Raw genomic sequence first — 72,089 nt, forward strand, 5'->3', positions numbered from 1 at the left:
GAACACTATCTCACTAATTTTTAAAAAAAATTCTGGTTTTGCATTATTTATTTAATTTAATGATTTAATATACATATATATACTTACTGTAATTAAATTTTTTAATATATTTATCATTATTGCAATGTATTGCTGCCACAAAGTGAACAAATTTCATGACATGTAATATGCCGGTGATATTAAACCTGATTCTGAATCCGATTCTCTAGGGGAGACTTTATAAAGTAGATAGTATATACTATGTGGAGCCGATTTGAAGCGGGTAGATCTGAGGCAAGGAACGAGGCAGCAGGACCTTGTCCCGAAAGTGAGGAACAAGCTGATGTTTGACGGATTTTAATGCCGGGCCAGATTGGAAGGATTGGGTATGGGCCCAGTCGAGTTGGTGGGGCCCGGGACAGAGAGTGGGGCTGGGTCTGAGAGTGAGGAACGAGGAGAGGTTAGGCTGATTCACACAACCAGGCCAGATTGAAAAGTTCAGGATGCCGGGGCTGGGCTGGTGTTCGGCTCACTGCTCGGAGAAGTTTATTCATCACTGTGCTGAAATGAGACTGTGGCCTGTAACTAACGGGGGTCCTGGACAGAAATGGCTGGTTTGGGGGCTGTGAACACACTTTCTTTTTTTTTGTACATTCAGGCCAAGAATGGTCTTTTTTCAAAGGGTTATATTAGATTTCTTTGTTTTGTGGTTGCCTGTAAGGAGAACAAATCCCAAGATTGTATATAATACACTTTTTTGAACTATAATGACAACACAGTAGATTAGCATAAAGGCGGCAGTGGGTTTCTGCAGCGAATAAGAGCTTTGACCAGCAGCCGAACTGAACATCGGAAGTTTTGGGAGGAGGGGACTTCTATCAAATCCACTGCCCGAGTAGAAAAGGCAGCAGCATGTCACTACAATGAAAAAGAGCTTTGAGCAGCAACCAATCTTCATTTCAGTTCAATTAGCAAGTGCAAATTAATAGAAGACAGGAGCAAGAGCAGCGGCCATTGTCACAGCAGACCAAGTCAGAGTGGTGATCTTGAGGCTTTAGCTCTTCGATGTTTCCACAAAGAGAGGCGACACTCAGAGAAAGCAAAGAACAGAAAAGCTCAAGATTAAGTTTTTCTTTCCTTCTCTTCTTTATATCTGCTCAGCTAGGACAGCAGAGATGCCAGGCAGGATGGTGGAATTCTCCTCTTGTGAGATGTGGGAAGACAGGGAGACGTCCAGTGTCCCTGACGACTACAACTGCGAGAAGTGCATCCAACTGCAACTTCTAACAATCCGCGTTAAAGTATTGGAATGGAACTGGATGAACTCCGGATCATCTGGGAGGCTGAGTGGGTGATAGATAGGACATATAGAGAGGTAGTTACACCCAAGGTGCAGGACATAGGAAACTGGGTGACAGTCAAGAGGGAAAGGGGTTAAGGAGCTAGTGCAGACTACCCCTGTGGCCATCCCCCAATAACAGGTATTCCACTTTAGATACTGTCGGGGGTGATGACCTAACAGAGGAAAGTCACAGCTGTCGGGTATCTGGCACTGAGTCTGCCTCTGTGACGCAAAAGGGAAGGAGGAAGAAGAGGCACACTGTGGTGATAGGGGATTCATTAGTTAGGGGAATGGACAGGAGGTTCTGTGGCCAAGAAAGAGATTCCCGGATGGTATGTTGTCTTCCGGGTGCCAGGCTTTGGGATATCTTGGATCAAGCCCTCGGCATTCTTAAGTGAGAGAGTGAACAGCTAGAAGCTGTGGTCTGTGTAGGTACCAATGACATGGGTATGATGAGTGATGAGGTTCTGCATAGGGAATTCAGGGAATTAGGAGCTACGTTAAAGGGCAAGGCCTCCAGGGTTGTAATCTCAGTATTGCTACCAGTGAGGCCAGAACTAGGAAGATTGTACAGTTTAACACATAACTAAGGAGCTTGTGTAGGAGGGAGAGCATAAGATTTTTGGACTATTGGGCTTTCTTCCAAGGAAGGTGGGACCTGTACAGAAGGGATAGCTTATACCTGAACTGGAGGGGGATGAATATCCTAGTGGGAAAGTCTGTTAATACTGCATGGTGGGGTTTAAACTAGAGTTGCAGAGGAATGGAAACTCGAGTGCTGGAACAGTTAGTAGAGAGGTTGTGGAGGCAGACCTCAGACAAGGTTAGGAATCAAAAGATTGAGCGCAGTGCAACTAGTGTCCTGAGCTGTGTACCGTAGGAAAGGCGGATGATAGTGCTGAAGACGAGCTAGCTGGTTTACAAATAGAGGCAATATGTAATGAAGAGAGGCTGATGATAGAGCAAAACTGCAGTCAGCAGAATGAGTTGCAATGTAAAAGGAGATAAAATCAAAAAGGGTGAATACAAGACTGAAGGCGTTACATTTGAATGCGCGCAGTGTATGGAATAAGGTGGATGAACTTGCAGCAAGGTATGTAGGAAGGTAATGTCCCTCTTTCATCAAGGTAAGGGACACCATAGATACCCTCACCTGGTTTAGCCCAGTTGTTGAAGCAGTATACCATAGTGTAGCTGCTGTTGCATGCAAACAGATAAGGGCTGGATGTCCATTGGGGACCAAAGGTGAGTGAGCTGCCCTGGAACGGACTCAGCAAACCCCTTCCCCTCCCTGGACAACCCATACTCCTCATAAGACAATCTGATTGTGTTATTTGGGCCTATATTAAACCAGACAACACTGGCTAAGATTTTTAGTTCAAAGCAGTTTGCAGACCAGATTGATACTGTCCACTTATCACATCAAATTGCTGATCTATCAATAGTTGGAAGAGTTGTGTAACCTGAGCGCCAGCATTCCTGTGTTAATTTTGGGTGTTTGGGAACTCTATCGCCAGAAGCTTTCAGACTGTTTGTGTTGAAAAGAATCTGAAAAAAATTTCATATGTGTGTGAAGTCATCTAAGTGGTTAAAAAACAGTATAAGTATTAGAGAGCAATCAGGCTTGGTAGGAATGGTCAAGGAACCCCAAAAAGAATGACAGAAAGATGGGTGATTAGAATTCATTTTCCTTCCTTGGATTTCTGTCCCAGATCAAAGATCTGTTCTGGGCCCAACATATCAGTGCAGTTACAAAGAAGGCATGACAGCGGCTATATTTTATTAGGAGTGTGAGGACTCTTGGTATGTCACCAAAGACACTCGCAAATTTCTATAGATATACCATGGAGAGCATTCTAACTGGTTGCGTGACCATCTAGTATGGAGGGGCCATTGCACAGGATCGAACAAAGCTGCAGACAGTTGCGAACTCTGCCAGCCCCATCATGGGAACAACCCTCCCCAGCATCGAGGACATCTTCAAAAGGCAATGCCTCAAAAATTGGCCCACATCATTCAAGACCCCCATCAGCCAGGACATGCCCTCTTCTCATTGCTACCATCAAGAGGAGGTACAAGAGCCTGAAGACAGATGCACAACATTTCAGCAACAGCTTCTTTCCCTCTACTATCAGATTTTTGAATGGACAATGAACCCAAGAAACTACCTCACAATTTTTCCTCTCTTTTTTGCACTATTTATTTAATTTAAGTTTTATATATATACTTACTGTAATTTATAGTTTCTTTTTGAACTATGTATTGCAATGTCTGCTGCTTAACAATCAACACATCTCACGACATGTGCCCGTGATACTAAACCTGATTCTGATTCTAATGGTTGGAATGTGCAGCCAGTAGTTAAGGTAGAAGCAGATTCGTTGCAAGGTTTAAGATGCGTTTAGACAGACACATGGACAAACAGGGAATCGAGGGATTTGCACCGTGTGCAGGGAGATTGGTTAAGGTTATGTCTGTCACAGGCACGATGGGCTAAAGGGCCCGTTCCTGTGCTGTACTTTTCTATGATCTATGTTCTCGTTACTCTTTTTTTGCTGTTTCTGTGCGGTTTGATCGGGGCAATATTGCGGTCAGCGAGGAATCCTGTGCCCTGCAGGCTGCAGTGCACCACCAGTGCAACGCTGAACTGAACTAGACTGAGTACTACTGGAATCCTGGTTTGATGTTTGACATTCTACATGCATCCTGCTTGCTTTTTGCCATTTGTGCAATTTGTTCTTTTTTTGTGTGTTGGGTGCTTGATGTTTTCTTGAAGAGTATCCGTGGTGGTTCTTTGTTCCATGGCTGCCCGCGAGACAGCAAATCTTGGGGTTGTATTCCATATAAGCGTGCTTTGATAATAAATGTACTTTGAATCTTTGTAAAGAGCAGATTCAACAATTGTTCTCAATTAACTAAAGTTAAATTTTCTCCCGTTTTCGAAACTACTCAGTGACCTTGACAACTAGTCAGCTAAAGACAGAAAAATATAGATGTCTTCCATGTGCAGTTTTGGCAGTATGTCATAGATAATGGTTGAGATTCTCAGAAGCTGTCTTGCAGATAATAATTTAGGAGTTTACCAAAATGAACTATGCACATTGTAAACAGGTCAGTGGAGAGATCTGTAAAGATTGATGGTCAAAACTGCAGAATCAGCTTCATATCAACTGGAACATCTCCATTCTCAGCAGTGATAAACAGCTCAACTGAAACCTCACAGAAAGGGCAAGCAGGTAAAACTGGTTATACTTGAAGCATTCTCATTTCTGTGGCTCTAATCATAAAACTGTGAAAGAATGATATCATTATACATTGAAACTTACAGCAGCTTCTGGAATACACATGTAGAGTGAAGTTTATTCATTCAGATAGTCTCAGATTCCCCTGTTTGTCCAGAGTGCGTGCCTTTTTTTTTTGACCTTCATACATGAGTGAATTGATAAGAATGCCTGGTATTCAAAAACTATACTTGCTGTTTATAAAAAGTAGAATTAGTTACTTTTGTTGAACTTTTGGACGGTAATGTTAAATACTTACCCTCAGCTCATACAGTTTTGTAATGGAGTAATGATTAATTCATTCTCCTTTACACCTGCTTACTGGAAATGACATTAAACAATCTTGAACCTTGAACCTCCTTCTGTCCAAAAAAAGGCAGGCAATGTTATTCCTTCAAATTATTGCTAAATTCTATTATTTTTCAAAATAATAAAAAAAACACTATTAAGAAATAAACTATTTCAAGGGCTGCAGAGAGACTAGGAACTGGAGAATTCAAAGATGCATTGTGTGATTCTGTTGTGTAATATGTTCTTTAAATGCCAGTGAAAGTTGGATTGTCGAAGGAAGGTGTCGTATCAATTCCAATATGCTGTCAATATGTACCTCAAAAGAACCATTTGTGACACAAGGTGTTGATGTAAACAATGCCATTAGAACTGTTGAAATTGTATAGAGTCGCCTACTGTTAACTTTTTGGGGCAGGATAGTAGCGTAGTGGTTAGCACAACACTTTATGGTACTATTGACCCGTTATCAGTTCCTGCTGCCGCCTGTAAGGAGTTTGTACGTTCTCCCCGTGACCGCGTGGTTTTCCTCCGGGTGCTCCAGTTTCCTCCCACAGTCCAAAGACATACTGGTTGGTAGGTTAATTGGTCATTGTAAATTGCCTGGTGATTATGCTAGTGTTAAATCGGTGGGCTGCCGAGCAGTGTGGTTCAGAGGGCTGGAAGGGCCTTCAATGTGCAGAAGGAAAAAAATCATGCAAAACAATAAAAGTAAGCAGATAATATTCAGAACTGAAGTGAGTCCACATCCATGAGGCCAGGCACAGCCGATTCTGGATGCTGCAGCCTCATTTCAGTGTAGAAACCTTGTGGAGCAGAGATCTGAACATCGGACCATTCCTCACCTTCGGTCCCAAAACTTTGACCTTTTCAATCAGGTTTGGGGCTTAAATCGTCTAAACCTCGGGTCATTTCTAGCTCTCGGACTTGGGCTCTGCTGCTTCAATAAACTCTCAGGCCCAGGCCCACGCCAGCCAATATTTTGTACAGCTGCAGCATAATGTCCCATCTTGTTGTCGATACCTCAGCCTATGAAGAAAAACATACCACTTGCCTTTTTTACTTCTCTATCCATCACTCTCAGGGACTATCATCTTGCACTCCACGATCTCATTATACATCGATGGTTCTACAATCTCGGCCATTTACTCTAAAAAGTCCTGGCAGAATTTGACCTCTTCAAATACGTTACCTCATGCTTGCCTGGGTTAAATTCTGCTCTGCCTACCTTTCCGGTATCTGCTGAATGTCATTTTGGATCTTTATCAAGTTTGCACAAATTGAAGACACATGGGTTGTAATGAAGGAGTGACAAAGATGTTTCTTTTTTGGCATAAGCACAAGAGATTTTGCAGATGCTGAAAACCTGTCCCGAAGAAGTGTCTTGGACTGAAATGTCGACTGTTTATTAATTTCCATAGATGCTACCTGACCTGTTCTCATAAGTTTCTACAGATGTACCATGGAGAACATTCTAATGGTAACATCACCATCAGATGTAGAGGGACAACTGTACAGGATCAGAAAAAGCGGCAGAAGGATGTAAACTCAGCCAGCTCCATCATGGTTACTCACCTCCCAGCATCAATAAAGCAGCATCCATCATTAAGGACCCCCATCACCCAGGACATGCCCTCTTCTCATTGGTACCATCAGGGAGGAGCTACAGGTGTCTGAAGGCACACACTCAATGTTTTAGGAACAACTTCTTCCCCTCTGCCATCGGATTTCTGAATGAGACAATGTACATAATATGTTTTCCTCTTTTTGTACTACTTAATTAAATTAATTTATATTAATTTATTACTTATTATTTGACTATTATGCTGCTGCCATTTCAGGCAGCAATGAAGGTCCTCCATCTCCGTAATAATAAATTCCTGCTTCTGTAATCATTCTTTTTTTGACTAGTCAGGGTTGTTAGCTCCGAGCTGAACCTTGAACTTGGAGGACTGGTGAACCACTCTTAGCCTGGCCTTTACCCTTTGACCTGTTTGGTGTGGGAGACCCTACCAAGTGCCAAAGCACGCAAAGCCCAGATTCCAGCGAACATGGATCTCTGGGTCGTTGAGGCACGTAAGGCCAGGATTGTGGTCTTTTCGGAGGTTCATTTTATTTATTTATTTTTGCAATTTATAGTTTTTTTTATTGCGTTTTGCAATGTTCTGCTGCCACAAAGCAGATATTTCATGACATATGTCAGTGATATTAAATCTGATTCAATTCTCCAGCATTTTGTGTGTGTCAATCTTGTGGCCGTGTGGCACACAGTCTCTGCTGCTACCCCACAGGTACAGCTCACGGTCTCACAAGCTACCAGTTCAGAGTCTGCACCTTCTCCAAGTGATGGTGAGACAAATGGAATTTCCCTGCTGGGAGCTAGCACGGACTTCAGCGTGATTACAATTAAGTGAAGTCTACCAATATCATCACTTGGACATTCCACAGCTCATGACTTTTACCTACACCTCATGGGTTTGAGGATGGGATGATGAGGTGTCATGAAAAGATCTGTTTGTCAATGTGTACAAAAGAAGATCCACTATGCAGGAGAGCTCTGGAAATCCTGAAGGTTCATCATCTGCCTCACTCGGTGATCAGAATGAGAATCAGGATCCGACACAGGTTTATTGTCACTAACGTAGAGCACATTGTGAAATTTGTTGTCTAGTGGCAGCAGTACAGATCAAGACGTAAAAATTGATATAAAGTTACAATAAAAATCAATAAATAAATTGTGTAAAAAGGGACAAAAAGGTAGTGTTCATGGACCATTCAGAGATCTGACAGCAGATGAGAAAAAGCTGTTCCAATGAATTAGAGATTTATTCTTCATTAGAGGATAACTTCCAATCATGCAGAAAAACTTCTAGTCCAGCACTGCTGAAGTCCTGAACCTGCCAAATTACCTGAATTTTACCGTATAACTGAAGCTGTTGGGATATAACACCATGTCTGGTAAGTCTGGATGGTTCCTTGAAATGATATCATGTGAAAGTGTAAAAAGAAAATGCAATACAAGATCTGCCAGTTAACTATTTCAAGAAACAGACCTTTAAACTCTGAATTCAATTCTCCAGTGCCCCAGTAGTGTAGTGGTTAACATGAGATATTACGGATTGGGGTGTCGGAGTTCAGAGTTCATTCATTGTACCATCTATAAGGAGTCTGTACATCCTCCCTGTGGACTGCGTGGGTTTCCTCCGGGTGCTCTGGTTTCCTCCCACAGTCTAAAGGCGTACCGGTTAGTATATTAATTGGTCAATGTAAATTTTTCTGTGATTAGGCTAGGGTTAATTTGGGGGCTGTTGGGGTTGGTGGGTGTCGAGGCTCAAAGGGCCAGAAGTGCCCATTCCACAGTGTTTCTCCAAATAAATAAATAAACCCTGTTTTGTGTTGAAAGGTTTGTAGTTGTAGTAGTAGGCAGCTGTCAATCCCAGGGGATCATGGGTTTGCGCCTCTGGTGGACTGTGACCTCTCCGGGGCGCAAACCTGGGCGGGAAGATTTGGAGAACCGGCTGTTGCCCATGCAGCAGGTTCCCCCTCTCCATGTCACTGATGCAGTCCAAGGGAAGGGCAAGCACCAATACAGCTTGGTACCAGTGCTGTCGCAGAGGTTGCCAGAGTGAAGTTGTAAACAACATCAAACTGTCTTAGGGATCCAGGCTCCAGATTTCTTCCTCGGGGTTTACTCCTAAAGCCTCTCCCATGGGAGGGTATGGCCACAAGGCAGCGGAGGTTTGTTTTCCTTCTCCATTGAAAGGATTGCTGTTCATAAATTAATCTCACGAATTACAGATCTCTTATTTCCTCTTTCTCCAAGATTCCATTTGGGAAGATAGTGGTGTCGTTGATGATAATTTCCCAGCCCATCAGATCCATAGCAACTGCTTTGAAATTGTAGTGTAATTGAACAACCGTCCCACCTCAGTCTGGTATCTGACGTCCAGGTACTGCCTGATCCCTGACGCCCAATCTGACGTCAGGTCGAACGCAAGCCAAGACAGTGTGGGATCCTGGTCTGACATAACTTGGGAGTTGTCCTTGTGTTAGCTGAGTCTCAGAGAGCAGGCAAACTTTGGCATTGACTTTGAAGAAGTCCAATATCGTACAGAATAGCTGACATTTTTAGATGGGAGTGTTGCATCAATGTATTGTGCAAGTCCTAGGCACCCTAGCGATTCACAGTGCTGTGCAAAAGTCTTAGGCACCCTAGCGATGTCACCGAGTTCTGATATGGCCCAAGTGCGGAGTGAGAGACGTTGAAGTGGGTCGATAGTTCACAAAACTTTAATGCAAACAGTGTTAAAGGGAAATTAAAACAATAAATGCTCGGCCAAACAGGGCTGTTAGCTAAAGCTCTCAAACAGGAAACGAAGCCTACACTGTGGCTGAAAAGAACATCTAATTATTAAACGAACACCGCTAGTCTTCAGAGTCAGTTGACTCGACAGTCCAATTTCTCAGGCAAGGCCGATGCAAACAAAAGCGAAGAGTTCTGTGCTCTGTTCGAGTCTCGACAAGCACAACGACAACAAGAAGAATTAAATACTATCACGATTGAATAATAATTTAATTATTTAATACAACTTTATAATTTAATCGGACTCTCTGACGGTGGTGTCTGAAAAGAGGATGCTGTCCAAGTTGCATGCCATCTTGGACAATGTCTCCCATCCACTACATAATGTACTGGTTGGGTGCAGGAGTGCATTCAGCCAGAGACTCATTCCACCGAGATGCAACACTGAGTGTCATAGGAAGTCATTCCTGCCTGTGGCCATCAAACTTTACAACTCCTCCCTTGGAGGGTCAGACACCCTGAGCCAATAGGCTGGTCCTGGACTTATTTCCATATAGCATAATTTACATATTATTATTTAATTATTTATGGTTTTATATTGCTATATTTATACTCTATTCTTGGTTGGTGCAACTGTAACGAAACCCAATTTGCCTCGGGATCAATAAAGTATGACTATGTCTAATAATTAGCTGACACGTGCAAATTCTCAAGCGCAATTGCCGTATCTACTGTGCTGCTGAATCCGTGGTTGTGACAAGTGATATATAGTACTGAGCAAAAGTCTTAGACATCCTAGAGATACACAGTGCTGTGCAAAAGTCTTAGACGTCCTAGCTATATGCAGTATAAGGTGACTAAATTACAGAACTAAACCCTGGAGGCCTGTTCTATTTTTGAAGCAGGAGGAAGCCATTCAGCATTGTGTCACTTAGTGGGAAGATCATGTATCCTTTTTGTTTACATCTACATTGTCTCCATATCCCTGTTGAATAGATTTTACCTTATTAAATATATATACCAGTATATGCACATTTCCCTGAGAGTGTTCCACCATGGGACGAGGTTCAGCACCTGGCTGCGTGATGTGCCAACATCAATCTGGCCCTTAACACCCAGAAGACCAAGGAGATCATTGTGAACTTCAGGCATGCCAGGAGTCACACTCACGTCCCCATCTACATCAACGGAACTGTAGTGGAGTGTGTATCAAGCTTCAAATTCCTTGGTGTCCACATTTCCAAGGATCTCACCTGGTCCCTGAACTCCTCCATCCTGATCAAAGAGACGCAACAGCACCTTTATTTCCTGAGGGGCATGAAGAAAGCTCACCTCCGTCCCAGGATACTGACGGACTTTTCCCGCTGTACCATTGAGAGCATACTCACCAACTGCATCTCAGTGTGGTATGGCAATTGTCCCGTATCAGACCGCAAAGCACTCCAGTGTATGTTGAAAACTGCCCAGCAGATTATCGGCACCCAATTACCCACCATTGAGAACGTCTACCATAAACGCTGCCTGGGCAGGGCAAAAAGCATTAACAGGGATGCATCTCACCCTAACCATGGACTTTTTACTCTCCTCCCATCCAGTAGGCGCTACAGGAGCCTCCGCTCCCGCACCAGCAGGCACAGGAAGAGCTTCTTCCCTGAGGCTGTGACACTGCTGAACCTCTCATCACAGCGCTAAGCAGTATTGCATCTGTAGTGTACTGTCTCAGTACTTCTATATTTGTGTGCTGTAGCAATTTTTATACGCAGTTATTTTGTAAATAACACTATTCTTTGCATTTCTGGTCAGATGCTAAATGCATTTCAATAGACAATAGGTGCAGGAGTAGGCCATTCAGCCCTTTGAGCCAGCACCACCATTCTCTGTGATCATCGCTGATCATCCACAATCAGTACCCTTTTCCTGCTTTCTCCCCATATCCCTTCACTCCACTGTCTTTAAGAGCTCTATCTAACTCTTTTTTGAAAGAATCCAGAGAATTAGCTTTGTATCTGTACTCAACACAATGACAATAAAGTTGAATCTAATCTAATCTAATCTAATGATTTTGAATGAAAATATTCACAATTTCTCGTATAAATGACCTTCTGCTTTCTCGGAATGTCGTGATTTCCTATTCTAGGCTTTGTCACGTGTTTACAATCTGCTTTCAGCAAGTGATTTCTCTAGCTACAGCTTTATAAAACTTTAGGCATCCTCCCTCCCACCTCCACAACCAGAAGTCAACGATATTGTTGATTCTCGATGGCCATGATGATGGAAAACAACTGGAATAAGTGCTGAGGGCAATATGTTCCACCTTACTTGGGATGATGGCATCAAACTTAAGATGATTAGATGATTAAGATGCTGTTTGTTCCACTCCCATCAGGAAGAAGGCTACGCAACATCCACATCAAGACCACCAGACTCAAAACAGTTACTCTCCTCAAACAGTATGACTAATTAACACCAGCGCCTACTAACTCCACCACTACTTTATAATTTCCTGTTAATCACATCATGTACAACCTGGTGTCACATTATGGACATACAATCAATCTATGTATTTAAAATATCTTATGCCTTTATATTTTTTCTGTGTTTATTATTATTATTATTATTGTGCTCTTTATATTTTGTGTTTTTTTTGTGCTGCATCAGATCCGGAGTAATAATTATTTTGTTCTCCTTACACTTGTGTGCCAGAAATGATATTAAACAATCTTGAGTCTTGAATCTTGAAATCGGATGCAATTTTTCAAATTTTCATCCCACAACATAATCACTCATTCTTTACAGTTATACCTGCAGCTAATTTTTAGATGGATTAAAATGCAGTTTTGCCTTTAACAACATACTTCTGAGGAAAATAGTGTGAATCAAGATTGAAAGACACGTGAAGAGTTCAAGGGAACAAACCATGCATATTAGCTGCAGTGCATCCTTTCTTTCAAAAAATATGTCCACATCAAATATAGTTCACTGGCTTTAAAACAATTTGTTAAAAGAGTGATTGTAAATATAGTTTCAGTTGCAATTTTTTTTATGGTTTTCCAAATTTACAGTTCTGAGAAATTGAGATTTTTTTTAGAAAAGCCTGAAGCAGGAAATGCTGAAGTTACAAAAAGCCGGTCCAACTTAGAGGCAAAGAGGATGATAAAATGGTACCGGCCATGTTGAGAAACCAGAGAGAATTGGAGGAAGATTGATGAGGTTCAGAATTATTTGAAGTTCTGAGAAAAGGTTTTATGTAAGAGCCAAAAATACTGGTGGAGAAGTAAGTACTTTTTAACACAACATAAGACCATAAGATACCAGAGTAGAATTAGGCCACTTGGCCCATCGAATCTGCTCCATCATTTCATCATGGTTGATGCATTTTTCTTCTCAGCCCCATTTTCCTGCCTTCTCCCTGTATTCAGTCATGCCCTGATCAATCAAGAATCTATCAGCCTTTGCCTTAAGTATACTTAAAGATTTGGCCTCCACAGCTGCCTGTGGTAAAAAAAAGTTCCATAGATTCACCACTCCCTGGCTCCTCCTTATCTCTGTTTTAAATGGATACCCCTCTATTCTGAGGCTGCGTCCTCTGGTCCTAGACTCTCCAACCATAGGAAACACCCTCTCCACATCCACTCTATCATGGCCTTTAACGATTCAATAGGTTTCAATTAGGTCACCCTTCATTCTTCTGAATTCTAGTGAATACAGGCCCAGAGCCATCAAATTTTCTTCATATGACAGGCCATTCTACTCTGGAATCAATTTTGTGAACTTCCTATGAACTCTCTCTGCAGTGTCAGCACGTCTTTTGTAAGATAAGGGGCCCAAAACTGCTCAGAATACTCCAAGTGAGGCATCCTTGATGAGGCCATGATCAGACCTGTGTTTTGCCTGAAAAAGGCAGGGCAGATTAACATGTAAAAGTCTGCTGGATATGTCAGACTTGGAACATTTTTCATAGCTATGACGAAAGAGTAAGTTAATTCATTACATACTTTCTTCAAAAAGCCAGAACAAACACAACGGGCCCAATGGCCTCCCTCTGTGCTGGGGTTCTTACCATCGCAAAGTGGCAATAATGAAAGACACAACACATCCCCTTCCCCCATTTTTTTATTCTTGGCATCCTCCCCCTTCTTTCCCAGTCCTGAAGAAGGGTCTCGGTCCGAAATGTCAATTGTTTATTCAATTCCATAGACGCTGCCTGACCTGCTGAGTTCCTCCAGCATTTTGTGCCTGTGACGTTTTGTTTTTTTTGCACATCTCTTCAGGAGAGTTTCTGGGATCAGATGCCCTGAGGAGAGGTTCAACGGGAAATAACTAAGAATAAGTCTAAGCAAATTATTCTTAATCCTAATTCAAAAGAAGCAGCATTGCAAAATGCAAGCACATAACATTCTCCTGCCCATCAACAGACTTTATTTAAATTAATTATGACAAGTTTTAGCAAATCTAACCATGCAACCAGAATATATTTTTATACTTCAACCTCATGTTGAAGAAAGTCTGTGGAACAAAGATTCTGTGGTTGATAAAAAACAGATTTACTGCTGAGAGAAAGAATAAGTATAGGGATGGCAGAAGTTGCATTGACCACCATACCTGCAAACAGCTGCAGCCAGTAGAGACGAAGGTAACACCAACAATGTTATTCAGCCCCTTGTGCCTGCTTTAACTTTTGATATCTTTGTCCTGTCTGCTTTCCTGTGGTCATAGAGTCATAGACAATAACAGCACAGAAACGGCCCACTTCATCTTTGCCAACCAAGATGCCTTTTTATTGTAATCTTATTGATGGTATTAGGCTGGTATCCTTCTACTCCATTCCTAACTAAGTCACAGGTAGATAAGGTTATAAAGAAAGATTTTGACACATTGCCCTTCATAAATCAAAGTACTGAGTATAGGAGATGGAACGTTATGTTTGTGGTAGACCATATATATATGTTGTAACTGGGTTACCTGTCTGGACAGGCCCCTCTGCTGACTGCTTCTGTGGCTCCTCCCACAGATCCCTGAATAAAGGCGATTGCGCCATTGCTCCTCCTCTCAGTCCAAGGCAGATACTCAGCATGGTCGAGGTCACATTTTACTGCTAATAAAAGCCTTTCAGTACTTACTCTACTTCCAGTCTTTTGGAGTAATTGATAGTGCATCAATGTTGAAGTTGTATAAAACATTGGTGAGGCCTAATTTGGACTACTGTGTGCAGTTTTGGTCACCAATCTACAGGGAAGACATAAATAAGGTTAAAAGTGTCCAGAGAAAATTTACAAGGATGTTGCCCGGTCTAGAGGAACTGAGATGTCAAAGGTTTCAAAGGTACATTTAATGGCAGAGGAATGTATACAATATAGATCCTGAAAGGTTTTTTCTTACATAAGGACAAATTGAATAGGTTAGGACTTTATTCCTTTGAATGTAAAAGACCGAGAGGAGATTTGATAGAGATAAAATTATGACAGGTATAGATAGGGTAAATGAAAGCAGGCTTTTTCCACTGAGATTGGGTGGGACTACAACTAGAAGTCATGGGTTAAGGATGAAAGGTGAAATGTTTAAGGGAACATGAGGAGAAACTTCTTCACTCAGAGGGTGGAGAGAGTGTGGAATGAGCTGCCAGCACAAGTGGTGCATGTGAACTTGATTTCAACATTTAAGAGAAGTTTGGATAGGTACATGAATGGGAGGGGTATGGAGGGCGATGTACCCAGTACAGGTCAATGGGCGGAGGCAGTTTAAATGGTTCAGCATGTAGTAGATGGGCCAAAGGGCCTGTTTCTGTGTTGTAATTTTCCATGTCTCTACCTGTTCAATTTAAATGTAATAGTGGTAACTTCCGTGGTTTATTATTGTCACATGTACTGAGATATTGTGAAAAGATATGTTTTACTTGCCATCCATGCACCACATTTCATGACATAACTACTGCACTCTGCAAAAGTCTTAGGCATGTGTGAATAGGTAGGGTGCCTAAGAATTTTGCACAGTACTGCATTTGTCAACGTGGAGCAGAGAGCGAGTTTGTGAATCTGGCGGGAGCAAAGGATGTTAGGAATGGCAAAGGCGGAGTGTCATGGGAGGGGTGTGGGACAGGTGGCAGAGAAGGAGTGCCAGGGCAGGGGGGTGGCCTTGAGAAACCTGGCAAGGTAATTTGATTCCAAACAATTGGTTTATTGATCGTGTCTCTCTGGTGCTTCCTGCTCCCTCCCCTCTCCCTTCCCCTTTTCCCAACCATGAATCCCCTCTCCCTGCCCCCTTCCCACTCTCAGTCCACAATACAGCCCATATCAGAATCAGGTTTACCATCACTCACATATGTCACGAAATCAGTTTATTTTTGCAGCAGGACAGTGCAATACATAAAATTACTACAGTCCTGTGTAAAAGTCTCAGACGTCCTAGCTCTGCAATATATGTGCCTAAGTCTATTCACAACAAGATCTTCCGAGAGGATCATCACCGTGTCGTGGTGGAGAGGCTTATGGGTTCCTGAGATCCCAAGGGCAATGCTCTCTGGAGCTTAGCTCCTGGTAGGGCCCCACACAGTGGTCAGGTCAAGGGAGAGGTTTGATCCAATCAGGACCCACTTATCCTGCAGTAAAGGGTGTGCCCCATTGACTTGTACTCCATGCTATTTGACCTTGACATTGGTCGTGTGGTGGCTGCCCATGCATCAGAATCAGAATCAGGTTTATTATCACCGGCATGTGACGTGAAATTTGTTAATTTAGCAGCAGCAGTTCAATGCAATACATAATCTAGCAGAGAGAGAGAGAAAAAATAATAATAAATAAAATAAAACATAATAAATAAACAAGTAAATCAATTACGTATATTGAATAGATTTTTAAAAATGTGCAAAAACTGAAATACTATATATTAAAAAAGTGAGGAAGTGGCCAAAGCTTCAACGTCCATTTAGAATCGGGTGGCAGAGGGGAAGAAGCTGTTCCTGAATCGCTGAGTGTGTGCCTTCAGGCTTCTGTACCTCCTACCTGATGGTAACCGTGAGAAAAGGGCATGCCCTGGGTGTTTGAGGTCCTTAATAATAGACTCTGCCTTTCTGAGACACCTCTTCCTAAAGATGTCCTGGGTACTTTGTAGACAAGTGCCCAAGATGGAGCTGACTAGATTTACAACCTTCTGCAGCTTCTTTTGGTCCTGCGCAGTAGCTCCCCCACCCCGCCCCACCATACCAGACAGTGATACAGCCTGCAAGAATGCTGTCCATGGTACAATTATAGAATTTTTTGAGTGTATGTGTTGACATACCAAATCTCTTCAAATTCCTCATAAAGTATAGCCGCTGTCTTGCCTTCTTTATGACGACATCGTAATGTTGGGATCAGCTAAGATCCTCAGAGATCTTGACACCGAGGAACCTGAAGCTGCTGGCTCTTTCCACTTGTTAAACTTCCCCATGTTAAACAAAGTCACGCAGAGGCATTCTCTATTAAGGGCAACTCCTTCGGAGAACATCTTACTTGGCCCGAGTAATCGCACTACATCAAGGTACTAGCAAGGGGGAAGCAATTCAGAGTACGATTACACTAACAGAGAAAGTACAGTGCAGGTGATCAAAGAGGGGCAAAGGTGCCAGGTCCATGACGAGGTAGATGGGGAGATCAAAGGTTCATCTATCTCATAGAGAAGATTTGTTCGAGAGCCTTGCTACAGTGCAATTAAAGCTGTTCTTCACCCTGGGATACAGCGCAGAATCTTCTGGACCTTCGAGTCAAGCGGTGCCACCCAGGAATCCCCTGTTTTAATCCTAGTCTAATCACAGGACAATTCACCTGCCAACCGGTGGGAGGAATCCGGAATTCCTGGAGAAAACGCATGTGGTCACAGGGAGAACGTACAGACTCCCTGACAGGTCGGCTGCCTTCCTGAGGCAGCAAGAGAGTTAGTTTGTTCAAAATATTCACTGCCCTCTGTGTGAAGAAAAAATTGTCCCTTAGATCTCTTTAAAATTCCTCTTCTCTCATCTTAAATTTACATCCTCTCGTTCCAGACTGACCCATCCTGTGATAGAGATCATAATGACTTTCCTTCTCTAAGCCCCTCATGTGTATCCCCTGCATCTTTTCCCTTCAAGTGTTTATTGGTCTCCCTCTGAAGGATTTCACCGACCTCCACCACCTTTTCAGAGTGCGTTTAAGATTACAACACTTGCTGCATACGTGTTGAAAACATTCTGCACGGTTCCATCGCTCCTTTAGCCAATAACCTCATCCCAGCATCTCCTGGTTAAAGATCGGTTTTATTACTCACACGTGCATTGAAATATCTACAAATACAGCGAAATGTGCCATTGTTGTTAACATCCAACACAGTTCAAGGATGTGCTGGGGGCAGCCTGCAAGTGTATCAATGTAGCACGCCCATAACGTACAACCCTTTACCCGTCTTTGGACTGTGGGAGGAAACAGGAGCACCCGGAGCAAACCCACAGGGTCACAGGGAGAACGTACAAACTCCTTACAGGCAGCGGTGGGAATTGAACCCTGATCTGTGATTGCTGGTGTTGTAACGTGTTGCGCTAACCATTATGACATTGAACTGGTTGCTGATGGCAGCGCGTCCAATTGCAGCGGCAACTCCGACTCCAACTAACAGTGCAACTGTATAACGCCGGAAGCGTTATAGCTTAGTTTTTAACTTGTGTCGCTAATGCACCTTACCATTTGTTGTTACTCGTGGTAACATTACTTTATGTGTTATGAGTGTGAGTCGTATGTACTGTGTTCTGCACCTCGGTCTGGAAGGGCATTGTTTTGTTTGGCCGTGTACATGTGTACAGCTGAATGGCAATAAACTTCAACTTGAACTTGATCCTTGAGCCTCTGCAAACAGTTTTCCTTGATTACTCCAGTGAAGAATTTCCCAAACATCTTTCTGTCACTACAGCCCAATATCACGCTGCAATTCTGATGATTCTCTTTTGCACCTTCTACAAAGACTTGACATTCTTCCTGAGATTCCCGTGATTAGAGGATTGATGCAAAGACCTTAAGGACAGAGAGACCCAGCACTTTGATAATGTAGTCTTGCATATTTCAGTGCTACAGTACTGTGAAAAAGTCAGAGCCACATAAATACTGTATACATCTCAGCTTCTTAAGACTTTTGCACAGAACTGTATTTGACAACGTGGAGTAGAAAGCGAATTTGTAAATCTGGTGCGAACAAAAGATATTGGGAATAGTGAGCATGGAGCGCCATGATTGGGACAGGTGGCAGTAAAGGCGTTCAGTGGGGGGGAGGGGTTGTTGGCGCAGATGTATACACACCCAGCCCTGAGACACCAGCAAGGCCATTTGATTCCAAGTAAATTGGTTGATAGATCATTACAGAACTCTCTGGTGCTTCCCAAGCCCTCCCCTTTCCTATATATGCCTATGACTTTTGCACAGTACTGTAGATGACTGAAAACCCACTTATCCTGGACAGAAATGTAATGACAGATATTTCTGGGTCATTGTGCATTGCACTTGAATTAAAGTAGCCACTTCCAGTCATGAGGCATGTTGGGTGTCCGATGCAATATCTGTATCAGATGCACATCGTGACATCACTCCAGAAAAGCGCTTTTTCAATTGCAAAGCCACAACACAAACACCACAACACATTTCCAGACGATTTATTTTAATGTCCTTTCCAAATGGAGGGACCTCCAGCAACTTAACACTTCCTGGATTCCACCTACAGGAAGTTTTGCGTGAATTGCTCATCATGTCAACCCTCTCCTTGCGATCTGTTGCATTTTTTTCTCAAGTGTTACCTTCAAAATCCTGTTGCTTTCTTTACTTTATCACACCACAGTACACTTCAATGCAGGAAAACACAAATCAGGAAAAACGTCCATTACCCCAGTTCCAGGCAATTCTTCTCAAGTTTCCAATAAGTTCATATGAAAGCAATTCAGCATGTGAAGAAATAAACCGTCTTTCAAAAGGACCACAAACTGTTGGTATTCTGGTAAAAATTAGGCAGCTCCTGGGTGTACAGAAATCAACAGGAAGCATTAACAAAAATCCAAACCTTTGTTCATCTTTAATTTGTTTCATGTGTTCACCATCCCTTCTTGTAAAATGGTCAGTGGCATAGCAGCACGGATCTCTCAAAAGCTTGAGCCTGTACAGGAGCTTCTCTCCAGCCAGTAGTTGCTGCTTCTTTTCATCTCCTTCAAACAAATCTCTTTGTCCTACATTTTGTTCATCTGTCCTAATATCTCCATGGGAGTTGGTGTCAGATTTTATTTAAATTCTGAAGTATTTTCAGACATTTTGCCACACTGAAGATGCTTCGTAAGTGACCAGTTGTTTGCCTCTGCCTTACTCCTTCCCGACTCTGTAACAATGAACAGAGCTTTGAGATATGAGAGCTACAACAGGCAAAGCCCTCCCCGCCATTGAGCCCATCCACATGGAGCACTGCCACAACAAAGTACTCTCCAACATCAAGGATCCCCGCCATCCAGGATGTGCTCTCTTCTTGCTACTGCCATCAGGAAGGAGATACAGGACTCACAACACCAGGTTCAGGAACAATTATCAGAATCAGAATCAGGTTTATTATCACCAGCATGTGATGTGAAATTTGTTAACTTAGCAGAAGCAGTACAATGCAATACATAATATAGAAGGAAAAAAACAATTAATTAATTACTGTATATGAATTAATAAATTAAATTAATTTTTTTAAAAATGAATAGATTAAAAATTGTGCAAAAAATAGCAATACTATATATTAAAAAAGTGATGTAGTGTCCAAGGATTCAATGTCCATTTAGGAATCGGATGGCAGAGGGGAAGAAGCTGTTCCTGAATCACTAAGTGTGTGCCTTCAGGCTTCTGTATCTCCTACCTGATGTCAACAGTGAGAAAAGGCATGCCCTGGGTGTTGGACATCCTTAATAATGGACGCTGCCTTTCTGAGACACTGCTCCTTGAAGATGTCCTGGGTACTTTGTTAGCTAGTACCCAAGATGAGCCGACTAAATTTACAACCTTCTGCAGCTTCTTTCAGTCCTGTGCAGTAGACACCCCCCATACCAGACAGTGATGCAGCCTGTCAGAATGCTCTCCACGATACATCTATAGAAGTTTTTGAGTGCATTTGTTGACATGCCAAATCTCTTCAAACTCCTAATAAAGTATAGCCACTGTCTTGCCTTCCTTATAAATGCATTGATATGTTGGGACCAGGTTAGATCCTCAGAGATCTTGACACCCAGGAACTTCAAACTGCTCACTCTCTCCACTTCTGATCCCTCTATAAAGATTGGTATGTGTTCCTTTGTCTTACCCTTCCAGAAGTCCACAATCAGCCCTTTCATCGTACTGACGTTGAGTGCCAGATTGTTGCTGTGACACCACTCCACTAGTTGGCATGTCTCACTCTTGTACGCCCTCTCGTCACCTGAGATTCTACCAACAATGATTCTATCATCAGCAAATTTATAGATGGTATTTGAGCTATGCCTAGCTGCACAGTCATGTGTATATAGAGAGTATAGCAGTGGGCTAAGTACACACCCCTGACGTGCACCAGTGTTGATCGTCAGCGAGGAGGTTATGCTATCACCAATCTGCACAGACTGTGGTCTTCCCATTAGGAAACTGAGGATCCAATTGCAAAGGGAGGTACAGAGGTCCAGGTTCTACAACTTCTCAGTCAGGATTGTGGGAATGGTGGTATTAAATGCCGAGCTATATTCGATGAACAGCATCCTGACACAGGTGTTTGTGTTGTCCAGGTGGTCTAAAGCCATGTGAAGAGCCATTGAGATTGCATCTGCCGTTGACTTATTGTGGAGATAGGCCAACTGCAATGGGTTTAGGTCCTTGCTGAGGCAGGAGTTCAGTCTAGTCATGACCAACCTCTCAAAGTATTTCATCACTGTCGATGTGAGTGCTACCCTTCCACCATCAGTTCCTGAACCAGCATGGGTAACTTCACTCACCACAACTCTGAACAGATTCCACAACCTATGGACTCATTTTCATGGACCCTAAAACTCATGATCTCAGTATTATCTAACTATTTATTTATTTTTAAATTTGAAGTTCAAGTTTAATCTCTTGGTATTTCAAAGGTCAGCCACTAACGATAAAACATGTTAGAACTGGAGTAACACAAACCTTGAAGTTCAAAGTAAATTTATCATCAAAGTAGGTATGTTTGTCTTTCCTTACAGTCATTCACAGCAGAACTGAGAATAGAATAAAGTCAATGAGAAAACTGCATACAAAGACCGGTAAACAACTAATGCAGAAATGAAGACACACTGTGCAAATAAAAAAAATCAAAAATAAATAATACCGGGAACATGAGTTTCAAAGTCCTTAAAAGTGAGTACATACACAAAATGCTGAAGAAACTCAGCAGGCCAGGCAGCATCTATAGGTTGTTCAGAGTTGATTAAGTTAGTAACTAAGAATGTTGGTCCAGAGTAAAGCTTCTGCTACTGGAGAACTGAAATCCAATTGATTAAATAAATTTGGAATTAAAATTTCGTATTATTTTGCCTTGAAACTCTTGGGTTGTTCTAACCACTCAGCAGGTTCACTAAAATCCTTCCAGTTCATGAACTCGCCAACACTATCTTGTTCTTCTTTCACACTATTTATTTATTTGTTCTTATTTAGTGACACAGTGCGCTGCAGGCCTTTCCGGCCCTTTCAGCCGCACTGCCTCAGCAACCCCTGACAAACCGATTAACCCCAACGTAATCACAGGACAGTTTACAATAACTAATTAACCCACCCGGTACATCTTTGGACTGTGGGAGGAAACCAGAGACGCCGGAGAAAACCCTCGCATTCCACGGGAAGGACGTACAGCGAATCCTTCCAGAACAGCACCGGAGTTGAACTCGGAACTCTGGGATGACCCGAGATGTATTAGTGTCGTGCTAACTGCTACACTACCCTGTAATTGTAAATTAAAAGTTTTTTTAAGACTTACTCTGTACTGCTGCTACAAAACAACAATTTTTATGACCTATGTCAGTGAAAATAAATCTGATTGTCATTCTGAAATGGTCTGCTCTGTATGGATTCATACCACAATGTGGTTCCCTCTGCTCTGGCATCATCTTAAAAGCCATTATCTCCATAGGTCAATTCGGGACAGACAATAAACAGCAGCCTCATCTGTTGTCATGTGTTGTCCACATTCGAAATGAATAAATTAAGTATATCTGGGTTCTGATGGAACAGTGCCCCGGTTCAAAGTTCAAAGTAAATTTATTATCAAAGTACATATATGATACCATATACAACCCTGAGATTCATTTACTTGTGGGCATACTCAATAAAACCATAATAGAATCAATGAAAGACCATACCAATTTGGGCATTCAACCAGTGTGCAAAAGACATAGACCATGCAAATACGAAAAGAAAGAAATAATAATAATCATAAATAAATAAGCAATAAATATCAAGAACATGAGATGAAGGGTCCTTGAAAGTGAGTCCATTGGTTGGGGGAGAACTTCAGTGAAGGGGCGCATGAAGTTGTGAAGATTGTCCCCTCTGGTTCAAGAGCCTGATGCTTGAGGAGTAATAACTGTTCCTGAACCTGGCAGCGTGGGATCTGAGTTCCGGTAACTTCTTCCTGACTGCAGCAACGAGAATGGAGCATGTCATGGTGATGGTGGTCCCTGATTATGGAAGCCACTTTCCTGCAACAGCTCCATGTAGAGGTGCTCAATGGTGGGGAGGGCTTTGCTTGTGATGGACGCGGCCGTATCTACTACTTTTTGCAGGACTCTCTATTGAAGGGCACTGGTGTTTCCATACTAGGCTGTGATACTTCTTATTGTAATTTATAGTTTCATTATTATGCATTGGAATGTACTGGTTCCTTAAGGTTGTTACAGCTGGGGGTGGTGGTAATGGGGGCAAGCTCCCATTAATTAAATGCTCCCAATGACATGTGCCTCAAATAGCCTTTGACAACCAAACCCAGCTTCTGGCCTTCCGTGGGGAGAACGTACAAGTTCCTTACAGGTTAAACTCCAACCTCCAATGCCCCAATAACATCACACCAACCGCTATAATACCATGGCATCCAAAAGCCTAGAGTACCTGGTGTTCACAGGCAGTCTTCCTTCCAAGTACTAACCAGGCCTAAGTTTGATTATTTATGAGATCAGACGAATCTGGGCGTTCTCAAGATAGTATTTTCATGTGATATTCCAAGCGGGTTTCTTAAGGTTGTTATAGCTGGGAGTGGTAATGGGGATCTGCTCCCGCTACTTATTAGGTGCTCCCAATGGCAAGCACCTCACATAGTCATCTGACAACCAAGTTCAGCTCCTGGCCTTCACGTGTGGCTTAGCTACTAAGCCCGGTGGAACTGCTTCCACTGACAGGAGAAGGGGCAAAGGTGGGTCACTGGCACTTTAAAACCAGTCGCTTCTCACAGATGGGGCTGATCGGCCATGGTTGGCATCTCACCTGGGAGAAGGAAAACTCTGATCCGAAACCTCCGCTGCCTTGCGAATATACCCACTCATGAGGAAGGTATCGGAAGTAAACCCTGAGGGAAAAATCCAGTGCTGGAGTCCCTAAGGCAGTCCTACATTGAGTTCAACGCTGACTGGAAACTCCTGCAGTGCTTCTGGTGCCAAATTGTATCAGACTTTGCCGTTCCCTTGGATTCATCAGATCCTCGGGGAGGGAGAGCTTGTTACATGGGCAACAGCTTGCTCTCCATGTTGCACTGCCCAGACTTGCATATCTAGAGAGTTAGGATGCAACATCCATGGTCGACCTTGACCAACGGAGGCTTCTCTCTCTCCTACTCTACTGCAATGACCTGCTGCCACAAAACAACAAATGTTATGACATTTACCTTTGATATGAAACCAGATTCTGATTGTGATTCCGATTCTGACATTGAGTGCAAATTTATTGTTGCTACATTACTTAACCAGCCACCTACCTCACTCTCATAAACCTCCTCGAAAGCATCTGAGATTCTGCTGACAACAGTGGTGTCATCTGTGAATTTATAGATGGTGTTTGAACTGTACTTAGTCACACAGCCATGAGTGTAGAGAAAGTAGAGCAGTATCCTTGGGGTACCTGTCCTGATAGTCATTCAGAAGGAGATATTATTAGCAATCCACACTAACTGAGCTATCCTGAGTCAGGGAATCAAGGATCCATTTACAGAGGGACACAGTGAGTCCCAGGTTTTGGAGCTTGGTCATTAGTACTGAGGGAATGATATGCTGAAGGCCAAGCTGTAATTGATAAGCAGCAGCATGACGTATGTCTGATGGAGTAGAGGGGTGGTGAGCTTGTGCCCTCTGAAGACCTGGGTGGTTGGGTTCCCTGATGGTGGATGCTGCTTTCCTGCGACAGTGTTTCATGTAGATGCGCCCAATAGAGTTTATATGGAGTTTTCAACATGGAAAAGCACCAAGATGTTTCACAGGATAACCTGCAAACAAATCTCAACATCTAGATGCTGCTTTTAGGACAGATAACCTAAAGGATTGGAGGCACGTGACACAGAAGGAAATACAGCAGTACAGTTGGACAACTGGCTAACAAGCAGCAAAAAGCATCCAGGTTAATTGATCACAGAGTGAATTGGAACGATTAATCTTTGGGATATATTGCTGCATCATATTGGCATAAAAGCAAAGCTTACCTGAATTCAAAATGAGGAGAATTTTTAAGTTGTTGTTGAATCAACTAAATGGGAAGAAGCTTCACAATGGCAGGCAGGCAGACAGATGGAACTGTGAGAGAGCCAGAATGTACACAAGGAATAGGAGTGATTTGGACTTCGTTGAACCAGTAGCTAACCTCTCGCCTGCTGCACTCATTCCAAGCTCTGAAACACTTTGACCTGTAGAAGCAGACAAAAGGAGCTAGAGGAACTCATCAGGTCACGCAGCACCCATGGAAGTGAAAAACAGTCGACGTTTTGGGCCCAGACCCCTCATCAGAACTTCTAGCTACATTCTGATTTATATCAAACCCCAGTAACATTTATGGTGAGAGTTCACTAATTACCTACAAAAATCTGAGATACAACGGGACTTGGGAGTCCGTGTGCAGGATTCCCTAAAGGTTAACGCAGTTTGAGTCTGTGATAAGAAAGGCAAATGTGATATTAGCATTCATTTCAAGAAGACTTGAACATAAAAGCAAGGATGTAATGTTGAGACTTTATAAAGCACTGGTGAGGCCTCACTTGGAGTATTTTGGGTAGGTTTGGGCCCCTTATCTTAGAAAGGATGTATTGAAGCTGAAAAGGGTTCAAAGGAAGTTCATGAAAATGTTTCCAGGATGAAATGGCCTGTCATATGAAGAGTGCTTGTGGTGCCTGGACCTGTATTCACTAGAATTCAGAAGAATGAGTGGTGACCTAAGTGAAACCTATCGATTGTTGAAAGGCCATGGAGAGGATGTTTCCTATGGTGGGAGAGTCTAGGACCAGAGAACACAGCCTCAGAATAGAGGGGTGTCCTTTTAGAATGAAGATGAAGAGGAATTTCTTTAGCCAGAGGGTGGTGAATCTGTAGAATTCTTTGCCACAGGCAGCTGTGGAGGTCAAGTTTTTAAGAATATTTAAGGCAGAGATTGATATGTTCTTGATTGGTCAGGGCATGAAGGAATATGGGGAGAAGGCAGCAGATTGGGTCTGAGAGGGAAAATGGATCAGCCATGATGAAAACGTGGAGACTCAATGGGCCCAATGGCCTAATTCTAAGTTTGGGTTCATCCCAGGCCTCTCTCCATCTCTGTAAAATTGAGGTCAAAATTTCAAAGGTTCAAAAGTTCATTTTATTATCAAAGTAATCATGCAGAATACAACTCTGAAATTTGTCTTCTCCAGATAGCCATAAAATACAGAAAACCATCGAAGCAGTTGAAAGAAAAAGAAACAAAAACTCGCAAACCTAGACCCATCCTAACCCTTCCCTCACACAAAAACTAACAAATCTCCCAAACCCCGAGCCCTCCAATATGCAACAAGAAAGAATGAGTGAGAACATGCAAAAAACATAAAACTGGAAGAGACCACCATGAACTGCAGTCCAATCCATAAATCTCAGAATTTTCATAACATCTCCAAAAGCATCGGGGCCCAGCAGCTCCTCTGTGGGCACTGACATGAACCAGTGGCCTCTCGCAGGGAAGTGACTTGAACCAGCGACATGAACCAGCAGCCTCTCCAAGAACCACTCACACTCTTCTCCGCATTTGCCTTGATGGTTCAATCCTCCTCGGCACTTTAATTGGTGAGAAATGTAGTCAATCATGGCCCCTCGTCTCGTCTCTCTGAGCTTCTCCTCGTGGTAGCCAGTGCTCACATTCTCCCGTGGAATTTTCTCGGGGACAACAGAGTGCTAGTTCACTCAATCGAACTACAGACTGTAAGCCCAAGGCTACAACAGTTTCAAAAACAGAATTAAGATAAAGTAGAATACATAGAAACACTGAAATGAATGATTATCTGGAAGATGTTGCCCGAGGAAGCATTGTTCGCTGCCACAATTTGACGAGTAGGCCAAGACATTCCTCCATTTGTAAACCACCCAACAACTACTCAACCTTTCAACCACTTGATGATGGTACCTTAATTCATACGTGCTTTCCTAAAAGCTCCCTACTTTTCTTCCCTCCTTTCTCAATTAATTTTAATGTGCTCTCCTTTGGATTGGCACAATTTTTGTGCCAATCTCACATAGATATACAACTGGTATCTTTGTAGCAGGGTTGAAATGTCTGATACCAGAGGGCGTGTATTTAAGGTCCGTCAGCTCTGTCATGGGCACCGGCCTCCATAGTGTTAAGGACGTCTTCAAGGAGCATTGCCTCAAAAAGGCAGTATCCATCATTAAGGAGCCCCACCACCCAGGTCTTGCCTCCCCCTCCCTCTTCAGTCCTGACAAAGGGTCTCATCCCAAAACATTGACTGTTCATTTCCACGGATGCAGCCTGACCTGCTGAGTTCCTCCAGTGTGTTGTGCGTCTTGCCTTGTTCTCATTGCTACCATCAGGAGGGAGGTGCAGAAGCCTGAAGGCACCCTCTCAATGATTTAGAAACAGCTTCTTCCTCTCTGCCAAGTGATTTCTGAATGGACATTGAACCCATGAACAATATCTCACTACTCTTTTATTTCTATTCTTGCACTAATATTTAATATAAATATTATATATACTTACTGTAATTCACAGGTTTTTCCCCCTATTATTATGTATTGCGTCGTACTGCTGCTGCAAAGTTGACAAATTTCACAGCATTTCGATGAATCTGATTCCGAGTCTGATTCTCTGCCTTGTTTGGCACAAAGAGATGCAAGAGAACATTAAATCCCCAGCTGAAGTTGTAGAGAATGTACAGTAATGGACCAAGGCATTGAAATTAACTTTGGGTCAATTCAAAAAGAGATGGCAGAAGATATTTAGGGCAAATGGTCTGTGTGCCATACAATGACTGTTATGAAATAACTACTATTTAGTACAGCTTCCATGGCCTTCTCTGAACTTGTGAAGATGTAACAGCTGTAACAAATTAAGAACAAGGAATTTCCAGTTGCTTTTATTGGAGATTCACATGTGATTCCAATTAATTCCATAGCATTGCACTGAACTGTGTCTCATTGAAACATTGACAGAAAAGCAATTGAGCTGGCAGTGAAAAAACTCTACCTCAGAAGGGAGACTTTGAGATGAAATGATGACTGTGTAAGAGATGTTTGTCTGCTTTAACTATATGCCCCTGGCATGTAAAAAAAAATATAGCCCAAAGTTCAATGGTGCCTAAGTATCTAGCGATCTCCAGAATAAAATGCCCTCTGCAGCTGTACTGGCTCCAGCTTCGAAGCCCAAGCCTCAGACTGGAATCCAACTCTCCTGCATTGTCTTGGTTTAAACTTTTGAACGTACCTCAGAGAAAAATGAAATGTGTTTTGTTATACTCTGACATAACAAAGAAAAAGAATAGGATGTCAGAGTATAACAAAAAAAACATCTGATTTTTCACCATTGGTTGAAGCTCTCTCTGGTAAAACCTTAGTACACCGTGCTTGAATTAGCAGGAGTTCATCTGAGCTCACAGTTTTGGGTGGCTGGTAGGATTTAATTCCATCATTCAAGGCACAATAGCACAGTGCATTCCATTATTTTCCCTTTTGAAATTTCCACCAACAAACTGACAGCAATTGTTCTCCTTTCTCCACATGTGTAAAACTGTCCTTAACCACCTCGTTTTGTTCTGGGACACTCGACATATTTCCTGAATTATTCTTTTGATTGAAAATCCAGCTGCATAATCAGAAAGACCCAATGGTGTGGTCTAAGTTGTGCAAGGGAGGTTTCCCTGGTACCCTGCCAATACTCGTCCTTCATTTAGTCATTAAAGTGATTACTTGGACATTTGCTGTTTGTGACATCCTTACACACACAGGCTGCTGTTGTTTCATTACACGGTGATTACTTCAATGTATTTTATCTATAGAGACACAGCACAGAACAGGCCCTTCCAACCCTTTGAGACACATTGTCCAAGCAACCCCCCCCCACCACCCCTGTCTTTATCCCAGCCAAATCACAGGAAAATTTACAATGACCAATCGACCTACCAACTGGAATGCCTTTGGAGTGTGGGAGGAATGCCATGCCATTGAACCCCGGTCACTGCTGCTGTAAAACATTGTGCTAACCACTTCGCTACTGTGCCACACCAGACAGACATTCTGTAATGATCAATAAAACAATTGTTTGAAATCAAGTGACCGTACTGGTGTCTCAGGGCTGAGTGTGTCTGCCCCTGCCCCTGGCATTCCTTCTCTGCCCCCTATCCCACACCCCTAAAGTGTTTTATTGTTTTTGACACTCTTGGAATGTAAGATATAGAGCAAGAAAAAGCCAAAAATCCCAGTGAGACTGTTCTGCTTTTCAATATCCTACCTTGGCTGATCTACACCTCCAGCCATTAACCCATCCCACCACCCTGCAACAGGACTTACATAGACATCACCTCATGTCACTTCATGTCCATGAACCCATTCTACTCAATCTCTCCTTACGGGACAATCAGTCTATATATATAACAGTTACTTGTACACCCAGTTTTATAGGATTGCTTTCACATTTATATTTATTGTAGACTCTTGTTTTTTTTTAGATTATGTTCTTTATGCTTATTTTTATTTTAAATGCTGCCGCGAATCCTGAGTAACAATCATTTCATTCTCCTTTACACCCAAGTTCTGAAAAATGACAGTAAATAATATTAAATCTTGAATTTTGATTTCCCAGAATCTAGAAATCTATCAGTCTCAAACTTGACTCCATATCTACGACTCTCTGAATTTCAATGATTCATAGGCTTCTGAGAGAAGAGATATCTTATCATCTCTGTTTTAAATACCAATTCCCTTATTCTGAGATTATAGCCCTTCTCTGTAACTCTCCATCTTTATAATTTGCTTCCCTTCTTAATTCCCTATTTTCATCATTATGTGCCAGGTCGCATGATGTGGGCGATCATGGTCTTCCACCTGTCTTTAATCTGACATGCTGTTGTCCTTATTCTTTTCTCTATCCATGACCATGATTGTTCCTGATAAGGTTTTCTGCAAAAGTGATTTGCCATTGCCTTCTGCCGGGCAGTCTCTCATGTAGTGAACTATGCTGAATTTGCAGCAAAATTACAATGCAATATGTAATAATAGAAAAAAACGTGAATTACAATAAGCATGTATATATATTAAATAGCTAATTCAACAAGTAGTGCAAAAATAGAAATAAAGAAAGGAGTGAGGTAGTGTTCATGGGCTCAAAGTCCATTCAGAAATTGGATGGCAGAGGAGAAGAAGCTGTTGCTGAATCATTGAATGTGTGCCTGTACCTCCTTCCCGATGGACAATGAGAGCAAGGCATGGGGATCCAGCTGAAGGGGGTCCTTAATGAAGGACGCCCCCTTTTAGAGGCATCACTCCTTGAAGATGTCCTGGATACCATGGAAGCTAGTGTTCATGATGCAGCTGACTAAATTTACAATTCTTTGCAGCTTATTTTGATCTTGTGCTGTAGCACCCCCTTCCCCCCATACTGGATGGTGATGCAGCTGGTTAGAATGCTCTCCATGGTATATTTGCTGAAATTTGCAAGTGTCTTTGGTGACTTACCAAATCTCCAAATGAAATATAGCCATGACTTGCCTTCTTTGTAGCTGCATCAATATGTTGGGTCCAGGATAGGTCCTCAGAGCTACTGACACCCAGAGACTTGAGACTGGTCACTCTTTCCACTTTTCATCTCTTTATGAGGACTGGTGTGTGTTCCTTCATCTCACCCTTTCTGAAGTCCACAATCAGTTCTTTGGTCTTACTGACGTTATCTCTTCAAGCTCACTTCATGGAAGATGGTTATTTCTTCCATTGATCAGCCATCAGCTCATTGCATGGGGGGAAAGCCACGGGTGGTAAATGTTCTAATAATTGTGGATGTTAACTGTGGCTAATGGACAGTACTCTTCTCTTGTTAGACATAAGACTGTGAAACTATTCAATACCTTGTCCTATTCCCCATAATCCTTTAATTTTATTTCTGAGTCGAAAAATATATCCTTCTTCAACGTGACACCTGAATAGAATGGAACCCAGTTCTAATGGATGGATTGTGGGTTACATTCTCTCCATGAGCCAGTCTTCATTTCCATATCCAATATCCGTACGCTTTGGAGATGCAAGAGGCTACAGATGTTGTAAACTGCGGAAACCTATTGTGTTGGACAGTACCTGCGGAGGCAGAGAGCTGGTCAACATTTGGGTCAAGTCCCTGTAACAGGACTGAGAACCATATCCATTTATTTCTATCTCTCCATCCACTTATCAAACTTCCCAAAAAAACACCAGCCTTCTCCACCTTCATCAGTCAAGTAGGTTTAGTTGATTAGGCCATTTTTGCCAGGGGTGAGAGAATTAAAGAAAGTCAAATATGCAAGAAACAGAGTTAATGTTAATAGAATCAAAATTTCTGGCTTCTGTTCTCTTCCTTTTCAGGATTCCAGGATTGAAAGGCTTACCGTATGAGGAGTGTTTTTAGCTCTGGGTTTGTACTCACTGGAATTTAAAAGAATTAGGGTGATGGGGAAATCTGATTGAAACCTATTGAAGACCCAAAGGCCTGGATAGACTAGATGTGGAGAAGATGTTTCCTATAATGGGAGGAGTCTAGGGCCAGAGGGCACAGCCCTAGAATAGAGGAACGTCCATTTAGAACAGAGATGAGGAGGGACTTCTTTAGTCAGAGGGTCATGAATCTCTGGAATTCTATGCTATAAGTAGCAGTGGAGGCCAATTCATTGGGTATATTTAAAGCAGAGATTGACAGATTTTTGATAAGTCAAGGAGTGGAAGATTACAGGGAGATGGCAGGAGAATGGGGTTGAGAGGGAAATGGATTAGCCATGATCAAATGGTGAAGAGGACTTGAGGGGCCAAATGGCCTAAATCTGCTTCTATGTCATATGGTCATATGGTTTCAATTTCCATTCTGGATGAAACCTTGACTGTTTATTCCCCTCGCTAGATGCTGCCTGGCTGAGTTTCTCCAGCATTTATGTGTTGCTCCAGATTTCCAGCATCTGCAGAATCTCTTGTATTTAGAGCCTGTATAATGAGTGGTTAACGTTAGGACTTTCTCAGGCAGGCAAGACTTACACAATTGTTTTCATTGCCCATTATGCCACTGGTGTCCAGGGTAGCTACAAAGATCATTCATCTCTGGCGGTGTTCAGGGCTTCCTTCATCATGTCAGCAGCTTCCTCTCCATTTTCACTACCGTCAATCATGCAAGTTCTGGGTGGAGATTCAGGAATATCACTGCATCCAGATGTAGAAGGATTCTTTATTGCTGTTCCCGTGACAGTTTTGTTTCATCAGTCAGGGTTGTTAGCCCTGAGCTGAACCCCTGAACCTGGAGGACCAATGGACCGCTCTTAGTCTGGCCTCTGCCCTTTGACCTGTTTGGCATGGCTGACCCTACCAAGAGCGAAAGCATAAAGCCCTGACTCCAGCCATCCTAGCTCTCCAGGTGAACAAAGCATGTAAGCCTCCAAACCACAGCAAGGTTGTGGTCCTCTTGGAGGGGACTTACCCAAGTTGGATAAGAAAAGCTTGTTGGAAAAATAAGCAGGTTGGATGGTATCTTTGGAAAGATGAGGGAATATACAACAAACTGATAAAGATAGAAATAGACTAGTTTGTGTAGCAGTGAAGGGTGGATGTAATCAAGGGAATTTCCCTGATAGAGTGAGCACATTGCTAAGTGCATAGGAGATTGAGGAGAGACCTGATAAAGGTTTATATGATCATAAGCAGCATAGACCAGATAAAAGGACACAGACTTTATCCCAAGAGGTTTAAGATTAGAGGCAAGAGATTTAAAAGGGACCTCAGTGATATGTTATTCACACAAGGAGTGGTGCACATTTGGAAAGGCTTGTCAGAAATGGTAACGAAATATTTTCGGAAGGCCTTTGACACTATGCCAAGCCCAAGGTAATACAGGAAAGAGACCAGCATGGGCTGAAGATTGGCTGACTGGCAGAGGACAAAGAGTGGGACTAAAAGGGACCTTTCCTGGTTAGCCTCTGGTGACTAGTGTGGTGTTCCATAAGGGTCTGCTACTTTTCACATTATATGTTAATGATCTGGATGACAGAGTTGATAGTTTTATGTCTAAGTTTATGGATGGTACAAAGATAGGCAAGTTGATTAAGCTGGGAGTCAAAATAAGGACTTGGACAGATTTGGCAAGGAAGTGGCAGATAGAATAGTCCATAGGGGAAGTGTATGGTCATACACTTTGGTCGAAGGACTATTTTCTAAATGGGGAGCAAATTCAGAAATTGGAGGTGCAAAGGACTTGGGAGTCCTCGAGCAGGAGTCAGTGGTGAGGCATCCGTTAGTCTTGCGAGACCATGGATCTGCGCCTGAAAAGTCTTCACTCTCCAGGGCGCAGGCCTGGGCAAGGTTGTATGGAAGACCAGCAGTTGCCCATGCTGCAAGTCTCCCCTCTCCCGACACCAATGTTGTCCACCCATGCAGCTTGGCACCAGTGTCGTGTGTGATTAATGTGTGATTAAGTGCCTTGCTCAAGGACAGAACACATTCCCTTGGCTGGGGCTCGAACTCACGACCTTCAGGTAGCTAGTCCAATGCCTTAACCACTTGGCCACGTGCCCACTAGTGGCGAGGAAAGCAAATGTAATGTTAGCAATCATTTTGAGAGGAATAGAATGTAAAAGCAAGAGTGTAATGCTGAGTCTTTACAAGGCATTTGTGAGACTGCTCCTGGAATACTGTGAGTAGTTATGGGCCCCTTATCTAAGAAAAGATGTGCTGACATTGGAGAAGGTGCAGAGCAGGTTCACAACAATTATCCCAGGAATGATCAGACCCAACGAAGGATCTCAGCCAGAACCTTCAACTGTTAATTCCCCTCCATAGATGCTGCCTGACTTGCTGAGTTCCTCCGGCATTTTGTGTGTTGTTTAACAATGCCACTGTTAGGCACTGTCAGGCTTTACGCTGTTTTTTAGCATTCCTCCAAAACCATTTCCTATGTTCAGATCACAGGAGCTAGTTTTGGAACAGGATATGGTTGATCCTGGTATAATGACATGCACCCAGTCAAACACCAGGTAACTACAGCCCTGCCTGAATACAGCTCATGTGTCACCTAGAGGAATCGACTTTGGAATTGCCCAATCCGTGTGACATTCTATTATGGGGGTTGAGGGGTTGAGGGGTTGAGTGATGCTGGAGCAGTCTCAATAGGTCAGATGGTCTAATTCTGCTCCTACTTATGTCTTATGGATAGAGGAGCAGAATTGGACCATTTGACCCCCACCAGCCAGGGCCTGTCCCCTTCTCATTGCTACCATCAGGAAAGAGATACAGGAGCCTGAAGACACACACTCAGTGATTCAGGAACAGCTTCTTCCCCTCTGTCATCCGATTTCTGAACGGACATTGAACCCATGAACACTACCTCACTCCTTTTTTATTTCTTTTTTTTGCACTATTTACTTAAGTATTTAATATATACATTCTTGCCGTAAATCACAGTTTTTTTCTCTATTAGTATGTATTTCAATGTACTGCTGCTGCAAAGTTAACAAATTTCACAACATATGCCAGTGATATTAAACCTGATTCTGATTTGGGTCTTACGATCTTCTATCACTAAATCAGAGTCAGGAGAATCCTACCAGTTCTGTCTATTTTGTCCATAGCTGCAATCAGCATATGGAAAGAATTTGCATTTCCTTAAGACTTTTCTATGGCATTCAAATATCCCAAAGCACATTACAGCTAAGTATTTCTGGTATTTATTTATTTGTTTATTTAGTGATGCAGCACCAAGTGGGCCTTCGGACCCTTCAGCCACACTGCCCCAGCAACCGCCGACTAACCTGGTTAACCCAAACCTAATCTCGGAACAATTAACAATGACAGATTGACCTCCCCTGAAGGTCCTTCGTCTGTGGGAGGAAACCAGAGGACCCGGAGAAAACCCACATATTCCACGGGGGCGTACAGTGACTCCTTACAGGACAGTGCCGGAATTGAACTCTGAACTGCAGAACACCCGATAGCGTCACGCTACTGTATCGCCACGACTGCAGTGGGAGGGGGAGCCCAAGAACCAATCTGCAGAAAGCGCGGACATCTATATGATAATGACCAGCTGCTCTGTTTTAGTGATTGAAGGATAGATATTGCACCAGGTTACCACGGGAAATTTCTTGGTCCCCTTCAAAATAATGCTGCAGGATTCTTCTTAAATGGGAGATGAGAGGTGGCACCTCTGTTCATTGGAAAGACAGCCCCCCTGAAAGGACGATTATCCTCTCACAAAATACGGGAAAACCTGCAGAAGCTGAAAATCCAAAGCAACACACACACAATGCTGGTGGAACTCAGAAGGTCAGGCAGCATCTATGGAAAAGAGTAAACAGTCAACGTTTCATGCCGAGACCCTTCTTCAGGACTGGAAAGGCAGGGGAGAAGTCAGTGTAAGTAGGTTGGGGGGAGAGGAGGAAGAAGTACAAAGTGCAGGTGATAGATGGAAGTGGGAGAAGCAGAGGGGGTGAAGTAAAGAGCTGGGAAGTTGATTGGGGAACGAGGTAAAGGGCTGGAGAAGGGGGAGTCTGACAGGAGAGGGCAGAAGGCCATGGACGAAAGGGAAGGGGGAGGAGCACCACAGGGAGGTGGTGGGCAGGTAAGGAGATAAGGTGAGAGAGGGAAACAGGAATGGAGAATGTTGAAAGAGAGGAGTTTGGAGGGGCCGGGGGTGGGGGGGGTGGAATTATCAGAAGTTCAAGAAATTGATGATCATGCCATCAGGTTGGAGGCTACCCAGACGGAATATAAGATGTTGCTCCTCCAACCTGTGGCCTCTTCCCTCATTTTGTGGTGGATGGAACGAAGGTGCTTGACGACATGGTCTCCCAGTCTCTGTTGGGTCTTTGAGTGGAAGCTGTGACTGTGTGACCTTCTAACTGAGGCCATGAGAGCACTCCTTGCCGATTGTCTGCTATTGGCCATTTACAAGCAGAGGAATGTCAGTCTGGTTGAGCAAGAGTTAATCATGTTCTTTGGCACCTTTCCTTCGCCCAGTTAACTTGGTCAGACTCATTATTCAACAATTTACTTTAAAACAGCTACTTCCCATTACTTCCTTTAGAAAAGTCAACAAAATTGTAACAGATTCCATGACCCCCTTCTCTGAGGCATTTTGAGTGCAGCCAATGGTTTAGTTTTCGGCCTATTCCCCGGTGACAAGTGGCGCCTCATTAAATGCACAAAATCTGTGTAAAGTCTAGAGGGAAGTGCAAGCAAACCTTCTGTTTGTTTGGTGGGGGGGGGGTGGTGGGAGGTGAGGAACTGGGGCTCCTTCCAAATGGATCCCATATGAAGGGATGAAGCTCGTTGGGCTACATCAAATCTTTGGCGTCAAGTCAACCAGGCATGCCTGGATTCTAACTGTGGTTCTGGCTATGGGACATGGCATGAACCCAGATCGTGTCTTTAGCTTTGACCTATTGTCAGTTTCAGGGCAGCCTGGATTACACTGGCTTTGTGTGTGTCTGTGATGAATTAAGTCAAACACAAGGCTGAAGTAAAAAGGCTGCACGAGAAAGCCAGTAGTACATATCGTTGAAGGCTGTTTTAATTTTACTACAAGGCTCGCAGACATAATTAAACCAGCTCACTGCTTGTTCCTCAGCTATAACTATGAAGTCAGAAGGAAATATAAAACTCTCACTGCTGGGTTTCATCATTAGCAAGAAACAGAAATAAGCCTGCCTGTTTCAGATTCCAAATATGTGCCCTGTAGTTTCACCAGTGTGATCTTTATCTGAAGAAACTGAGAGGAGCAGGGGATGATTGGAAATGATTCTTTAACATCGCTGAATGCCCACTTTGAAGTATTGCTGGACTTATATTCAATCCAAGAGCATGAATGCCAATTTCTCCTTCCCAGTAAATTTTTTCCCTCTTCCCTCCCCTCTTTTTCTATTACCCCGTCTGGCCTTTCACCTCTTCTCACCTTTCGATCACCTCCCTTGGGTCCCTTTCTCCTATGGCCCACTCCCCTCTCCTGTCAGATTCCTTCCTCTCCAGCCCTTGACTTTTCTCACCGATCACCTTCTAGTTTGTCCTCATCCTCTCCTCCCACCTTTTTATACCGACTGCTTCCCCATTCCTTTCCAGTCCTGAAGAAGGGTCCGTCCTGAAACATCGGCTGTGTGTTCATTTCTGTTGATGCTACGTTCATCCAGCATTTTGTGTGCTGCTCTGGATTTCCAGCATCAGCAGACCTCCTAGTGTTTATGAAACGGACTAGAGCGGGGTCATAGAGTTTTAGCACAGAAACAGCCCTGCTTGTCCATGCCAACCAAGTTGTCCACTTGAACTAGTCCTTTTGTGCCTGTTTGACCCATATCCCTCTGTACCTTTCCTGTCTGTGTATCTGTTTAAATGTCTTCTAAATTGTGTCCATCTATCTTGCACCCAGCCTTCCATAGACAGAGACAAAAATCCAAAATGCCAAATCTAACAGCTCCTAACGTCATGGGCCAACACTTCTTAAACTCAGCCAGAGAAGAGCAATAAATTCCATCCTTTTGAAATCAAATTGACATCTCCTTGAAAATCTTTTTAAAGAACTATTGCAATAATTTTAATTCGGCCCCACAATCTGGAATATGTGACTGAAAGGATTTTGAGAGCAAAAAGGAATTAAGTATTTGAAATGAAGAAATCTGTGGGATTATGGGTGGAAATAGAAATGAGTGAGTTGGATAGCTTTTACAAAGAGCTACATTGGTATGAAAATTCTATGGCTTAATTTTGTATGACATTTGATTCCGGGTTTTTAATTCAGTTCTGACTTCATTCAAGATTGTAACTCAGTGTGTCATGTGGTGTTTATTATTATATGCATAGTGAGGTTGGTACAATGAACAATTTGCTTGCTGCAGCGTCACCGACACATAGGTTCAGACAAGAACACACAGAACATGGTTGTGATGTGAACAAACTCACTGGACAGACACTGAAACTAAAGGATACAGAGGTGTTTTCTTCAACAAAACGAGACTCTCCCCGAAGAAGAGGCCTGCCTGACCCAATATAACATGACATTTTATATGCTAAAGATCAAAGGTAACAGCAGGACAATTCTGTAGATACAATGTGTCTACTAAAGCAATTTTTGGGTTTAAGACATATACATTCAACAACTGACTTTGGCTACGAGTCTTCACATCTGAGGATGTATTGTGGATCTAATTTGGAGTACAGCTCTGAGTAATGGCAATTAAAATTCATTTGGATGTCTGAGGTGTGGGTGTGAATCAGGAGGTGTGAAGGTTGTATGTGGTTTCAAAGAAAGCATTGTCCATACATTGTAAATATGGAGTTGTCCTTTGATGTTTGGCACATAAAATATTGAGCCCCACAATGGGCCAGCCAGACATTTCAACAGAAAGCGTCTCCATATAATGCCTGCTGTACCCTGTTTTGTTGAATAAAGATGCTGCTTTGTATCTAACAGTACTTTTCTCTGTATCTACAATGCCTCCTTTGAATTATATATAATTTTCACACCTCCTTCACATCCACACTTCAGGCACCGAAAGTGATTGCTGATCACTATTGTCTGGTTTTCCTTCAACACCAGTCCACAGTTCCAGGAAACTGTTGTTCAGAGCTGCATTTAAAACTTAACCTACAATCCATGTTCAGGTCTGAAGATTGTTTGTTGAAATTAATATTTGCTGTATACCCTAACTCCAGAATACACCCTAACAAACATATTATGCATAAACTATACGTAAATTATGAACATAAGAAATTCTGCTGATGCTGGAAAACCCAGGCAACACACACAAAACTCAGAAGGTCAGGCAGCAACTATGGAGAGGAGTAAACAGTCGATGTTTCGGGCTGAGACTCTTCATCAGGACTCTTCATTCCTCTCCATAGACGCTGTCTGACCCGCTGAGTTCCTCCAGCATTCTTGTGTGTGTTGCACATATTTTATGAAGACTAGGAAGACAGTGAAGAAAAATAAAGGTAATATCCAGGGAACAAAATTCTTCCTGCCTGTGCCATACGACACAGCTCATTATGATGATGATGTTGATGTGTATGTTGGAAATATGCATGAATACATTTGCATTACATTAATATATTTTTTTACAATTTAAACATCAAAACTCCCCCCACCCCCCTCACCCGGATTGTACCACCTACCTGCATGCCAATTAACCTACCAACCTGCTAGTCTTTGGGATGTGGGAGGATGCAAGAAGACGAAGAGGAAACCCATTTGGTCACAGGGGGAACATCCAAACATCCCTGTGCAGCCAGGATTTTAACAAACTGACAGGTGCACTGTTGAACGTATCGTAGCACTCCGGGGGTGTCGGGGAGCGTGGTTGACAGCCTGCCCCTGTGTTCCTCGTGCCCACCGCTATTTATTGTTCTTTCATGGGGTTATGGTGGGATATTCAGGTTCATTTATTGTTACATTTCAGTTTGGGTTGTACAGTTATTCACATATGTGCGCTTGTGGGTTGCCCTGACTGTAAGCGGAAACAAGAGAAAAACTGCAGATGGTGGAAATCTGAACAACACATGCAAAATGCTGGAGGAACTCAGCAAGTCAGGCAGCATCTATGGAAAAAAGTACAGTCAATGTTTCGGGCCAAAACATTTTGTGTGCGTTGCTCTGACTGTAACCGGGGTGTATAATAATCAGCTCCCCTGTCTGTACGGGACTGGGTGGGTTCTCTCCCCGCATCATGGCGTCCGGTCAGGTTTTGTGCTTGTCGCAATAAAACCGGCTGTTGAGTTAAACAGACTTCTCTCATCAGTCATCAGGGACCGAATTCTCGCCACATTGGTGTCAGGAGTGGGATTAGAAATTGACAGTGAGATTGAAGAGCTATGACGTCAGAGGGTGCGCCTTAAAACCCAGGGAACAAGTCGAGGGACTGAACAGTACGCCTCCTCCACATCCTCGGTCTGGGGTCCCGAAGACAGGACACTAACTTTCAAGATTCAAGATTGCTTTTTAGAACCACAGAGGAACTATAGAACACTACAGCACAGAAAACAGGCCATTCGGCCCTTCCAGTCTGTGCCGAAACATTATTCCGCCAGTCCCATTGGCCTGCATCCAGTCCATTACCCTTCAGACCTCTCCCATCCATGTACCTATCCAATTTATTCTTAAAACTTAAGAATGAGCCTGCATTTACCATGTTCCACACTCCCACCACTCTCTGAGTGAAGTTGTTCCCCCTAATATTCCCTCTAAACCTTTCCCCTTTCACTCTAAAGCCATGTCCTCTCATATTTATCTCTCCTAATCTAAGTGGAAAGAGCCTATTCACATTTACTCTGTCTATACCCCTCATAATTTTGTAAACCTCTACCAAATCTCCCCTCATTCTTCTACGCTCCAAGGAATAAAGTCCTAACCTGTTCAGTCTTTCCCTGTAACTCAAGTCCTGAAGACCCGGCAACATCCTAGTAAATCTTCTCTGCACTCTTTCAATCTTACTGACATCCTTCCTATGGTTAGGTGACCAGAACTGTACACAATACTCCAAATCTGGCCTCACCAATGCAACCTCCCCATAACATCCCAACTCCTGTACTCAATACTTTGACTTATGAATGCCAGGATGCCAAAAGCCTTCTTTACAACCCTGTCTTACCTGTGACGTCACTTTCAGGGGAGTAAAGAGAGAGTAAAGGAGGGCCTAGTACACAGCTCTGAGGGGCATGTGTGTGAGGGTCAGAAGGGCAGAAGTGAGGGAGCCCACTCTTACCACCTTCCGGTGATCTGACAAGAAGTCCAGGATCCAGCTACACAAGGCAGGGTGAAGTCTGAGATCTCTGAGCTTCTTGTTGACCCTGGGTGGAACTATGGTGTTGAATGCTGAACTGTAGTCCAAAAACAGCATTCTCACATAAGCACCCCTCTTCTCCAGACGTGTAAGGATGGTGTCAGAGCAGTGGCTATCGCGTCATCTGTCGATCGGATGTGTCGGTAGGTGAATTGTAGGCAGTCCTGTGTGGGTGGTAGCAAGCTGCAGACGTAATCCTTGACCAGCCTCTCAAAGCATTCGCTTATTGTTGAGGTGAGTGCAACAGGACGCCAGTCGTTCAGACATGTTACCTTGGTCTTTTTAGGTACCAGAACAATGGTGGATGTATTGAAGCAGGAGGGCACTCTACACTGGGAGAGGGAGAAATTAAAAATGTCTGTAAACACACCTACTGGTTGTGCCACGCACATCCTGAGTACCCGTCCTGGGATGAGTCCCACAACCTTGCGACTGTCCACTCGTACACCTGCGTACTTTGGCCTCAGAGATGACCAAGGTGCAGGTTGTGTCAGCTATAGGTCTCTTCAGGGGCTCACCGGTGTTGGCAATATTGAACTGAGCGTAAAAAAGACTTAGCTCATCTGGGAGAGGGGCAGCAATGTTGGAAACTCCAGGGCATTTAGCTTTGTAGTCTATGATGGTGTGCAGACCGTGTCATAAACTGCATGTGCTGTTAGTGGAAAGTTGAGTCTGACTCTTGTCTCTGTGTTGTGGTTTTGCTGCCCTGATGACTGCGTAGATCGTAGCTACATTTCTTGAGCTCCTGCTAATTACTGGCAATGTAAGCTCTGTGTCGCGCAGTAGGTGCTACTCGCACGGAACCGTTGATCCAGGCTTTCTGGTTTGGATAGACCCTGACCAATTTCTGAGGGACAACATCCTCGATGCACTTCTGGATGAAACTCGTGACCCCATCCGTGAACTCGTGACCCCATGCTCATCATGGGAGACATTCCAGTTGACACCATCAAAGCAGTCCTGCAGCATGGAGGCCGATTGGTCGGACCAACATTGGACGGTTTTAACTATGGCTGCATCTTGTTTCAGCTTCTGCCTGTACTTGGGCAGCAACAAATTGGAGGAGTGATCTGACTTTCCAAATGGAGGGCAGGAGCGCTTTGTAAGTGTTGCAGAAGGGAGAGTAGCAGTGGTCGAGTATGCTATTTTCCCGTGTGCCCACTTGGATGTGTTGGCAAAACTTCGGAAAGATTTTTAGACAGTGAAGTTAACTTATTTCACCATACATGCTGGTGATTTTAACCTGATTTCGATTCTGTTCCCGACATACTTTGATAATAAGTGTACTTAGTACTTTATAGTCTGGAAGATCAGAGTGGTAATCTTCTCATTCCAAAGTACACGAGGGTAAAGGAGAACAAAATAACTGTTATCCTGGATCTGATGCAGCACAAAAAGAACACACTGGCATAAAGAACACAATAAAAAAAACAAAAATAAACACAACAAACATAAATGCATCCTATAAAACTCTAAGTACAAGTAGCTGTTGTATACATAGCCTGAGCGTATGTATATGAAGTGACGCTGGGTGACACGTTTGTAGTGATGATAGAGGCTGGTGGAATGAGTTAATGGCTGGAGGTGTTGAGCAGCCTGATGGCTTGGGGGAAGTTACCACCATCATTATGTGCTGTGTCGTATGACGTGGACGATCATAGTTTTCCATCTGTCTTTAATCTGAAGCCCTTCAGATTATTTTCTCTTTCCATGACCATGATTGCTCTTGGCAAATTTTTTTACAGAAGTGGTTTGCCATTGCTTTCTTCTGGGCAGTGTCTTCACAAGACGGGTGACCCCAGCCATTATCGATACTCTTCAGAGACTGTCTGCCTGGCGTCAGTGGTCGCATAACCAGGACTTGCGATGTGCACCAGCTGCTCGTACAACCATCCCCCACCTGCTCCCATGGCTTCGTGTGGCCCTGATCCGGTGGGAGATGGGGGGGCTAAGCATGTGCCACACCTTGTCTAAGGGCGACCTTCAGGCCAGGGGAGAGAAGGTTCACTTTACACTTTCTTTGGTAGCGATGGATCTCCAGCCCACCACCCGGTTGGGGGCATTTACTGTTTTATATAAGTCTGAAAAGGCAGCTCAGGATCCAGAAAATGAGTTGGACAAAATACTTTAATGCAGGCAAAAGAATTGAAACAGGAGTTTAACATAAAGAGATACTGGACCGAGCAAGAGTAGACAGCTAGCAGAGGTTAAAGGAAGCAGATCAAGGAAGGCATGCTGCGATTCTGGACAGTGGTGAAAGGGGCTGAACTAGGATCGGTCAAAGGCGTGAGTTTGGAGAATGATCATAAAGAAGTGGAGCAAAGGAACACAGATGCCAGGCAGCAAATCATAAACACAAGAGATTCTGCAGATGCTGGAGATCTTGAGCAACACACGCAAAATGCTGCAGGAACTCAGCAAGTCAGGCAGCATCTATGAAGGGGAATAAGCAGTTGACGTTTCAGGCCCTCCATCCGAGTTTGGTCTGAACGTCAACTGTAGTCCCCTCTACAGATGCTGCTGACTTGCTGAGCTCCTCCGGCACTTTATGTGCGTTGCTCAGGATGTCAGGCAGGAATACCAGGGGGTGCGAGCAAGTCAGCTGAAGAATCTGTTACTAATGATGATGCAGAGCGAGAGTTGGTTGCTCAGATCCAGAGGAACAGGTAGTAAATGAGGCGATCGAAAAGCTGGAAAATGTGGAAAGGGAATGGTGAGCTGAGGCCATCGAAAGATCTGAGCACAAACTCACAGACTTTGAATTTAAGCCATTAAACAAAAGGATGGAACTTACTGACTGTGTGACTCATGCTGCATCAGCATTAGTGTAGTAATAATGATAATAATACCAAGAAGTACTTCATTGAAGCTGAATGGAAAATTATCTTGTTACCAACATTTTAAAACACACTTAGCAATAATAATAAATATAATATTGATAATAATATTAACTAATAATAAAGTACAGAATAATAATATACACAATCATAATTTACCAATATGCAATACTGTGCAATAATAATGTAGAAAATAACATCATCATCGTGGCTATCCCTTGAGGTCGAGGATGATGGTCTTTGTTCTGAAGAAGTGGCCCACAGAGTGAAGAGGCCTGTGCGTGTATTTGTTTAACGTGTACTTGATGTTGCACTCCAAGAAGCACACGATACTTCACAAATCAACCAACTGATTCCATTGGCATGGAAACCACGACGACCGGAGCTGATGGATTTGTTGCAGCCTTCATCCGCCTTCACAGCCGTTGAGTTCGAAGTAACTTCATCCACCTGTTCCACCATTGAGGTTGGATTGTTCTTTGTCAGGGACCTCACCCTCGACCTTACCGCCATGGGTGACCCTACCAGGAGCATAGCTCCAGACGGCATTGCTCTCGGGATCACAGGACCACACAAGCTTCTTCACCACGACAAGGTGACAATCCACGGAGAAGAGAAAACAACAAAACAGAGACTGTTGTACTATGATGTGTGTTCTCCTGTTGCATGGAGATGAACTTGTTGGACACAGGTTAAGTTCAAAGAAAATTTATGATCAAAGTACATATATGTCACCATATACATCTCTGAGATTCATTTCCTTCCAAGCACATGCAGTAAATCCAAGAAATATCCACGAAATCCATAATAAAATGAATGAAAGACTGCACTCAACAGGACGGATAAACAACCAATTACAAAAGGCAACAAACTGTGCAAACACAACAGAGAAATAATAATAATAATAAATAAACAATTAATATTGAGAACATAACATGAAGAGTCCTTGAAAATGCATCTATAGGTTGTGGGAACAGTTTAGTAATGGGGCAAGTGAAGATGAGTGATGTTTAGGACAACATAAACATGGAGATGCTGGAAATCCAAATCAACACACACAGCATGTTGGAGGAACTCAGCAGGTCTTATAATATCTCTGGAAATGAACAAACAGTCAACGTTTCGGGCCCAGACCCTTCATCAGAACCTTTTGAAGTTTAGGACAATGGAATTTGTGGAAGGGCCAACAGGGAGGCCATTAAAGGAAGTCAGTATATAGTTATACTTCTATAAATACATATTAATCATTGCAGCACAGTACAGGCCCTTCAGCCCATGATATGTGCCAACCTTTTAACCTACTCTGAGATCAATCTAACCCTACATTGCTCTCCATTTTAATAGAACATATGTAAGTAGTTAGCCAATTGTGTAATTGTATATGTATTAACCCTAAAAAGGCGATGCCTCAAAAAAGCTGCATATATCATTAAGGACCACCACCACCCAGGACATGCCCTCTTCTCATTGCTACCATCAGGAAGGAGGTACAGGAGCCTGAAGACACACACTCAGTTTCAGGAATAGTTTTTCCCTTCGTCATCAGATTTCGGAAGGGATAAAAACCCATAAACGCCACCTCAGATTTTTGCCTCTCTTTGTGCACTAGTTATTTAATTTAACACGAAGCCCTGATCTCACATCATTGAGTCCGTCAGGGATTATCTGGAGAGACAGAAGCAATTGAGACAGCTAAAGTCTGCAGAAGAACTGTGGCAAGTTCTCCAAGATGCTTGGAATAACCTACCAGCCGATTTTCTTATACAGTATACCTAAGAGATGCAGTTTTAAAGACAAAGGAATGTCACATCAAATATTGATTTGAATTATTTTATTACTGTTTACTGATCTTTATAGTACATTTTTTGATATTCAGAAACTTTAATTCTTTACTTTTGAGAGCATCTTCACTTTACAAAATTATTTACGTGTCTAAGACTTTTGTACAGTACAGTTTATATATATTTCTTATTGTCATTTATAGTTTTTATTATTATGTATTGCAATGTACTGCTGCCACAAAACAACACATTTTCATGACATATACTAGTGACATTAAACCTGATTCTGATCATTGTTTAGTTGATTGATTTTTCAAGGGAAGCAGTGGAGATTATTACTTGTGTAGGATACCTTCAAAGTCAGTTTGTATCTCATGGTAAAGAAAGTCTTTTCATTCAGAGAAAGCATGGGAGGATTTGAGATCAGGCAAAGGAAGCTACTGACAGGACAGGTGTACGGGAGGAGGTGGGGGTTGTTATGTACTGCAGGCACATTTGCAGGTGGGTAGCAGGAGGTTAAATGCATAGTGGAGCTGAAAGATGCTCTTCATAAGGGTACTAAGAAGGGTGTCATTTTTTTTTACTGCTCGTTACATCACTAGTGTTTCGGGCAGCAATGAAGGTCCTCCATCACTAGCAAAGTTCAGAGCTTCCTCTTGGTTTTCACATGTGGAGACTCAGGAACACTATTGCCCTCGGAAGTAGAAGATTCTGTAACAATTTTCTTTGATCAGTCAGGGTTGTTCGCCAAACAACCACTTAAATCCCAAACCCGAAGGACCGGTGGGCCACTCTTAGTCTGTCCTCTCCTCTTTGGCCTGTTTGGCATGGGTGACCCTACCAAGAGCCAAAGCATAAAGCCCTGACTCCAGCCAGAATTGAACCTGGGTTCAATTCCTGCCACTGTCTGTAAGGAGTTTGTACATTCTCCCGGTGTTTGCCCGGGTTTCGTCTGGGTGCTCTAGTTTTCTCCCAAAATCCAAAGATGTACCAGTTGGTAAGTTAATTGGTCACTGTAAAATAAGCCATGATTAGCTCAGGGTTAAATCGGGGAATTGCTGGGTGACAAGGTTCAAAGGGACAGAAGGACCTATTCCATGCTGTATCTCAATAAATAAATTAATTCATTAAAATAACTGTGATTTATGTCAGAATCCTGAATTTGTTGGGTGGAGGATGTTGACATAAGTTGCAAATTGCTCCTCCACCCAACAAATGGAAGCAAAATATATGATAAACACAAGAAAGAAGCAGATGCTAGAAATCCAGAGCAACACACACCAAGTGATGGAGGAACTCAGCAGGTCAGGCATCATCTATGAAATGAATAAACAGTCGACACTGTAGAGCCAAGCCCTTCCTCAGGACTATATATTCTTCAACAAAGTATATTGCAACCTTTCAAAAAACAGTTGGTTGTCATGGAAGGAAGAAAGACCTTCCCAGTAAAATAAATGGACTTTTTCGTCCATTCCCATCGCAAATGTTAAAATTAGGAAGCAATGAAACGGGAATCCTGGTTGACTGCTTTCGCCTCCTGAGCTAAAAAACACTGGAGTCAGTTTTATCACTGCTCTTAATGATAAATGAAGCTACTTAGCTGAGACCATAGATCAAAGCTGAGATCTTCCTCAGCTTAGTTTGCAGCAGGAAATGAATTTCCTAACCTGTTAAAGACTTTTTCAATACAAGTTAACCAAAGAAATGCTCCCAAAAAAAGACATCATGTGATAAATGGGTTATTTACTAATCGGATCCAGTTGTATTCCTCAGAGTACAGGCTTGCTGAGAGAGGCCTTGTACAAGGGTTTCGGACACAGTGTGAGCATTTACACTGCTTAACTGTTCCTAGAAGTATTTACAAGAGGCTCACTGTAAACTTCCCATGTAAACATTGCTCATACCATGATATCCACTCTTCAAATGAAGCAAGCTTCTGTCTGAGTTGCCTGCTTTTCGCATTTTCTGCTGCCTCAGGTTCCAGCTTTTATTTCCTCCTTTCGAATATCCTCCTTCCTTTCTTAATTTCTTCCCTGATGCTTTCCCTCCTTTCCTCTTTCTCTCCGTCTCGTCGAACAGTGGAGATCTACTTAAGGAGCAGCTAGTCTAAGGAGGGAGAAGGGAATGGAGGGTTATGTTGATACTGTGAAATGAAGAGGTTGGAGAAGTGGGGCCCTCACTGGTCGGGGTCGACCATGGATGTGTCCCAGCTGTCTACATGATACACAAGCCAGGGCAGTGCAATAAGCCCATGCAGCAGACTCCCCCTCAAATTTATAAGGAATTTGGACTGGAGGACCTTCGAGTTATAGGGAAAGTTAGGACTTTGTTCCTTGGAACATAGAAGACTGTGTGGAGATTTGATAGAGGTATACAAAATTATGAAGGGTATCAATAGGGTAAATGCAAGCAGGCTTTTTCCACTAAAGTTGGGTGGGAATATAACCAGAGGTAATGAGTTAAAGGTGAAAGCTGAAACGTTTAAGAGGAACATGAGGAGAAACTTCTTCACTCAGAGAGTCCTGAGAGTGTGGAACGAGCTGCCAGTGCAAGTGGTGCATGCGAGCTCAGTTTCAACGTTTAAGCTAAGTTTGGATAGGTACATGGATGGGAGGAGTATGGAGGGTTATGGTTCAAGTGCAGATCCATGGACGTAGGCAGATTAAATAGTTCAGCCAGGACTAGATGGGCTGAATGGCCTGTTTTGTGCTGTACTTTTCTATGACTCTATGATTCTCTCTAAGATTTGAAGGTGTTGCTATTCTGAAGAGCCAACAGAAACGTTCCTGGCTTTTGTCAAAGAGAGAAGGTCACATCAAGCCCATTCGTTCTCAGTCTTGTTATTTGGTCATGATTAGAGTCAGTATCTTTCAGTATGGAGGGGAATAAACCGTTGATGTTTCATGCTGAGTCCCTTCATCAGACTGGCACATGAATGCACTGGAAATGGACACTGTGCAGACAGAAGAGATTAGTTAGGCATTTGATTGATAAGTTAGTTACTGCAGTACGTTACTGAGGGCCAAAGGGCTGTGTCTGTGCTGTACTGTTAGGGTTTTTGAGGCCCTCTGTTGGTCAGGGTTTACGGAGTACACAAGCCAGTATGGTGTACTGATGGAATAGCCAGTGAGGCTCTGAAAACTTGTGCCAACCAACTGACAGGAGTATTCAAGGACATTTTCATGTATTGAAAGGACATTATCATGTCTGACCTGCTGCTGCAAAGTTAACAAATTTCACAATACCTGCCGGTGATAATGAACTTGATTCTGATTCTGATCCTGAGTACACAAGGCTGGGCAGTACAATATGGAGTGTAAACCGTTGCCCATGTATCAAGCTTCCCCTCTTCACGCAGCTGATTAACCCAAAGTCACAGCACAGACCAATAGAGTTTGGCACCTGCAGCATTGCAGGAGTTGCTAGTTAGCATTGAACTCAACCGAGGACTGCCTCAGGGACTCCAGGTCTGGAATTTTCAACGAGTTTATTCCTGAAGCCTTCCCCATAGTGGGTATGGCTGCAAGGCAGCAGAGGTTTGAGATCAGAGTTTTCACTAACCACGGCTGACAAGCACCATTTGCCCCAGGTGACTGGTTTTAAGGTGCCAGTAACCCACCTTTGCTCTTCACCTGTCGGTAGAAATGGTTCCACCACATGTGAAGGCCGGGAGCTGGACTTGGTTGTCTGAGGCTATTTGAGACACACGTCGTTGGGAGCTTTCAGTAGATAGTGGAGCTTATCCATACTCTCTCTCTCTCTCTCTGACTATCCATCCCATAGGATGATGATGGTTCCTTTCAGTCAGTTAGTAGGATGGTACCCCGCTCCTCAGAAAGGAACAGTGTGTGCGTGAGTGGATTTTAGATGAGTAAGGGGTTGTACAGGTCCAGACCCACCCTCTCGACATCCCCTCCTGGATCCAGCAGCATGGTGGGGTTCAAGACGGCTGGGGGAGGTTCTGTTGCAGTGAATGGCCAGACCAAGCTTCGATGCAAGGGATGCCCTTTCCGCGCTTCACGGCGCGTGTTTGCTAGATGGCTGTTGACCCTACGAGAGGGTTCATCTGCCCTTTGACAGGTCTTGTTTTTCGTCCTGCAGGGTGTCTAGCCACCCTCCTCACCAGACAAGCCTGGTGGGGGAGCCGGTTTAGTCGCCGACCACCCGACCATGCGACAGGTAGTACTGGGTTACATGGTACCAGTAACACTCAGACGAGTGCTTATCCATACTACCATCCCAGCCAAAACAACCTTAAGGAAACAATAATGTGCCTTCTATGTTCTATGCTTACAGCACAGTGTCATGACAGTTGATGCCTCTGCCAGTATTCCCAGCCGATGGACAGTGACACCAATCGTAACCCTGCTGTCAAGGTTCCAACATGAACAGCGGCAGCCGTCCACGTTTCGGCGCTCCAGTTCCCCAGAGTACAGTCAGTTGCTGCCGTCTCTTTAAGACTCAGACTGCCAATTATTGCCTGCCACATTCCTTCATTGAAAGCCTGTACTTAAAGGCCTCAAGCTGAGCATTCAGTGCTCTGGAGTTCCATTTCTAGTACTATTGTTTGTGTTGTCTTGTTTATTTTGTATCTGATTCTGGGTTAATTCTAGACTTTGCTCTGCACTTGAGTTCACTCCCATCCACAGATCTCGTGTTACACCCGCAAACATCATTCCAGTTTCCTCAGCAGGGGCTGAGGGAACAGACATCGAGTCCTTCCTGCTGAAAGGCTTGCTGACACACTAGACTACATATTCCCTGCCCTCATCCACTGGACAAACACTGTGATACAGTAGCCAAGGACACTGCTGGCCCACTGTGACTGTGTAGAGAAGTAAGACTCATTGGATGGATTAAAGAAAGCTTTATTCTCCTTGTTTTTTAATCTGAACATTAAGTAGGGGATGACAATTCATATATTCAAACTTAAAAATAAATTTTATTTTCAAAGTACATATTTGTCACCATATTCAACTCTGAGATCCATTTTTTTGTGGGCATTCTCAATAAATCTATAGAGCAGTAACAAAAACAGGATCAATAAAAGATCAACCAGACTGCAGAATACAACAGACTGTGCAAATGTAAATATAAATAAATAGCAATAAATAACAAGAGCATGAGATGATGAGTCCTTGAAAGTGGATCCATTGTTTATGGGATCATTTCAATAGTGCGGTGAGTGAAATTATACCCTTTGGTTCAAGAGCCTGATGGTTTAGGAGTAGCAGCTGTTCTTGAACGTGGTGGTGTGAGTCCTGAAGCTCTTGTACCTTCGATCTGATTGCAGCAGTGGCCTGAGTGATGGAAGTCCCTGATGATGGATCTGCTTTCTTGTGACAATGCTTCATGTAGATGTGCGCCACAGTTGGGAGATCTTTACCCTCCATGTATGAGGCCGAATCCATTACTTTTTGTAGGATTATCCATTCAATGGCAATGGTGTTTCCGTACCAGGCTATGATGCAGCCAGACAATATACTCTCCAGTGTACACCTATAAAAGTTTGTCAAAGTTTTAGATGTCATGCCGAATCTCCACAAATTCCTAAGGAAATAGAGGTTTGACCATGTTTTTTTTCGCATTTGCACTTATCTGCTGGATCCAGGACAGATCCTTTAAAATAATAACACTCTAAAATAAATTTAAAGGTGCTGACCCTCTCCACCCCTAATCCTTCAATGAGGACTGGCTCAGGGACCTCTGGTTTCCCTCTCCTGAAGTCTATAATCAGCTCCTGGGGCTTACTGACACTCCTGGATGTTTGAGCAACACACACAAAATGCTGCTGAAGGCTTTCGGCCCGAAATATCGACTGCACTCTTTTCCTAGACGTTGCCTGGCCTGCAGGAGCAGAGGTTCCCAACCTGTGGTCTACGGACCCCTTGTTTCATGGTATTGGTCCATGGAATAAAAAATCTGGGAAACCCTGTGATCTTGATTGGGACGGCTGCGGATAACATATGGTACAGTGCTAGACTGAACGAGAGCTGAACTGAAATGGAATGTGCCTGGACTATTTCCACAACTTTTGTGGGCTGGTGTTTTAGATTCTGTACTCTTTGCTTGATTTCTTTTAGTCATTCATGCAATTCATTTTGTTTTGCAGGCTTGGGAGGGGTAGGGTCTGATGTTTTTCCCCGAAGGCATTCATGGTTTACAAGACAGGGGTTACCTGTCTTGTAAAGACACTGCTGAGAAGAAGGCAATGGCAAACCATTTTTGTAGAAAATTTGCCAAAATCTCTCATAGTCGCGGATGGAGAAAAGAGTAAGAACATCAGGGTAACTTCTCAGATTAAAGGCAGATGGAAGATCATGATTGCCCACATCATGCAACACGGTACATAATTCATTTATTTATTGAGATACAGAGTGGAATAGGCCCTTCCAGCCCTTCAAGCTGCACTGTCCAGCAATCCCTTGATTGATCCTAGCCTAATCACAGGACAAGTGGCACAGACAAATTAACCTACTAACCAGTACGTTGTTGGACTGTGGGAGGAAACTGGAGCACCCGGAGGAAACCCACATGATCATGGGGAGAACATACAAACTCCTCATAGACAGTGGCAGGAATTGAACCCAGGTTACCTGTACTGTAGAGTGTTGTGCTAACTACTACACTATCTCCGTGGATTGTCACCTTGTCATGGTGGAGAAGCTTGGGTGGTCCTGTGATCCCGAGAGCAATGCCGTCTGGAGCTATGCTCCTGGTAGGGTCACCCATGGCGGTAAGGTCAAGGTTGAGGTCCCTGACAAAGAACAATCCAACCAAGGCCTCAACGGTGGAACAGGCGGATGAAGTTACTTCAAACTCAATGGCTGTGAAGACGGATGAAGGCTGCAACAAATCCATCAGCTCCCATCGTCATGGTTTCCATGCCATTGGAATCAGTTGGTTGATTTGTGAAGTATCGTGTGCTTCTTGGAGTGCAACATCAAGTACACGTGAAACAAATACACGCACAGGCGTCTTCGCTCTGTGGGCCACTTCTTCAGAATGAAGACCATCATCCTCGACCTCGAGGGATAGCCACGACGACGACAATGACTACACTACCGTGCCACTGTAATTATGATGATGGATATACCAAAGTGCGTAAAGATGACAAATAATAAGTTATCCTCTGACTTTTCTTTGCATCCTGGAGACTAGTCTTCTACTCTTAGAGACACCAAAGCAATGCTGAATGTTGATACCCTAGCAAGCAGCGAGGTCTCTGAATCTGAGAAACAGGAATCAGGTAAGTCTGAGATATCATTTAACTTCATTTCTGATTCTGTCCAAATATGCTTGAGGCACCAGGAGGGGAGTTGCAATCTAGTCAGCACTGAAGCTTCTTTGTAGGTGGGGAGTTTATTTTTTTTTGTTTATTCGGTTTCTGTGCAGTACAGATGGGGAGAGGAAGTATAGTCCTAGGCCGGATGAGGGTAGCAAACAGCAGATTGACCCGTCAGGAGGGCACTTGCTTATGAATGTGTGGGGGTGGTGGAGGCTCCCTTGCATATCTTGATGCGGTTCTGCCACCATCCTTTGGCAGCCCAGCGCTACACCACACGCGTTGGCTTTATCCAGCTCTCGTCCCACCTCCCTCCTCTTCTTGCTGAATTTGAAGAATTAGAATCAGAATCAGATTCAAGTTAGAAAATGACCGCATAGTACAGGCCCTTCGGCCCATGATGTTGTGCCAGCCTTTTAATCAACTCCAAGCTCATTTATACTTTACTTTATTATCGCCAAACAATTGGTACTAGAACATACAATCATCACAGCGATATTTGATTCTGCGCTTCCTGCTCCCTGGATTACAAATATTAAATAGTAAAAAATATTAAAAATAGTAAAAATTAGTAAATATTAAAATTTAAATTAAATCATAAATGGAAAATAGAAAAATGAAAAGTAAGGTAGTGCAAAAAAACCAAGAGGCAGGTCCGGATAGTTGGAGGGTACGGTCCAGATCTGGGTCAGGATCCGTTCAACAGTCTCATTACAGTTGGAAAGAAGTTGTTCCCAAATCTGGCCGTACGAGTCTTCAAGCTCCTGAGCCTTCTCCCAGAGGGAAGAGGGATGAAAGTGTGTTGGCTGGGTTGGTCGTGTCCTCGATTATCCTGGCAGCACTGCTCCGACAGCGTGCGGTGTAAAGTGAGTCCAAGGACGGAAGATTGGTTTGTGTGTCGTGCTGCGCTGTGTTCACGATCTTCTGCAGCTTCTTTCAGTCTTGGACAGGAAAACTTCCATACCAGGTTGTGATGCACCCTAGAAGAATGCTTTCTACGGTGCATCTATAAAAATTAGTGAGGGTTTTAGGGGACAGGCCAAATTTCTTTAGTTTTCTCAGGAACTAAAGGCACTGGTGGGCCTTCTTGGCAGTGAACTCTGCTTGGTTGGACCAAGTCAGGTCATTTGTGATACTGACCCCGAGGAACTTAAAGCTTTTGACCTGTTTCACTTGTGCACCACCAATGTAAATGGGGTCGTGCGGTCTGCTACTCCTTCTGAAGTCAACAACCAATTCCTTCATCTTGCTGACGTTGCGGTATAGGTTATTGTCTTCGCACCATGCCACCAGGTTCTTAATTTCCTCTCTGTACTCAAACTCATCATTACCCGAGATACGGCCTACAATTGTTGCGTCATCAGCGTTTATTTGTTTGTGTCATTGACGTTTATCCAGTTATGTTATATGGATCAGAATGTAACATGAGGAAACGAATTGAAGCAGCAGAGATGTGGTTTTTGAGGAGGAGGCAAAGAATATCATGGACGAAACGAATATCTAACGAGGATGTCATGAACAGAGCAAAGACAAAAAGAGAAATAATGTATGAGATCATGAAAAGGCAATGTAACTTCATTGGACATGTGATTAGGAAAGAGGAGTTAGAATGCATGGTAATTATGGGAAAGATTGAAGGGAAGAAAGCAAAAGGAAGACAAAGACAAATGGTGATGGAGACAGCAGCCAGAGAACTGGAAATGAATACCAATGAATTGATCCATTTGGCCCAAAACAGGAGTGTGTGGGCCATGGCAGTCAAAGCTCAAACTGGGCACGGCACCTGATGATGATGATGATGATGAAAGGTTTACAAGAATAATTCCAGACTGAGAGATTATACTTTGTGGTAAAGATCAATAGGCTGGTGAAATCAGCACTGAAGGTTAAAACACTGCAGGGCAGAGGATCCCAAACGTTTTTATGCCATGGACCAATACCAACCAGCAAGAGGTCTGAGGACTCCATGCTGGGAACTCTTGCATAGGGAGACCTGATGGAGGAACTTGCCAGTTTTATGATACTGATACACAAATATCCAAAAAAGGTAATGCAGGCAAAAGAGAGGAAATAAAACATTTTCAGAATACAGTTTGTTAACCTTCTGTTGAGCTTTGATTATATCACTCAGACTATTTTCATAAACTACACATTAAAATAGGATATTAAACATGAGAGAAGGAACAGAAAGATGTATATGGACTATACCAGAACTAAGGGTTGATAGCCATCAGAAGGGATTGAATTTTTGGTGTTCTTTTCCCAGTAAAGTGGAAGGCTGAAAGAAGAACTGATCAAGGTTTTGATGACTATGATGAAATTTGGTATGGTAGGTATGGAGACAGACTTCCTTTTGTGGAAATGATCTCAATGAGAGTCTAGAAATTAAGAGACCGACTTTATAAAGCACAGGTGAGGCCTCACTTGGAGTATTATGAGCAGTTTTGGGTTCAAAGGGCATTCACGAAAATGATTCCGGGATTGTAGGGCTCGTCATATGAGGAGCATTTGATGGCTTTGGGCCTCTACTCACTGGAATGAAAAGAGTGAGAGGTAACTTCATTGAAATCTATCCAATGTTGAAAGGCCTTGATAGAGTGGATTTGGAGAGGATGTTTCCTATGATGAGGGAGTCCAAGACCAGAAAGCACAGCCTCAGAATAGAGGGGCATCCATTTAGAATGGAGATCAGGAGGTACGTCTTTAGCTAAAGAGTAGTGAGTTTGTGGAATTCATTGCCACAGGTAGCTGTGGAGGCCAAGTCATTGAGTATATTTAAGGCAGAGGTTGATAGGTTCTTGATTAGTCAGGGCATGAAAGGATATGGGGAAAAGGCAGGAGATTGGAGCTGAGAGGGAAAATGGATCAGCCATGATGAAATGGTGGAGCAGACTTGATGACCAAAAGGACTAATTCTGTTCCTATCTCTTATGGTCTTTTATTCATTAGGGAAAGCAGCAATATGCCTTTAGCCATACAGAAGAACAGAGTGTAACTCATTACTACAAATCTGGACGAGGTGATTAAGTTAATCACTTTAAGGGCATCACAGGAAGCTAGAAAGAAAAGTTTGTGTGGAGAGACTCGAATTGAACAAAAGTAACAGCAGCGAACAGATGGGCTGAATGCTGTGCACTATTTGTATTCGCATCCAAAGCTTAACCGGCTGGTGGTGTAGTGGCATCCGCACCAGACTTCAGGGTAAGTCGCACAGGTTTGAATCTGGCAGCTCCTTGCACCTTTTCCAACCGTGCTGGTTGATCGTCAAGCTAGCGACACGGCCTCGTAAAAAACAGACAAGAATGCTAACGAAATGGCAAGGTTGCTGCCCAGTGCTCCACACGATGTGGAAAGGAACAACATCCAAAGCATGAAGACATTTGCCGGGCCATGGGGAAAGCTCGGGAGTAAGTGGACAGTTCATTCAAAAGCATTGACACATGTATGGTAGATTCTTTCCTTCTTTGTTGGTGTTATTCAAGTAAGTTGCATGCTGGTGGGGCCCTGAGGCAAGTTTATGTCTACTGGTAAATGATAACAGAATGAGTCAAGGTGGCACGTGAATGAAGTGTTATTCAATTTATTCCTTTCAGTTGCCGAAGTGGTTTCCAATTCACCGGATTGATTTGAGACTACTGTATTCTAGAAGTTGTTGTAGTGTCTTCCTGCCAATTTTTTTCTATGTTAAACCCAGATAAATGCTTTCAAAGTGCCATAAACTTGAAAGAGGAAAGTATAAAAACAAGAGATTCTACAGATGCTGGAAATCCAGAGTAACACAGGCATAAAATGCTGGAGGAACTCAGCAGGTCAGGCAGCTACAATGGGGAGGAATAAGCATTTGATGTCACGGGCAATGAAGCTTCATCATGACTGGACAAGAAGGGTAAAGAGGTGGGGTGGAGGATGGATGTCGGGAAGGAATACAAGCTGCCAAGTGATAGGCAAAAGCAGATGAGGGGGAAGATGGATTGTCTTCCCACTGCTCAGGACATATACAAAGACAGGTGTGTAAAAATGGCTCGAGTCACCCCAGCCACAAACTGTTCCAGCTGCTCCCATCCGGGAAACGGTACCGCAGCATAAAAGCCAGGACTAACAGGCTCCGGGACAGCTTCTTCCACAAGGCCATCAGACTGATTAATTTATGCAGACACAACTGTATTTCTACGTTATATTGAATGTCCTGTTGCACATACTATTTGTTATAAATTACTATAAATTGCACGTTGTACATTTAGACACAGACGTAACATAAAGATTTTTACTCCTTATGTATATGAAGGATGAAAGTAATCAAGTCAATTCAATTCCATTCAGAAGGTGTATGAAGTAAGAAGCTGGGAGGTGATAGGTGGAAGATCTAAAGGGCTGAAGAAGAAGGAATCTGATAGGAAAGGACGGTGGACCATGACGAGTGGAATGAGGAAGGACACCAGACAGATGTGTTGGGGAGTTGAGAAGAAAAGGGGTAACAGAATAGGGAATGGGAAAAAACAGAAGAGGAAGAGGCGGGGGAGAAATTACTGGGAGTTAGAGAATTTGATGTTCATGCCATCAGGTTGGAGGCTACCCAGACGGAATATTAGGAAAGAGGAAAGTTTTGTCTTACTCAGTGGCATAAAAGGTGTTTTCTTGACTTCTCCCACTAGATCCAGGCTCCCTCTGATCAACCATTTCAACAAGAAGAAAATTTATTTTCATCTTTATTGCAGCGTATCGTAAGATGACCTGACAAATGGATAAAATAGTCTATATTTACTGGTATGATGTATGGGTAAGAAACTCAAGTTACTTTCACTCCTGGTTTGTTTGCTTATTTATTTATTTATTGGTTGATTAATTAATTGAGATACAGCATAGCATAAGCCCTTCTGGCCTTTTGATCCCTGATCTAATCTGAGCCTAATCACAGACAATTTACAATGATAAATTAATCTACAACCAGTACGTCTTTGGACTGTGGGCAGAAACCGGAGCACCCGGAGGAAACTCACATGGTCAGGGCGAGAACGTACAAACTCCTTACATGCGGCAGCAGGAATTGAACCTGGATTGCCTGTGCTATAAAATATTGTGCTAACCACTACGCTGTTGTTCATCCGTCATTGACGTCAATGAGGACCTCAACACCATTATGATGGTGTCGAGACTAGCGCGTGATTTGGATTTAAGTGAGGGAGAGTTGCGCAGCATCAGCCTCACTCTCTCTTCCCAATTCCCATCTGAATCCAATGGCAAGACTGAGTCGAGACGGCTGGAGATGGGATTAGGCACATTGGGTGACCAGGACGTCTTCTGTGTCTTGTCCTGCTCTACACGTTCCACGACGCTTGCAGAGACCGCCTTCTTAACCGTTGGACCTTCCATTGGTCTTGTCCGCTCAATCCGCCGGAGTCTGTCTTCATATGCTGAGATAGACAACTCCCTATCTCACCAAGGGTTTGAGACCCGCCGACTACCCTCACCTGGTTTAGCCAGCTTGTCGAAGCCGTTGCCCGGGGCGTGGCCGCTGTCGCATGCAAACAGCTACGGGGAGCCACAGGTGAGAGCTGAGTGCCAGGTGGGGACCAAAGGTGGACTAACCGCCTTGAAAAGGACATGACATGTTCCCCCACCAGAGGTGCTTCCCCTCCCTGACACCCCATACACCCAAACCACTACGCTACCATTATGGCAAATATATCAAAGTTTAAGGTTTAAATTTAAATTAAATTTCAATTATTTTGATACATTTATTATCAAAGTATGTATGTCACCATATACTACACTAAGATTCATTTTCTTGCAGGCATTCACTGTGGAACAAAGTAAAATACAATACAAGCAACAATAAACTACACACAAACACAGGCAAACCATCAATGTGAAAAAGAAGACAAACAGTGCAAATACAAAAAAAGAATGAATAATTATGTATCAATAAGTAAATGCATAATACTGAGAACATGAGTTTTAGTACTTATAGCAGAGAGAAATATCCCAGGATTTTTCACAGGAAATCTTTTCAAATAAAATTTAACTCCAAGCCACATAAGGAGATCTTAGGCCAAGCATCTAAAATCTTGGCTGTCAAGACAGATTTTAAGCAACATTTTAAAGGAGAAATATTGAGAGTTTTAGTGAGGATTTTTGCAGAATTTGATGCCTGAAGCCAGAGCCAGCAGCAGTGGAGGACAGATCTCAGAGGATCGCTGGACTGCAGGGTTGACCCTGGCGATCTCAGCCAAGACGAGCTGTGTTGACCAAGCTAGCGGGGGTGGGGTAGGTAAGGGCAGCGAGCTGGTGTTGGCTGAGGCTCTACCTGGAAAAATGCATCAATACTTAACTTGTACCTACAGATCAGTTTTATCTATAGAGTGTCTGTATTACATTCACTAAATATTTGGTCAACAAACAAATCTCCTTGGCCCTCACACTCTGCAATATAATACAATTTAGGGTTATTGCTGATGTGAGATGGGGCCATGATGGGGCAGAGATTTTGCATATTAGTTGCCTGCTGATCATTTACCCTTCAGGGTAGGTGGGTCAGGATGGCTGATTCTGCCACTGATGAGTGGAATCGTATTTGCCATACGTTTTGTGACCTGAATCACTCTTCAGTGTTTGGATAAAGCAAAAGTGCTAACGTTTAGACATGCCAGGAAGAGATCCCTTTTCTTAAAGTGCTTGCACATGGTTGAAATTTTGAAAACATGCGGGTTGCCAGGCGATAGTGAGGAGTAAGAGATTAGCTGCAAGGGATTTGGTTACTGTTTGAACATGGGTCACATTATGGGCACAGGGAGAGAACGAAAGGAATATTGTTTCTGTAAATATAATTAGTCATAGAGTCGAAGAACAGCACAGAACAGAACCAGGCCCTTTGGCCCATCTAGTCCATGCCGAACCATTAAGCTGCCTAGTCCCATCGACCTGAACCCGGACTGTAGCCCTCCACACCCCTCCCATTCATGTACCTATCCAAACTTCTCTTAAATGTTGAAATCAAACCCACACCCACCACTTGCCCTGGCAGATCTTTCCACAGTCTCACCACCCTCTGAGTGAAGGCGTTTCCTCTCATGTTCCCCTTAAACTTTTCACCTTTCACCCTTAATCCATGACCTCTAATTGTAGTCTCACTCAACCTCTGTAGAACAAGCCTGCTTGCATTTACCCTGTCTAATGTATACTTATGTATAATTTTGTATACTTTTATCAAATCTCCCCTCAGTCTTCTCCATTCTAGGGAATGAAGTCCTAAAATAACTTTGAAGGTGGAGGCACGATGTAGCTCGCAGCGGCCACTCTGGTGGTGATGTCTGTTATTTGTCAAGTAGGGTGCCGTGCACAATCCTGATTTGGCGGAGACGGACGTGAGAGCACGGAGAACATCTGGTGAAACTTCTGAAATGTCTGCTTCGCTGCTGCTGCTACTGTGTGTCCAGAATCTCCAGAGGAGAAGGCCCCGAGTCCTCGGCTTTGCTTGTTGCTCGGCGGCCAGGCGGGGTCGAAGCGCTCGGCAGAGGATGGTGCTGGGAGAGGCTGTGTCGGAGGGGCTGGTCGGAGGCTCGAAGTTTTTGGATGGACTCAGAGTCCGCTGTGGTCAGGTGCTTCCAATGGTGCTGCATCGGCAAGTTTGCAGCATTTGGAGGTTCATGGCAGGGAGAGTTCCTCCCTTCTACCACCTGTGTGAGATGATGAGGCTATCGGGACTTTGAGACTTCTTTTTACCGTGCCCATGGTCTGCTCTTTATCAAATTACGGTATTGCTTTGCACTGTTGTAACTATATGGTATAATTATGTAGTTTTGTTAGCTTTAGTCTTGGCTTGTCCTGTGTTTCTTGTGATATCATTCTGCATGCATTTCTAAATGACGATAAACGAGGACTGAGTGTCCTCATAATCTAATCTAAACTCAGTGATTCAATGGTTCAATATGATATTAGAGAATGTATACAGTATGCAACCTGAAATTCTTATTCTTCACAGACATCCATGAAACAGAAGAAGAACAACTCTTTAGCAGATGGGACTCATCAGCCATGGGTGGCAGCCTGCTGCACGGACAACAGTTTGCTCTCTATATCACACTGCCCCGGCTTGCACAAAGGCATCGACAGTTAGGATACAACATCCATGACTGATCTGACCAAAGCAGAGCCATCACCAGTTTGGCTCCCTCCTAGTTCATTTCCTGAAACACTGTATTTTTTCTCTTTCAAATAGCTGTTCATCTGGTTTTGAAAGCTGCTGTTGAATCTGTACCTTCCACTCGGGGGAGGTTGTGCAGACTTCATCCTAACCACAATTAACATAACAAAAGTTTCACCTGAAGTTACCACTAAATCTAATCACTCCTTCATGCATTCTACAGAACAAGGAAGTCAAAACCATTCTTCTAAACCTTCCCTTGTTAGGTAAATTCCTGGTGTCGTACATCAGAAAGCAGGCAGGGACGATGTCAGATATAAGAGACTGCAGATGCCAGATTGGCAAGAACTACATTATGGTCGCTAGTACACAAAGGAGAGATAGAGACAGAAGCAGCACACACTAAATGTTGGAGGAGCTTAGCAGGTCAGGCAGGTTCTATGGAAATGAATAAACAGTCGACATTTTGGGCTGAGGCCCTTCTTCAGAACTGCAAAGAAGAGGGAAGGTGCCAAAATAAAATAGTTGGGGGGGTGGGGAAGAAGGACCAGCTAGAAGGTGATAGTTGAAGTCAGGAGGGTGGGAAAGGTAAAGAGCTGGAGAGGAAGGAATCTGATAGAAGAGGAGAGGGGACCATGGGAGAAAGGGAAGAAGGATGGGCACCAGGGAGAGGTGAAAGGCAGCTGAGACAATGTGGTAAGAGGCCAGAGTGAGGAACGGAAGAAGAGGGAAGTGGGAGGGAAAAAAATTACTGGGAGGGAAAAAAATTACCGGGAGGTGAAATCGATGTTCATGGCATCAGGCTGGAGGCTGCCTAGACAGAATATGGGGTGTTTCTTCTCCACTCTGAAGGTGGCCTCATTGTGACAAAAGAGGAGGCCATGGATTGAGATGTCAGAATGGGAATGGGGATTAGAGCAACACCAACAACACGCTGGAGGAACTCAGCAGGTCGGGCAGCATCAGTGGAAACGATGAGTCGACGTTTCGGGCCAAAACCCTTCGTCAGGACTGAAGAGGGAAGGGGCAGAGGCCCTATAAAGAAGGTGGGGGAGGGCTGGAAGGAGAAGGCTGGTAGGTTCAGTTGAAAAATCAGTAACTTGAAAGACAAAGGGGTGGGGGAGGGGAAGCAGGAAGGTGATAAGCAGGAAAACAATAGGTAGTAGAAGGAGGTGGAACCATGAGGGAGGTGATAGGCAGCTGGGGGAGGGGGCAGAGTGAAATAGGGATAGAGGAAGGGAAGGGGAGGGAATTACCGGAAGTTGGAGAAAGTTGGGAATGGGGATTAAGCTGGAGATAGAAGATTGTGTTGACCTCTCATGTATAAAACAATGAGGCTGGAAGCTCAGTGAGAATATTAACTCCAACACAAGGTTATTGGTTTGAACGTCTGTTTCTGAGCTCTGATCAATAGTAACAGTGTGATTAAGTGTGGTGGTACCTGGAGAGGCTGTATTAATCACATATGTCATCCCTTGCCCAGACAACAAATCCATCTCACAGGAGTAACGGTCCTTACCCTTCATCTCCTCCCATTCTCTCCCCAGCACCAGTGAGTTTTCTAGCCCAGTGACACAGCTATTACATTTATCTTCTCTGAGGATCCTGGTGGAGAGTCTTGTGAGCTCCTGAGATCCCAAGAGTGATGCCATCTGGCACGTAGCTCCTGGTAGGGTCACCCCTGGCAGTAAGGGCAAGGGGGAAGTTCCCAAGGAAGAGTGATCCAACCAAGACCTCAAGGGTAGTGCTGGTGGGAGATGGTGACACGTCACAATGGCCGTGAAGGCAGATGAAAGCTGCAACAGTAAAGTTTCCCATTTGTCTTGCATTCCATGCCACTGGATGCCGACGCTGATCTGTCGAGGACTGCGTGGTGGCTGCTCGTGCATCACCCTCTCTGTTAAACAAAGTAATGCATAAGCATTCTCCAGGGAATCCCAGATCAGCAGCCACAGTCAATTGAAGACCCACCAATAGACAACCGTTTAGGAGAACATCATACTCAACTTGAGTGATCAGACTACTACACTACTAGTACTAAAAATACTACCGATACTAGTACTACTAGTGCAACTAGTAATACTGCTACTTGGCATTAATAGTTCAATTAGTTCGGTAATTCAGTGGCTTGGACTTGTGGTGTAAATTCAACACCTTCTGTGCCACATGAATTCATATGGTTAATCAGAAAATAAATAATTAATAATAATGTCAAGGAAACAATTGGCTTCTTCATAAAATGCATCTGGTTCCCAAATGCCTCTTAACAAAGACAATTTGCTCCCTTTACCCTGTATAGGTCATATATGACTCAAGTCCATGGAAATGTAATTGACTGTTCACTTTCAAGCTTGTTTCAGAACCAACGAGGAATTAGCCGGTAGTGCTGTTCCCATCCTGAGAAAGAATAAACTACACTGTTAACATACAAAGAGAAAAAAGAAATCACAACTAAAGCTGAAACTTCTGGATAATCTCAGATCAGATCAGATGAGAATTTTGGAAAGAGAATAATATAAATAAAATATCTGATAATACTTTAGTAATATTTCATAATGCTTCTATTAATTGGGTGCCATGGCAGCATAGTGGTTAGTCCAACACTATCACAGTTCAGAGCACTGGAGTTCATAGTTCAATCCTGGTGTACTCTGTAAGGAATCTCTGTCTGTCCTCCCTGTAGAATGCCTGAGTTTTCTCCAGGTGCTCTGGTTTCCTCCCACAGTCCAAAATGTATCAGCTAGTAGGTTAATTGTAAGTTGTCCTGTGATTAGATTAGTGTTAAGTCAGGGTTATTAGGAGTTGCTAGGTGCCACTGCTGGAAGGGCCGCAAATGCTGATTCCATGCTTTATCCAGAATAAATAAATAAATAACGATAAAATTAATAAAAAACAACAAATTTCATGACCTATATCATACTGCTTGTAGTCCTGATTCTGACTCTGATCAAAGAGAAGCAATTTCAAAATGTAGCCCCTTTTGTCTTTCAACACACGCTGTCTGAAATGCCGAAATCTTAGGAGGCAGTGATTGAGTTCAACTTGAAATCTGATAGGAAGAAAGCAAAGTCTGACGTAGTAGCGTTTCAGTGGAGTGAAGGATTTATTAGACCTTGTTTTTAACTAACATTGTTTATGTCTTTTATTTTTATGTTTGTACTTTTATCCCATTGTAAAGCACTTTGAACTACATCTGTATGAACAGTGCTCTATAAGTAAAGTTATTATTATTATTAGTCTATTGAGGTATACATAGAAACATAGAAACATAGAAAATAGGTGCAGGAGTAGGCCATTCAGCCCTTCGAGCCTGCACCGCCATTCAGTATGATCAGGGCTGATCATCCAACTCAGAACCCTGTACCTGCCTTCTCTCCATACCCCCTGATCCCTTTAGCCACAAGGGCCATATCTAACTCCCTCTTAAATATAGCCAATGAACTGGCCTCAACTGTTTCCTGTGGCAGAGAATTCCACAGATTCACCACTCTCAGTGTGAAGTTTTTCCTCATCTCAGTCCTAAAAGGCTTCCCCTTTATCCTCAAACTGTGACCCCTCGTTCTGGACTTCCCCAACATCAGGAACAATCTTCCTGCATCTAGCCTGTCCAAACCCTTTAGGATTTTATACGTTTCAATAAGATCCCCCCTCAATCTTCTAAATTCCAACGAGTATAAACCTAGTCAATCCAGTCTTTCATCATATGAAAGTCCTGCCATCCCAGGAATCAATCTGGTGAACCTTCTTTGTACTCCCTCTATGGCAAGAATGTCTTTCTTCCAATTAGGGAACCAAAACTGCACACAATACTCCAGGTGTGGTCTCACAAAGGCCTTGTACAACTGCAGTAGTACCTCCCTGCTCCTGTACTCGAATCCTCTTGCTATGAATGCCAGCATACCATTCTCCTTTTTCACCGCCTTAGTGCTGGTTTTAATCAGAAGATGCATTTCCTTTGAAATGTTAATGTATACATGCCTCAGTGAGCTGCTTGCTCACTCTAAGTGATCCCTCACCAGTGGTAGCCATCCTGTGCAGGATTACTCTCCATTTGCTAATCACCCTACCACTCCCCAGTTCCTGATCTCGTCAGCAACCTGCAGCCTAGACCAGATGCCTAGAGCCTCCCTGAGTGAATCTTCAGCCACGCACCCAGCATTGTCAGCTGATTACAGATCCCTCATTCCCAACATTTCAGTCTCTTCCATTGCACTCCTTGGGAACCACCTATCTATCCAGCAGGACAGACCCAGCAAAGGCAGTGTACACCCTGGGAATCATCTGGGAATTCGTCAAGTGTGATATGTGTGCCTCTGCCCAGTGTATGTTGAATCTGGGAGGGATGTTGGGAGAGAGGTGATATTTCAAGGATCGGGTAGGTCCTTGGTGCAGAGATACAAAGTGATTCCTGTGTTAAGTCCTGGGTACCTTGGTGGTTTGTCTCTGTTGCCCAAAGACAGGCTGGTCTTTACTGCCCAGGTCCAAACTTCTCCTGTCTTTGAATTTGCTCTTTTGAAATGAGGAGGAATATCTTGAGATAGATAGTGGTGAATCTTGGAATTCTTTGCCACAGCCAGCTGTGGAGGCCAAGTCTTTATGTATATTTAAGGCAGAGGTTGATGGATTCTTGATTGGTCAGGGCATGTAGGGATATGGGGAGAAGGTGGAGATTGGGGCTGAGAGAAAAATTGGATCAGCCATGATGAAATAGCAGAGCAGTGTCAATGGGCCAAATGGCCTAATTCTGCTCCTATGTCTTATGGTCTTATGGTCTTAATATTCCTTTATGGGTTATGTGTGTGGGTTATATGTACTGCATTGTGCACGTTGATCTGAAGAAATGTTTTGCTTGGCGGTGTATGTGTGTATGGTTGAATGACAATAAACTTGAACTTGATGGGTTTCCACTGGGTGCACTCATCTCCTCTCTCGTCCCACAAAATGGTTCAGTGGCAATTGTAAATTGCCTTTCAGTGTAGGGAAGAGGCACGAGGTTCGTGGAGCTGATCAGTACTGACAGAGAAATTCTCACAGTGATACGAGAGGAGGGACTGGATCTTTGGAATGCTCTGAATGGCCTCCTTTCTGAGGTTTAGATTGTTGGGTACATCTCAATGAAAAAGGTGGATGCTCAGGCAGACATCTAAGTGAACTCGAGAAGGTGAAAGAAGGGGTGTGTGAAGGGAAGATGAGTGAGGTAGTTGTGTAGAGCGAGGGGCAATGAAGGGAGCGAGTGAGATTGGGAATGGTCGTTAAATAATGTAGGACCGGAGGAGTTTAGGATGGGGAGGGAAGAGAATGAACAAGACGGTGTGTGTGTGTGTGTGTGTGTGTGTGTGTGTGTGTGTGTGTTTGTGTGTGCATCAGCGCGCGCGTCTGTGTCTGCGTGTGCGTGTGCGCATGTGTGTGTGTGTGTGTGTGTGTGTGTGTCTGTATTTGTGTGTGTGTGTGTGTGTGAGAGAGAGAGAATCAGAATCGGGTATATTATCACTAGCATATGTGGTGCAATTTGTTGTTTTGTGGCAGCAGTACACTGTAATTCATAACAAAAATACTTCATACGTTACAATTAGAAATATAAATAACAAACAATTAAGCAGTACAAAAAAGAGAACTAAGTTGTGAAGTGGTGTTCATGGATGTGTGAGTTTATCTACAGTCTACAGCAGAACCTGGTCTCCAATCATCCTTGATATTCCTGCCATTCTTTCGAGACCTCATCATGTCATCTGCAGAATTGGAGTGAAAGCACATTGCCCTCAACCCTAAGGGAATTGCCTACGAAGGTGAAAAGGCAGGGTGTCAGTACCGGAGGTGAGGGTCAGGTTGGTTCTTCTCACTGCTTCGCCACTTTTACTCCGCTCTTCGCAGCACTGAGGCCGAGGCTGTGGGCCTACTCCGGGCTCTGTGTCTCCAGCCTCAATGGCGTTTGTCCTGCTCTGTGTCTGCTGGCTCCATAACGTTTGTTCTGCTATGTGCTGAACTGAGGCCGAGGCTGTGGGCCTACTCCAACTACCTCTGGCTTCATGTCTGAGAACTCACTTTCATTCTAAATGTTATTTGCTTACTTTTATTGTTTGCACAATTTGCTTATTATTCCCTCTCTGCTCATTGGGTGCTTGTCTTTTTTTAATGGGTTCTTTTGGGCTTCTTTGTTTCATAGCTGCCTGTGAGGAGACAAATCTCAAGGTTGTATAATGTATACATACTTTGATAATAAATGTACTTTGAACTTTGAAGATTATTCTCATCTATATGCTACAGCTAATCCCACCACTCTACTGAGGAATATAATATCCATCGATAAACAGGCCACCCAGTCCCATGTACTTATTGGAATAGGTGATATTAGGAGAGGTGATTAAGTTCTTGGTCAATAGATTATGAAAAATAGTGAAAGTGCGAAGAAAATCACAAAGGTTTTAGAAGCAAGTTCCAGAACTTGGGACCTAGACAGCAGCTGGCATGGCTGTCAACAATGGTACTTTGGAAACTGCTAGGGGAATGATAAGTATAAAATAGCTTATGTGTAATGTCTTTAATTACAAATTGTCCTTAATTCAGAATTTGTAAAAAGAAGTATTGAAAACTCCCCGTATTTTCACACTGCCAATGTTTATATTTGGTCTTCCTCTACATTCTATAAATAATAGTGTAATTAAAACTCAATAGCTGTGTTTTATGACAATAGTACCTTTATTATTATATCTCGCTTTGTGGCATTTCCGTGACAAACAATGTAATTATAACAAATAATGTTTGAAGTTGGAAAAGCAAAAGACACTTTGCAACAAAGGTATCTGTGTCATCGACACATAAATTACAGAGGGATCTGCCAAAAATCTGTATTTATTTAAGAGATGTAAGTCTGTATAACAAGGTGCGTGGATGTGTGACGGAATATATTTGGTTAGGAACACAATCCATTTCTCCGCTCTTTAGTGGAGCAATAGGATCATTGGTTCCATTTTGATGTGTTTGTATCCAACTATTTCCCAAGTGACATGTCCAGTGTGAAAGGTGACTGTTTTTTTCTAAACAGAGGCTGGAGGTTTTAATGGAGTCCACAAACATTGAACTGTCATGAAGGAGCATGTGCAGTGTGATTTTTAATCCAGGACCCACCGTCTGTTTAGGTCTGCATATGAGATCAACAGAGACATGGGTTAAGTCTTCGGGACTTGTGAAGTACAAAAATAGCTAAAGAGTACTAGCAGTGTGCAGAAGATAAGTCATACCTACTGTCTCCTTGACATTGTGGGGGCTGCAAAGAAAAGAGCCATCAGGACCGTCACAGGAGCTGCTGAGCGAGCCTCCAGATGGCTGTGGATCAAGAGCTGTGACCCCTGGACCAGTGCTGCTGGGACACAAGCCAGGCCTGATCAGCCCTGGCTGGGTCACCTGGGCCAGAGTGTCTGATGTTGAACTCCAGGTAACATCACTGATGCTGTGTCCTAGTACATCCTAGGATGTACTGTATCTCAGCACCATAAAGGGTTTTGGCTTTGTGTGGAATGCAAACTGGAGAAAGCTATGCTGTTGCTGGATAAGGCTTTGCCCAGAGCCCAACTGGAAGACTGCTTTCAGTTTTGGACAAAGGGCAGTAAGAGTCCTTAAAATGATCCCATGACTGAAAGGTGTAGAGTATGAGAATCTGTATAAAACAATCAAGACATTATTGTAGAGATACTTATGATGATTACAGTTCAGGGGAGACAGCAATTCATCTAGTAGAACACCAATAAAACTGGAACTAGGCTATTTGATATATTTAACATGGAGGCTGATAGGTTTTTGATTGATAAGGGTACCAAAGGCTATGGGGAGACGGCAGGAGAATGGGGTTGAGAGGGATAATAAATCATGATAGAATGGTGGAGCAGACTCAAAGGGCCGAGTGGCCTAATTCAGCTCTTATGTCCCATGGTCATATGAAGCCAGAAGCAGTAGAAATATGGATCTCTCTTCTTAAAAAACTTTTGAAGCCAAGGCTCAGTTGAAAATTTAAAAAAATATATAATTAAGAGATTTTTTTTATTGAGTGAAGGTATCATAGAACTAAAGTAGACAAGTGGAATTAGAACGAAAATCATGCTTTGCCTGGAAGACAGAGCACAAAAACATTTTGGCTGAGATGATACTGGGCTCAGTTCCAGAATTCAAAATGTTGGTTTGTGAGTGAAGCAGTTTATCAAGAAGGCAAATGGAATACTAACCTTCATTGCGAGTGGGATTGAATTTAAGAGCAGATAGGTTATGTTGCCACTGTACAAAGTACTAGTGAGGTCACATCTGGAGCACTGAATGCAGTTCTGGCCTCCTTAGTTGAAAAAAAAAGCATACTATCTTTGGAGGTGGTGCAGAGGAACTTCACTGGGTTGATTTGGAGATCTATGAGTTTCCTGGCACAATACTCGCTGGAATTCAGAAGAATGAGAGGGGACTTTATAGAAACATATAAGCACAGGAAAAGCACAGAGAAGGTAAAAGCAGGAAAATCGTTTCCACTGGTAAGTAAAACTAGAACTAGGGGATATAGCCTCAAAGTTCAAAGGTTCAAAGTAAATTTATTATCGAAGTACATATATGTCAGCACTTACAACCAAGAAATTCATTTTCTTGTGGGCATTCTCAATAAATCCACAATAGAATAATAACCATAATAGAAACAAAGAAAATCATACCAACTTTGGATTTCAACCTGTCTGCAGAAGACACAAATACAAAAAGAAAGAAGTAATAATAATAAATAAATAAGCCGTAAATATCAAGAACATGAGATGAAGAGTCCTTGGAAGTGAGTCCATAGGTTGTGGGAGCATTTGAATGATGAAGTGAAGCTGAGCTAAGTTATCCCCTTCGGTTCAGGAGCCCTGATGGTTGAAGGGTAATAGCTGTTGCTGAACCTGATGGGGTAAGTCCTGAGGCTCCTGTACCTTCTTCCCGTTGGGAGCAGCAAGAAGAGAGCATGTCATGGGTGGTGGATGTCCCTGATGATGGATGCTGCTTTCATTTGGCAGCACCCTGTGTAGATGTGCTTAGTGGTGGGGAGAGCTTTACCTGTTATGAACTGGGCCGCATTCCCTACTTACTGTAGGATTTTCCATTAAAGGGCATTGGTGTTTCCATACCAGGCTGTGATGCAGCCGGTCAATATACCCTCCACTACACATCTATAGAAGTTTCTCAAACTTTTAGATGTCATTCCATATCTTCACAAACTCCAAAGGAAGTAAAGACACTGCTGTGCTTTCTTCATAATTGCACTTACGTGCTGGGCCCAGGATGGGTCTTCCAAAATAATAACACCGATGAACTTAAATTTGCCCACCCTCTCCACCTCTGATCCTCTGATGAGGACTTGCTCATGGACCTCTGGTTTCCTTCTTCTGAAGTCAATAATCAGCCCCCAGTTTTGATGAAATTGAGTAAGAGTTTGTTGCTATGGCACCACTCCACCAGATTTCCATTCTCCCTTCTATAAGCTGATTCATTGCCCTTTGATTTGGCCTACAACAGTGGTGTCTTCAGCAAACTTGAATATGCCAATGAAGATGTAGTTAGCCACAGAGTCAAAAGTGTAAAGAGAGTAGAGCAGGGGGCTAAACACACAGTCTTATAGTACACCTGTGCTGATAGAGATTGTAGAGGGGATGTTGTTGCCAATCCGAACTGATTGGGGTCTGCAACTGCATAAGGAGGCATTGAGGCCAAAGTCTAGGAGCTTAATGATTAGTTTGTAGGGAATGATAGTATTGGCTGCCGAGCTGTGGTTGATGGAGAGCACCCTGATGTATTCATCTTGGATGTCCAGATGTTCCAGGGTTAAGTGAAGAGTTAATGAGATGCCATCTGCTGTGGACCTGTTGCTCCAATAGGCAAAATGTAGCAGATAACGTCACTTTTCAGGGAAAGAATTTTGTAGGATTTTCCATTCAGGGGCATCGGTGTTTCCATACCAGGCTGTAGTGCAGCCAGTCAATATACTCTCCACTACACATCTATAGGAGTTTGTCAAAGTTTTAGATATCATGCCATATCTACACAAACTCCTAAGGAAGTAGAGGCGCTGACTGCTGTCTTCATAATTGCACTCCAAAACAATAACACCGATGAATGTAAAGTTGCCCACCCTCTCCACTACGGATCCTCCCATTCAGGGGATGACTAGTGGAAGTAGATTTAAGATGGAGATGATGAGAAATGGCTTTCCCCAGAGAGTGGTGAATCTGAGGAATTCTCTACCCAGGGAAGCAGAAGAGGTCAACTCATTATATACAGTTAGGTGGATTTTTGCATAGCAGGGGAATTAAGGGTGGTGGCTGAAGAGGCAGGTAGGTGGTGCTGAGTTCACGGCCAGACCAGAGATGTTCATCATGAATGGTGGAGCAGGATCAATGGAGCAGATGGCCAACTCCTGCTCCTATTTCTAATGTTCTTATGTTCCTTGAGAGAATTAGTACAGCACAGATTCACCATACTGATTCCGAGGATGAGTGAGTTTTTGCTGTGAAGAAAAGTTGCAAATATTGAGATAACGTAAAACTTCAAATGGTAAACATGACTGTTAAAATGAGAGGCATGGTAGATTGCTTAGGTTAAAATATTATATCAGTACAGGGAGTTACTCATTTGGAACTTAGTAAGGAGAAATTTCTGTTCGGAAAACTTCAGAATCCTCAGTGTCCAAGACCATAGAAACCGATCAATATTCAAGGTTGAGAACACTCAAGAGATTCAGAGGACAGAGATGGATTAGATGCACAGGATCAGCCTTGCCCTTGAATGGTGGAGCTGCTTTGTGGGCTCAGTTACCTTGCTTCAATCCACGTGTTTAAATGGAATCAAATTAAGAGGTAAAATGCCCGATTGCTGTGGAGTTGCTCGACAACTTGCAGGTGACCATGCACAATTAAGAGAATTCCTGTTGGCTGTCACTTAGAAAACGGGAAGCCCCTCATTTTCACTCAAGCCTATCCATTCAGAACCTGGAGAATTCCAGGATTGTGTTACCTCCTTACTCCTCTATGATTACCTCTTTGAGTACCACCGGAATAATTTGGTGTTGATAGGGAAATGGACCAGCAATGATGGATTGGCGGAGCAAACTTGATGGGTTGAATAACCTAAAGCCAAGCCAGCTATCAGTAACTTTTTCAGCTGCTTTATGGACGAAGGGTATTCCTGCACCCTACTGAGTTGGCATCCTGGAGGAATTGGGGAAATATTTGTACATATTCCATGATTTAGGAGTGAGTGGAGACTCATTGCTGGTAGTCAGAAACAGAGAGTCAGAATCAGGTTTATTGTCACTGATAAATGATGTGAAATTTGTAGTGAAATCAAGCCAAACTTTAGGGTGATGGAG

General features: G+C 43.2%; 1 long non-coding RNA gene across 1 annotated transcript; it reads left to right on the forward strand.

Moving 5' to 3' along the window:
• The first annotated feature begins 4,524 nt into the window (after positions 1–4,524).
• LOC134338121 (uncharacterized) lies at positions 4,525–55,680 on the forward strand. The gene is made up of 3 exons (XR_010016150.1): positions 4,525–4,557; positions 52,453–52,545; positions 55,531–55,680. It is a non-coding gene; the product is annotated as an uncharacterized LOC134338121 (long non-coding RNA).
• Positions 55,681–72,089: the final 16,409 nt, after the last annotated feature.

This window comes from Mobula hypostoma, chromosome 26 (assembly GCF_963921235.1).
Source record: "Mobula hypostoma chromosome 26, sMobHyp1.1, whole genome shotgun sequence".
NCBI lineage: Eukaryota > Metazoa > Chordata > Chondrichthyes > Myliobatiformes > Myliobatidae > Mobula > Mobula hypostoma.